The sequence below is a fragment of the Heteronotia binoei genome, chromosome 2, assembly GCF_032191835.1.
Source record: "Heteronotia binoei isolate CCM8104 ecotype False Entrance Well chromosome 2, APGP_CSIRO_Hbin_v1, whole genome shotgun sequence".
Taxonomy (NCBI): Eukaryota; Metazoa; Chordata; class Lepidosauria; order Squamata; family Gekkonidae; genus Heteronotia; species Heteronotia binoei.
This window is the reverse complement of record NC_083224.1, coordinates 92,153,123-92,214,070: the sequence shown is the minus strand read 5'-3', so window position 1 is coordinate 92,214,070 and position 60,948 is coordinate 92,153,123. Positions and strand designations below refer to the sequence as shown.

The window sequence follows — 60,948 nt, the reverse complement described above, 5'->3', positions numbered from 1 at the left end:
CTGGAGCTGTGTCACTATCCATTAATAACGTCATCAGGTTGGTCAACACATGACTGTGCTGTGTGCATAACAGTATTCCACCAGGTAAGTTGCTATCTGGAGGAAGTATTACATTTTCTTTCCATTTTGTGCAGAAAATGTGATATTTCAAAGTACTAGTGCTCACTTGAAAGACACTGTGCAGTCTGTGCATTAGTAATTTTTAATGTGCTTTTAATACCTCAAAACCTGATAATGTGAGAAGCCCCTAGCATGCCCTCTGTGGGTCTGTACAGAATAGCTACTACTCAAAGAATTTTCATTGAGAAAATATATACTGTCAAACCTGGGTCAGAACTATGCAGATGATGTCAGGAGTGACATCATAAATTCAAGAAAGTTGTCCTGACCTGGATAGGCTAGATCTTGGAAGCTAAGCAGGGTTGACTGTGGTTAGTACTTGGATGGGAGACTGTTCTTGAAATACGCAGTCAGGAGGACAGAGGAAGGCTTTCAACCACCTCTCTGAATATCCTCCAGGCCCCCAGTAGAAGTCAGTCACCAGAGGTCGATATGACTTCCAGGTGCTGATACACATTTTAAAAAAGGTAAAGGTAGTCCCCTGTGCAAGCACCAGTCGTTTCCGACTCTGGGGTGACATTGCTTTCCCAACGTTTTCACGGCAGACTTTTTATGGGGTGGTTTGCCATTGCCTTCCCCAGTCATCTACATTTCCCCCCCCCCCCCGAAAGCTGGGTACTCATTTCACCAACCTCGGAAGGATGGAAGGCTGAGTCAACCTGAGCTGGCTACCTGAAACCAGCCTCCACTGGGATCCAACTCAGGTCGTGAGCAGAGAGTTCAGACTGCAGTACTGCAGCTTTACCACTCTGTGCCATGGGGATCTTGCAGATACACATATACACACCTAAAATACACAAAAATACAAAAAAACCTCCACAAATCGTCTATAAAGTTACATCAATGCTAGAGTTTTGATTCTAGCCTACACACATGGCACATGTGCACATACAGAAGTTTGCACCACTACATGAACCAACTTTTGGTAGGGAAACACTGTGAGTAACATTAGTGATCCCTCCGATGCAAACTCCACTGAAACAAGATCCCCTCAGTGCTTACAGTTTTTGATCCAACAGAAGCAATGATGAGGCAGATATCACATGATGCCATTGCCAAACATTGTAATGTGTTGTTCACATAAAATATATCTTGGCCCAGACTTGTACAATGTATTCACCAAGGAACTGGATCATTATGAACACATAAAACCACTGGTGGGCTGGTAGACTCCATATCAAGAAATTAAGCTTTGTTGTGCTATGAACAGTGGTGTTAGGTAGTTCAATGTGCTGAGGCAATCTCTTCTCCCAGTGAGATGAAAGGAATGGGCAAGGAGAGGGCTCCAGGAAACCTGAACCCTTTCTTTTAGCTGTTGCCTGATTTTGTCTCCTTTGTCCATCTTCTGATTGCATGAGTGTTCTTGTGTTTTTCAGTACCAATTGGTTAAATTTTCCTTATGCTCATAAAATTTATTGCAATGTCTTATTATTTATTATTATTGGTAGTAATAATAGTAGTAATAGCAGCAGCAATAGTAATAGCAGTAATAGTATTTGCTGAGGAGGATGCCACAATTTTGGCTGGAGCTTGCCAGGGGAAGGCCTATTCCACTTTTGCACTCCGCTGTCATCATCTGGCCCTGACTCCTGTAAATTCTGGAAAGGTATCTAAAGCAATGATTCCTTCTCTAGAACCTCCTCTCCTTTGCCCAGGAAACAGAGCGGGATATTTGTTGACTATCACAGTTCAGATTCAGGGGTGGTAGCCATAAGGTAATCACTGCTATAGCGTCCATTGGCAACGGTGCTCATTTCCAGAGGGGATGTACTTCCTGGGCCCAAGTAGGAACGATGTGTAGGCATTGGAGAAGGAGTCTCACTGGGTACTTTGCTCAAGATGAAACGTGTCTCATCATTGTCATCTAAGTTGGAGATATCCTTCATCATACGCCCCTTCTTATATGTTACTGACAGAGCATTGGAGCCATCTGATACCAGATGGAATTGCCGTAGGATGAAGACAACAAGAAGAGGAAGGGTGGCCAGAATGACCAGTGAGATAAGGATGGCCATAGCCCATGGTGGATAATAGAGAAATTTCTCAGCAGCCTGGAAGAAAAATATAACCAGCATCTGTCAGTCTCACTGCAAATATAACTCTAGGGAATAAGGTTAATAATTATTCTGGCATCAAGGCAAGCAAATACTGGTTACTGCTCTCCATCTAGGGAAGGACCAGCATGCACTATACAGATAATTTTAATCAATTTAATCAATTACAAGAACTTTTGCCATTAAATTCTGTAATTTAATACATTAAGAGAAATCTCCTTCCTTTTTTTCTTTTGCACACTCATACTGAAACACCTAGCATAGTATTAATCTCTCAAGAATAATGTGATATGCTGGACATGGTGCTCTTGTAGGTGGTGGCTTTTAAGAATAAGGAGAAGGAGAGGAACAGGCAGCAGCAGCAATAACAGTTTCACAAGGATGTACAACTAGGACAATAATGTCCTGGAGAAAAAAAAATTACAGTGGATTCTTGTGCTAAGATTCCACACCCTCAATCACCAGATCTAATCCAGGACTCCTTCCTATTAAATCAAGAAAGCCTGGGTAACCAGCAGCTGCTTCAGAAAGATAGCATCTTGCTCTTATTTCCAGTTGAAGAGACAGAAATCCAAACAGTTTGCAGTAAGGATCTTACAATTTTATGGTACACTGGCATAGAACTCATGTTCAGTAAATATGTGGAATGGTCCAGATCACATGGGCTGGATGTAGATTTGTCATCACTTATTCATCAACTTACCTCTTCTCTGATCCAAGCACTATAACCTGGTGGATGAAGTCCTAACTGAATGATGCTGGCTGTCATTAAGCCAGCCATGCAAATAGGAGAGACATATTTCCATGTGTAGAAATAAAATCGGTAAGGCCGAAAACCCAGCATTTCTGTTAATTCTTGCATGAATCTATGAAGAAAAATGAAGCAAAAACAACTGATGAAGCACAAAAACCTGATTCCTTGCTCTTTTCTGAATGGCTTTTCTATCAAGAATTCTGGTAGAGCCAGCAGTCCAAAGAAATACCCAGAGGTTGAAAGCTTCAAAAGCAATAAAGGCCTTTACATACTTAGTGCTTGTAGAGGTAGTGTTACAAGGTGAAAGTTTAGGAACTGAGCCAGGCCATTAAGGAAACAAAGAGTATTGCTACCTAAACTCTCTTGAGTCACTTTGAAAAAAGTCTTACTTCTTGGTACCATAAATCCAAGCCACAGCAATGTTCTCCAGGATAACCACAACTGTGAGCGGCAATGTAGCAGAGTAATCATCAAACATCATGACAAAGTAGTTGCCAGAACGCTGCACAAAGATCAGCCCCACAAAGAAAGCAAAGATGCAGCAGCCAACTGCAAAGAACAGAAGATTACCATTAAAGCATGAGTGTGTAACATAGAGTTGGCTCTAATGACTCCCGTCTGCTAGGTGGAAAGCCTACTTCTATGATGTTTTATCTTAGCAGGAGGGAGACATTAGATTCAACCCATAGATTATATAATACAGAAGTAATGTATCAAAGAAGCCCGACATAATCCTCATATATATGAACTGGTTGTGATGACTGAGGATGGGAATCAGAGACACATTATAACAATTCTGACAAAATGGAACACTCTAAATAGATAGGTAAAAAAGACTTTAGGTCAGCAAGGCCCACATCAGTGATAAGCTCTGACTATCTTACATGGTCGCTGTCATGACTCCTCCTGGGCTGGACTCAAATGCGGAAACAGACTCAGCAGACAAGGAGCAGGGGGAACAAATGGCAATCCTGGGTAAAGATAATGGGGCTCAAAGGAAGCTAATCCCACCAGACCCCCTCCCCTCCAGAACCCATGGATTCCAAGGCCTCAGATCAAGCACCTTCTCCTGAAGGCTCTAGGTGATGCTGTCAATAAGAGGTGCTATTATCCTTGACCCCAAGATCTCATGGCTAGGAAGAAAGGACATGGCACACCTCCCTTGAGCACTCCTAAATGTTTGGCAAGGAAGAACTTGGGCAATATACAGACTGAAAGCTCAGGGCTCAATGCCAGGGTGGCATTACCTAGAAAAAAGGGATGCACAAAAAAAGAATTTTCTGATTCCATCTATTGCCCACACTTCTTATCTTGCAGTAAAATAAATAAAGTTGGCCCGTGACTATCTTAGCTACTGGTGCCAGCACCTCTTATTCAAAGCCAACCCCCCAAAAAACCCATCCTTTTTCTACATTGTCACTCAGATTGTGAAGCTAAGCTCTTTTAAAGACACACCAAATTTATCACTATCTGCACAAAACTAACTAGGACCCATGTTTCTTGGGTATATACCAAATTCAGCCTAGATCCCCTTATACATACAATCACTATAGATAGGTTTTGTGAATTGACTCTATATCCATCACTTCAAAAAATATAATATCTCTAACTGGCCCTCGTTATCACAATGACTGAGATTCCAAATGCGGACAGTACCAGAAAGAGATTCCTCATCCTTCCTTTGACATTTCTCCAGTGGATAGATAGACCAGGGAATAAATTCTTCCCTTGAATACCAAATCACTCTACTATTTCTTTTGACACTGCAACATATTTCAGCCCACCACTTTTTTGAATAATATGTTGATACAATGTGATACATCATATCAAAGCACCAAATCTTGCAAATGACGGGCAAGATCTCTGCTATGCACACAGCAGATCTGTCAATAGTTTTCCAACAGAAACTTACCTGTTAATGCTTCCTTGCGCACTTTGAAAGTGTCAATGATGGGTGTGGTGATGCCAGCCATTGTCCCAATCATGCTCCCCAAACCCAGATTTATCAGCATCAGGAAGAACATCACTGACCAGAAAGGAGAAGCTGGGAAGTGGGTCATTGCTTCAGTGAAAGCTATGAATGCAAGGCCAGTTCCCTGAACTGACTAAACACAGCCAAAACAAGATTGTCGTTACTCTTTGCAGAACAGACTATTATAGAAGCAGATGCACATGCATGTATTGACATACTTAATTTTCCATCTGTAAATGCATTGAACTGTCAGAGACAAAAAAATTACAGAAGTTTTAATGTTCTTACATGGATAAGTGTTGGGAAAATAAGTACATTGCATGTAAATCATCACATAGAATTACTGCAAAAGCGACTATCTTGAAACATGGACATACTCTGATAAACTGTGGTTAGGTACAGTTTTCTGGAGCAGGATCATATATAGACTGGAATATGCATTATGCCTCAGATGCAACACCATTAATAACTTTATACATCCTTGCACATTTGTCACTCTTTGTATTTTTCCACTCTTCACATATCCAGGTCCTTCAGTCATTATGGGAATCAAAGACACTATTTAATACATGTCACTACTAGCAGAAGTCTCTGCTCAGTGAGGTGACTCTGGAGGTTTTTTCCCTACTAACCTCAAAAACCCATGTCATATTTACCCATTATTGACCTTACTATTCAGAATGCTTGAAATGTGCTAGCAAGATAAATAGTCCAAAGTCAAAGACCACTCAAAAAGAGCTGATTAAGTGCCAGGCAGAAACATCTTCAATGATAAACTTCCAAGATATTACTGCAATCATGAAAAGATGCCTGAGTAACTACCGAAGTATACTGATGATGGTGCTACACTACAGCAGTAGAGTGATTTCATGGTACTCCCATAAGGTAAATAGGACCAGAAAGGCCTGTCCATCTGGTGCACCTAGGTGATCACCCAGGGTGTCATGTGGAGGGGTATAAAAAAACAGCCCTTTCACATCTGCCTGCCCACAGTATTGGGTATGCTGCATCAAGCCAGTGGGGGCTCTGGTTGTTCCCGCCCTCCCACTTCACTTCCCAATCTGCCCCTGTTGGAAGACATTGCAACTTGCCACACCACATTTGCAGTGAGGGCAATGTGAGTGGAGTCAGCTTGTCCATAGTGTGTGGAGAGAGGAGGGCAGTGGTAGCAGCTTCCCCACAGCTGGAGGGAGGGAAGGAGGAGAGCAGCAGCAGCTTCCCCATGATGCAAAGGTACAATTTCTTGCACATATCCCCAAAGACACAATGGCTTGGATCCACTGGAAATTTTCTGCATGCATCAGGGTTCTTATGCAAGCAGTAAAAACCTCATGCTAGCCAGTTGCAACAAGTTAAAAATGTATCCTGAACCATATCCCTGCTTGCACAAGATTTGGGGCAAGCAATTTTTGGGCACTATAAGATAGTGAGAAGGAGAGCACTAGGTACTCTACAAGATCTAGCACAGGTAGAATGGCACAAAGTCTGTTTATGTTCTCCCTTGTGCATCACTGGATCCAGGATAGCGTATAAATACATGATGTAAATCAGAAGACTTCTTAGGCTACATCAGCATCTCTGATTATTGCCACAGTGTTACAAGAAGTGAGAAAGGGGGCTTTTAAATTCATTTCAGAGGAAGACTATGATACAAAATACCATTCTACCTCCAAGGCACAAGACCACTGTGCAAACCTATCAAAGATTGAATCAAAAGTCCCCAACTGTGCTGTGGCTTCATATTGACTTTCCCTCAGGTCATTGCGATGTTATTTCACAATGGTACCCGTTGTGAAATAACTGGGAAAACAGCATCATCTGGGAGCACCCTAAGAGACAATTTTGGAAATGATCTTTGTACAAAAGTCATGGAAACAAAGAATTTCTAAGTCTGAACAAATGTATGAAACATGTTTTAGTTTGATGTTATCCTTTCAAATAATAATAATAGGAAATAGGAAACTTGCCCCCAGTTTGAGAGCCAGTTTGGTGTAGTGGTTAAGTCTGTGGACTCTTATCTGGGAGAACCGGGTTCGATTCCCCACTCCTCCACTTGCACCTGCTGGAATGGCCTTAGGTCAGCCATAGCTCTCGCAGGAGTTGTCCTTGAAAGGGCAGCTGCTGTGAGAGCCCTCTCAGCCCCACCCACCTCACAGGGTGTGTGTTGTGGGGGGAGAAGATATAAAAGATTGTGAGCCGCTCTTAGACTCTTCGGAGTGGAGAGCAGGATATAAATCCAATATCATCATCATCACCCCCTCACCCACAGTAAAATTTTGGGTATAGATTTTGGGTATATCTGAAACAGCCCACACTGTCATTCTAGAGGTGAATTTAAAAGTTTGCGGTATTTTAGGAGTTCAGTGAATTATCATTGCTCTCATTCTCAGGACCTAGGCATCAGTTTACACATTACAGTTGTTATATGGATGCTGTTTTAAATTGTGCATGCAGAAGGTATTGCTACCAAGTTAGCCACTTATGCACAGAAACCCAATCTGTAGATTGGATAGTTTTCATCACACACTATAAATACCAATAAAGGAAGTGATATGGTGACATCAAAGAATTCAGGTTTTCACGGCTGGTAACATCATTAGGGTTTGTAGAATCTTTCGGGTTCAAGTGCCGTGTTCTACTGGAGAAAGTTTTCCTTCCAGACGTTTCGTTCTCAGCTGCGGAGAACATCCTCAGTGGCCTTGCAGCCGGAGCAGGCACTCAGACCTTCTTGGCTGCTGTGCATTGAGTGGGGCCAGGGCTGCTGGAGAGCTGCTATTTCTAGGCTGGAGGGGGTGTGATGAAAGGGCAATTGTTTTGTGGATGTGCCCATTGTTTGGTGGGGCTTCCTGGAAGGGTAGTGATAAGGAAACTGGCTGTTGAATGTGACCATTGTTCTGTGTTAATTGCTGGGAAGGTTGGAAGGGGTTTCCTTATCTTCAAACCCCTTCCAACCTTCCCAGCAATTAACACAGAACAATGGTCACATTCAACAGCCAGTTTCCTTATCACTACCCTTCCAGGAAGCCCCACCAAACAATGGGCACATCCACAAAACAATTGCCCTTTCATCACACCCCCTCCAGCCTAGAAATAGCAGCTCTCCAGCAGCCCTGGCCCCACTCAATGCACAGCAGCCAAGAAGGTCTGAGCGCCTGCTCCGGCTGCAACGCCACTGAGGATGTTCTCCGCAGCTGAGAACGAAACGTCTGGAAGGAAAACTTTCTCCAGTAGAACACGGCACTTGAACCCGAAAGATTCTACAAACCCTAATGATATGGTGACAGTCCATGGCACACATGAAGAACTGCATATGTATGAATGGCTCACGTTACCAATAACAACAAAAAGGGAGAAAAATATTACAATATGATTCTGAAGATACCTTATTAAAATAACCAATGAACAAAACATGATAAAAACAGTGAAATTATATCAGAGAATTTTATATATATATATATATATATATATATATATATATATATATATTTTACAGACATGTTGACACAATATAACAAACTCCATGGTTGTTGATATTGCAACATCTTCCTGAGCAATGTTTATGTTTGTTTTGATGTCTTTATATGAAGTATAGCTCTGTTTTTAATTGCTTTAAGTTATTTTAAAATATGACTATTATGTATGTTTAAATTTGTTAGCTGCCTTGATGGTCCTTGTGAGGACAGAAAGGTGGGATATAAATTTTGTAAAAAAAATCTAATAAAGTTACATTAATAATGAAGAAGAGTACCACCCCCGCCCCCAGGAATTCTAAAGTAAACTGGTGAGCACTTGGGAGCAAATGCTTTGCTGTGAGAGATCAAGTGATTGCCAGTTCCAGGTCTGGACATTCTTGGAGATTTGGGGGTAGAGCCTGGGAAGGGAGGGATTTTGGATGGATCTCAGTGAGGTATAATGCCATAAAATTCACTCTCCAAAACATCCATTTTCTCCAGAGGACTTTATCTCCGTCACCTGAAGACCAGTTGTAATTCCAGAAGATCTCCAGGCTGCACCTGGAGGTTAGCAGCCCTACCACCTGGGTAGTGTTCTACCAGTTTTAGCTGGGCTACTTCAACAGCTGCTAAAATGGCTGGCGAAGGGCAGTGCCAAAGAGCACTGTCTGTATGGTGCATACTTGGTACCTCTGCAGTAGCACCATTCCATTGTGTTACTAAGGTCAGTAACTGGAGAAACAGAGTCTCTTGGTTACCATAACTTGTTCTCTTGAATGAGGAAGGCTTGTTTCCTGGCATCCTCACCCTTTTTGTCTATAGCAATCTGTCACTGTGCAGATTGTTCACTGTGGGAGGGAGTCCAATTTCTTGTTCTTCCCTTAAGGGACAGTCATGAATGCCCAGAACATTTGGGGTCACACAACTGAGCTTTAAATACTGATTTTATATCTTGTTATTGTCCAATTTGTGGTTACTGGATGACTGACATTTTAGGATAGTCTTTTTAGCAAACTGATACTTACTTCAATTTGGCATTTTTACAGTAATATTCTCTCCAAAACAAGCATGGAAATTCCCTGCTTGACTGCAGGTTGTCAAAAGGCACAGCTAAACAAATTCAGCATCAAATCTTTATTTAGCCCAGAAAAATTTACATCTTCAGGTAAATCTTACAGCCTCTCAAGTTTCTGTGAATGATGATGAAGAATCCAAGGGCAGTCAGAATAATCTAGGCAGTTTGCGCAATACACCACCAGAAATGTCTCTTCAGTGAACCCTTTGGTCCTTTCTCCTAGTTTTCAAGAAAAGAGTCCACTCAGGAAAGTAAATTCCAGTGAGGAAAAGACATAAGTTTCTTGTTCTATAGATTCCATTTTAGAAGAGACTTTGTTTTTGTTTTTTTGTTTTTTAACATTCTTTCCTGGTTGAGAGCACCTGCTTGGGAACATACATTATTGACTCCTGGAAATCATTATCTACTGGAATTTGATTCAGATTGCTGGGAATATGATTCAAAATTAATTTTAGGAGATTAAACATTACAGAATTTCTGTTTATATACCCTTACCCATAAATTTGGGGTAAAGAGATCCTTGAAAGGGCAGCTTCTGGGAGAGTTCTCTCAGCCCCACCCACCTTGTAGAGTTTCTGTTGTGGGGGAAGAAGATAAAGGCGATTGTGAGTCGCTCAGAGACTCTGGTTCAGAGAGAAGGGTGGGATATAAATCTATGGTCTTCTTCCTGGTGTGGATCTAATTTTTCTTCAGTTACATCTTCATCAATGTTCCTTCTAGCTGCAGAGTCTTGTGAGCAAAAATTCCACTTTGTGAGCTACTGGCATAAAAGTTGTAAACTACTGCATAAATTAGTGTACTCTGGGATCATCCTTCCTGAGCTAAGACAAAAATGTGTGAGCTGGAGGCTAAAAATCTGTGAACTAGTTCACGCTAACTTAGCTTAGAGGGAACACTGATCTTCATGTACTTTTTGTGCCATTCCTTATTTATGTGAATAATGTTGCAATATTTATATAATGCTGTTTTTTTGGATGCCCAGTGTATCAATTCTGCAAGAAATAATACTCTTAAATTGCTTGCTATTTGTTTTAGTAAGCTATTGTCAAGGTTTTGCCACCACATGGCAACCACTGAAGTATTGATATTTACTTAAGCAGCTTCCAGAAAAACTTTAACCTGACCTTCTCCCTGATCTGCTAGTTTTCTATATGCAAAGAAGAGTTTTTAAAACACTGCGGATCACTCTGTCTTGTGAACCTCCACCTTCAAATTGACATAAAGGTCTGAACTGAACTGACATGGTACATCTTCAGGATGACTGTACCATATGCTTTTTCTGAACACAGCGTTGGCTCCCAGGATTCAGTGAAGGTTGGATTAAGGCTGGATTAAGGTAGTTTTTTTGGGTCCTGACAAACTATGAAAAACAAGCCTGTACCTTGTTAAGCTCATCTTCCAGTAGGCAGGGATCCAGGCCCAGCTCCTGGAAGTGATCCTCCCTTACAGTCTTGATCACATGGTACATCTCAGTGTAGTCCTTGGCTGTGAGATGGGAGAAGTTCACATGGGGTGGGATAAGGTCGTGACTCAGGACTTTGTGGTTCAGATAACCCAGAATCTTCTCAGCATTCCTAAGGAGAAGAAGCTAAAAGTAAGTATACAGTCATTTCTTGGCCACTATTGTTCCCATGTTCTGGGCACAATGTGGAGGACATCTTCTACCCACAAAATAAAGAAGGTGAACATTCAGCACTTGATGTAGGAAGAGCTCCATAGCACCCTCTACAAATACAAACAGGGAAAGAGATATTTTCTCTGAACTATGGAACATTCTAGAGACCCATCAAGCAATCTGACCAGAAGCAAATGACAGCTTTAGGCAATTAAGACTCCAAACCATACTAAAACTTCAGCAGTTGTGCCTGGTGTTGTGGTTGAAAAAGTAAAAAGCCAAACTGGAAAAGATGTCATTGCTTTAGCTATATCCTTTTGAGAAGCCTCTTGGACTGGAATTGGTACTTACTCAATCACACATTTCTCATTCATGACGTTGGCTTTGAAGCCCAGCACAGCAAAGACAACCAGAGTGGCTAAGACTGAGGTGAAGAAGTTGATAAAGGAGACAAGGATTGCATCAAAGTGACAGTTATTGTTCTGTTTATTGTAACTGGAGAATGCAATAACTCCACCAAAGCCCAGTCCTAGGGCAAAGAAGACCTGTGTGGCTGCTTCTCGCCACACAAGGGGATCCAGCATCTTATCAAGCTGTAAGGAGACACAAGAAGGAGTCTAAGTCATCCATCATTCACCTTGGTATGCATCTGAGGTCCTACATATTACTTAGCAGCTAAGAACAGTACATACTTGCTTGTGCGTGCAGTTTATTTTTGCATGTGCTGAAGAGCGCACATACATTCTCCTCATGAATCACCAAGGACTCTATGGGTACAATCCAAAGGCTGTTAGGAATATTTAGGTCCCAATGAAATTAATGCAAATCAAATCCTAGCTCTTAATCACTCATTTCAATCCTATAGATTTTATTGAGCATGCCTAATTCTTGATTACATTCTAATTTATTCTTGCATAGCCAGGGCTGTGTACCTTTTGAATCTGGTAGCCTAAAAACACTCTTTAAAACATTTTTTAAAGAAAGCAGGGTTCTTGCCTCATCTGGGGGAGGGGGCTTGAAAACACTGTTCAACGGGAAGTTTAGAAAAATAAACTCACCAATTCAGATTTTCCCCTACCAATTAGAATTGGTTGTAGAAAATGCTGTCAAATCACAGCCAACTTTTGTTGAACCCTGTAGGGTTTTTAATGCAAGAGACAAACAGAGCTGGTTTGCCATTGCCTACCTCTGCATAGCAACCCAGGAGTTCCTTGGTGGTCTCGCATCCAAGTGCTAAGACCCTGCTTAGCTTCTGAGATCCAAAGATTAGGCTAACCTGAGTCATCAAGTTCAGGACACCAATCAGAATTAGGCCCCATTTATTACCAAGAAAACTTTAGGTGTTTAACCTACTGATTAAAGTCTTCAGCCTTGCAAAATACACTTCATGGAATATGTCAAACTTGATATTAGAAACCCTCTGACTGCCTTTTGGGAACTAACATATTAAGCTGGTCTAATTCTGACTGAGCAGCATACGAAGTATCATATCCCCCTTTCAATGTGAGAAATGCATCCAGTGACTTATCAAAGTGCATGCTGATCACATGTAGCATTGAACCTTTGGCCTGCTAGCATCCTGGCAAATTGGATGGAAATGCCATTTGTAAATGGTGATGTCACTCCAAGTATTTCTAATGACAGATGTGCAGTTGCAAAACAGCCTATTTACAATAAAAGCAAGTAGGATTATGGTTCATGCTTTAATACTTCTTATTCAGAATTAATCAGGATGAATGTCTTCCATCAGCTTCACAATATGAATAATCTACATCATTATTTGAAGAATTAATTAGCTAGCTAATTAATTGATTGATACATATTGCTGCTGTTCTGCTGCAATGGAAAAAGCAGGTCAATTTCAGCACTGCCATTTAAGGGGATATAATGCCTCTGATTATTATAGGTCCTGCATAAAACTTGATTATTTCCACTACAGAATGGTGAACTGCCACACATTTTATATTTTGAGAGGAGGCTAACAGATATCTTAAATAAACATATGTCAACGTGTTTGATCTACTGATATGCATGTGTATAAAGTCAGTTTTCTACTCATCTATTCATTCATGTGAATTGGGAGATCTTTTAGCTTATTTACAGGGAGAGAAAGAGACACAGTGAGAGCGAGACAGAGAGAGAGTGTTTACAATGTACTACAGTCAGGATATTTGGGATTGCGGTAAAAATCTGAGATCTGGCATTTGAATCATGCAAAACATGGACATTTTGCATGATTTAATTTACTTGCATGCTTTGGTTTACTGTCTTTTTAAATAACTGGGGTACAGCAAACAAACATCACCTGAGCACATTCGGAAAGGAAATAGCTGAAGATGGAAGGGACCAGCAAATTTACAGCAGCAGGAAAAAAATGTTTTCTATATTTATCAGACTGAAGTGGGCATGTGCACACACCTGTCAATTGTGTTTCTAAGGCTGTTAGCTCTATCCTGGAAAATAAAGGCCAGTTATTAGAGAAAGGAGAATTTGTATGAAATCTGTTCAGCAGAAAAACTCTGGCATGACTGACACCTCGAGCAGCCATGGAGGACAAGGAGCGAACAACACTGATCAAAATCCCAGCACTGAGCATGGATCACATGGAGAAGAGTCACTTGAGATAGCGACCCCTTAGTTTGTAATCTAAAGAAGGCCCCCTAGTCCTCTGCCCCACCCCAGATCCAGACCGCTGCCCCACCCATTCTACCCACAGTCTGTTGCCTGCTAATAGCTAGGATCTGCACCTTGGAAGGAGGCCAAATAACCAGCAAGAGCTCCTGGAACAATGTCAGAATGCTGGGCTGCAAGGCAGAACAGCAACGATTCTGCAAAATGCTTTGTGACTAACTGTAAATAGCTATCATTAATACAAAACAGACTCCTGAGCTGCTCGTCTTGGTTACATAACAATCTGCATGTATATGATACAGGTGCACGAGGGTTGTCAGATCCTACATGGACACCGACAGGATGGGGAAGGATTACCAGATCCATGTTGGGAAACTCCTGGAGATTTGGGAGTGGATTCTGGAGAGGATAGGAACCTCAGTGCGGTACACTGCCATAGATTCCATCCTCAAAAGCATCCATTTTCTCCAGGAGAAGTGATCTCTGTAGTCTGGAGATGGGCTGTAATTCCGCGGAATCCCCAAGTCCCACTTGGAGGCTGGCATCTCTGTGCATGAGTACTAAATACATGCATCTCATGTCATTGCAAAGAGTACACACACATTATTTCTATAAAATATATGGAGTGTGGCCCCAATCCTTTCCCATTTAATGCTTTCAAAGGGATACCTACAAATAATGTCAAGCAGTCTTCACAACTAATGTGGTGCTAATAATGAAATTTCTTCCCAGTTATCTATACCAAATACAGTGTTGAGAAAAAATCTGCTTTGATTGTTCTAAAGGCCTCAGACCATATGGCATGGTTGATGGGCTTACCTTCGGAGTGAACATGTGCAGGATTCCATCTACTGCACCCCTCAAGAGCAAACCCCGGACCAGGAAGCAAATGAGTACCACATAAGGAAAGAGGGAACTGAAATACATCACCTAAGAGGAAGAATATCCCACATGACATACATTAGCCGCAGCCTATACAAAATGATTGTCTTTTGAATAACACTATCCAGGGCACCACAAGCACCGACATCCCATGTTGCCTCACCAAGGGCCAAGACAGACTGCAGTGGAAGTCTATTTACATTATAAATATTTTTTCTATCATTTGCAATGTTGATTCTGTGAATTAGGCAGATCATAAGGAGGAGTTCAGGAAGAGGGTGTGTGGGGAAGGTATTTGTGAAGTTCCTGCATTGTGCAAGGGGTTGGACTAGATGACCCTGGGGATACCTTTCAACTATATGATTATATGTTTACTTTATCGGTCATGTCTTCCTGTTAAGAATTCTGGGAACTATTGTTTTGTGAGGTACTTTTTTTTTTTTACAGATCCATAGCTTCCTCTCTCACAAGCTGGTAAACCTAAGAGTTTGCCTGGGAAGATGGAGTAGACTGTTAAGTCAGTAGTATGAATTAATAATCTACCAAATAATCTACCAAGTCCCCCAAGAGGTGAAGCAATAGTGTATCGCCGCTAGAAGCCACACCTGCCCTGGCTTCCTTTCTTATAGGCTCTTACACAGATTTTTCATCCCTTCCACATGGCTACTGTGAGACACAAGGCTAGACTGTGTGTGTGTGTGTGTGAAGTACTGTCAGGTTGCTTCTGACTTATGGCACCCCTATGAATTAATGTTTTCCAAAATGCCCTGTCCTTAAGAGCCCTTCTCAGGTCTTGCAAAATGAAGGCCTACTAAATTCAGTGACTGTCAGGATCCATGCAGTGTCTCCTATCATGTTTTGCTCTGCTTTTTCCTGTCACTGTCATAGCATATACTGTTATAGGAATGGGTTTTGTTAGACTATTCTATCTCTCACAGAGAGAGCATTAGTGGCTGGGCTTCCCCTCCCTTATTCTGTACCATCCAGAGCCTGGGAATAAGATAAGGAAATAAGTTCCCAGTGAACAAGGAAGGCCTGGAAGGGGGGAAGAGCCCACAGTTTTGCGAATGCATTTAATGTTGTCTGTAAGTTCCAGTTTCACTTCTGGCAAAGTCCCTGTATGGAAAGGTTTGAACTAGTAGCATGTCAATAAAGCTTAATCTATGCTTTCATAAGTAGAATTCTATCTGAGTGTTACTTGGCAAAACCTCATGTTGTCTAGAAATATCCTCCCCCTTTCCCAGCTAGGCTTCCCAATCCCCAGGTCCCAGCGGGGATCCCCCATTTTTACAAGCTTCCCCCCTCCCCCAGCCAGCTGACCAGTGGGGAAGCCCTGCCCCCACAGTCATATAATTTTAGAGCTCCTGCAGATTTAGAAACCTGCAAACAGGTCCCTTTTTAAAATGTTTGCCTTTAAGGCTGAGCAGGAAACAGGAAGCGCTTTATGGCAAAGGGTCAGTAACAGTTTCATCGGAGAAGGGCCCCTCCCTTTGTTTTGCTTTCATTTTCAGTGGAAGCGAAGTTCTGCAGGAACAAGACCTAGTAAGTATTTGTGACTTCCGGGGTTGGAAAATGCCGAGCTGTACTGCTTCTCAGAAGGAGAGCAAGCTGGAACTTCTGTTCGGGGTAGTGGAAGGAAAATTAATGCCTACTGCCTACTTTTCTCAGTCAGAGATCAGTCCAAGATATGCACAGGAAACTTTGAGGAGATTTACCTTTGCTAAAAGGGAGTCCCGGGGGGGGGGCTCCTTTGAGGGGTCTCCGGAGACGAGTTGCATTTTCATCATCTGCAGAAGTTTCCAGAGTCATTTATTTGACATAAGCTCAACAAGATCCTAATCTTCTTTGATACTGCTAAACATCTAAAGCTACACAAGACCGGTGTTGATCTGGATAACTACAGAAAAGGTACAGATCACTATCTTTCATTCCGGGACTAATTAAAGTTAAACAAAATAAAATCAGAAGGTGGGAAATTGAAATCTAGAAAGCTTGGAAGAAGAAGGGGAGAAGGGGCGAAATTTGGACTTTGTAAATTTAAAGGACAGTGCTAAAAAGTGGAAAGGAATTTATTGTTTGGTCTACTTGTGGTTTTTTGAGAAAAAGCCCCATCGTCATAGAATTGCAGCTCCCACAGTCAACACAGGAAATACGTCAAGTATCGTGAGATCTCTCTACCAGCAAAAACGGGATTTGGTGGCAAGCAAAGCAGGAAGCATTGGATGGAAAAGGGAAATCATCGAAGCAGCCAGCCTACTCTAGGACTATAATATCATAGAAAAACATCAGCGGCCATTGCAAGGAGGCTAAAGTTTAAATAAAATTTTTAAAGTGTTTGGGACATTAAAAATTGGGGAGCCAACAGAGGTGACGTTTATAAGGTAAATGCTATTGGACATTACTGTTAATAACTATTTTAGAAGCCTCTAGAGAAAAAAGATTTTTTTTTTTTTAAAGTGAGGCAGAAAGTTGCGACTGCCATTTTGGAGAAAATAAAAACTTTAAAAATTAATATCTGAGCCCAGGAGGCTCTGAGGATGGCGAAATTAGGCTTATTGAAGAAAGCAAGCTTCATCTTTTAAACCTGATAGTTGAAATTTAATTTGGTGAGGTCAAAATTTTCGGTGTTTTTACATGTCAGACCACAAGCAAACCCAAGCAAGAACTGCTTCATCGGAGAAAATGCAGGACCAATTAGATGCAATGGAAGCCAGGATAATGAAAGGGATGAAGGAGATGATAACTGCTTCCAAAAAATAAATTAGAAAAGATATTGAAGATCTCACCAATGAGACTGTGGTAACATCAAAGAAAGTGCAAGAGGTGGAGGGGAGAGTGAAAGTAAATGATTCCACCTTGTGAAAAATACAAGAAAAAGTGGCAGTTCATGACTGCAAATTGATGGAGACCCAGATACGTCTGAGAGGAGTACCTGAGGACGAAGAAACTGATTTGAAAGAATATATAATAAAAATAATTGCAAAATTTTTGGAGGAAGATCCTGAAGGGACTAGAAATATGTATGACTATATATATAGAGTGAACTCACTTTATGCCAAAAAAAATAATCTACCAAAAGATGTGTTTATAAGATATATGACAAAAGAAATGGTGGGAAAGATCACGAATAAAAACTTTGAAAAGACATTGATAGTGAGAGGCAGCAGAGTAAGAATTTTGAAGGAGTTGCCAAGACAAGTGATAAATGACAGAAGAGCATACAAGAAATTTACAGAAAAATTACGGGACAATGAATTGAGGTATAGATGGATACTACCTGAAGGTTTGAACTTTGAACTTCAAGAAAAAAGGATTACAATTACAAACACACAGGAACTGTGTAGATTTTATGAAGAACACAAAGAATTTGCATCATGATGGATTACAAATTATTATCTTGGAATGTAAATGGACTAAATTCACCACAAAAAAGAAAAGCAACGTTTCATTAGATTAAAAAGCAAAATTGTAACATAATTTGTTTACAAGAAGTACATATCAAAGAAAAGGATTATAAATTTTTATGGAGTAAGCAATTGGGACTAGAATTTCATTCATTGGCTGAACAGAAGAAAAGGAGAGTGATTTTTTATATTAAACAAGAATTGGAGCTGAAATTAGAGTTTAAATATAAAAATGGAAGATTTGTAGCAGTAGAAATAATATTAAATGCAAAAAAACCCGTTGTTACTGGGACTGTATGCACCAAATGGAGCAAAGGATGCTTTTTTCAAAGACATTATACAACTATTTGATGAAGTGACATATGACCAAGTTTTTATAATGGGGGATTTTAATGAAGCAATCCAGAATACACTGGATAGGTCTGGGGGAAAAAAATAATAAGGTAGGAAAATTGCCAAAGTCTTTTTTTGAATTGGTCATACAAGAAAACCTGGAAGATATATGGAGAAAATTTAACCCTGAAGTACGGGACTATTCCTTTTTTTCAACAAAACATAAATTTTTTTCCAGAATTGACATGTTGTGGAGCACTAAGGATTTAGGCCTTATAACAAAGAAAATAGAGATTTTAACTAAAATAGCGGCTGATCATAACCCAATAATGTAGATTACAAAATTGTCTAAAAAGCTGAGAAGATGGAGATTAAATGAAGATTTACTACAGAATAAAGAAATAGTGACATCTCTAGAAAATGAAACTAAAGTTTTCTTCCAACCAAACGACAAAGAAGATATAGAATTTCAGACGGTGTGGGATGCTTATAAAGCAGTAATGAGAGGAACATTGATTACATTGAATAATAAAGACAAGAGGGCAAAAGAAAAACAGATGTTGGACATTCAAAATGGAATAAAGAAAAAAGAAGGGGAACTGAGAAAAAGACCAGGGAAAAAGAAAATTATGAGGGAGATTACAATATTACAAACACAAATGAGACATTTGTTAAATAAAGAACTGGAATGGTATCTGAAAAGATTACAGCAGAAATCTTTTGAGGGAGCAAATAAATCTGGAAAGTATTTGGCCTGGCAACTGAAAAAAAAGAGAGAAAGTAAAATTAATAAAATTGTGGTTGATGGAAGAGAGTTGGTAGATCAGGAAGGAATAAAAAGAGAATTCTTTAAGTACTATGCCAAATTATTTAAGGTTGTTAAAATAAAGAAAGAAAAAATGGAAACATATTTACAAAATATTAAAATAGCACCCTTAACAGAAAATGTGAAAAAAAGTTTTGAATGATCCAATTGAAAAAAATAGACATTGAAGCAGCGATTAATGCAATGAAAAATGGAAAGGCACCTGGGCCAGATGGATATACAGCTAAAATCTTCAATGAGGAATTAATATCAAAACTTCAGAAATTAATGAACATTATAAGTATAAAAGGGAAAAAACCAAATACGTGGAAGGAAGCTGTTATTTCGTTGATTCCAAAAGAAGATAGAGATGTCATGAATGTAAAACATTATAGACCAATTTCACTATTAAACAATGATTATAAAATATATACAAGAATATTGTCAGAACAGCTTAAACATCATTTGATTAATTTTATAAAGGAGGATCAAGCGGGGTTGTGATGGAATTAAAAGGGTTAATAGAAAAGCTAAGGACTCAGGGAGTCTGAATCATGTGATCTGAGGGTGGGGGCCAGAGTGCTCGGAACTCTCAGGATGAGTGAGTGACAGATAACAGCTGGAGAGTCAACGGTCAGCAACTGTCAGAGGGAGACAGTGGAAGTGGGCAGTAGATGGTCAGGAGAGCTGAAGAGAGAGCTGATACAGAGAGCTGTGAAGAGACTTCTGGTGAAGTGAAGTTCGCTATTAGCTCTGTGGAGACAGCCAGGTGGCTGAGAGTGACAATTGAGTGTCACAGTGAAAGACCTGAGTGGTCACAGAAATATTTACACTACTCTTAAGAATTAAAGAGTTTGCTGAGGGAGAGATGTGGGTCTGAGGGAGTCAGGAGGGCTGGGAGCAGACACACCAGTCAACTCAAGAGACCAGACACATAAAGCCCAAGAGGCCAACCTAATTAGAGTTTGGAGAGTGAAGAATATAAGAATTGTGGACCCTGAGGTACCTCAGTGAACCTCTGTATTGTAAAGCGTGAACTGTTTAGCAACTGTTATTCATCCAAGATACAAAATAGCCTATGTAAATACATCCTTTTCCCTCAGCTGAAGACTGTGTGTAAATAAAAATCTGTGGTTAACTGTTAAGTTCTCTGGTGCCTGAGTATTTGGAATCCAAAAGAACAGTGGCAGCACAATATATGAAATACAAAAATACAAAATATTGTGCACAAACAAACACTCTTAACTGGTGTATATAAAGTTCTATTATAATGAAATGAACAGCCCCCAACAGTGGGCATACATTCATACAGTATAAATAGAAAACAACAGTCTCAAAACAATACTCCAAGGAGGACCCCACACAGCCACAAAGTTTTCCAAAATGAGTGCAAAGACTCAAAAATAATAATGTTCCGCAGGAGTCCCTCCGTTGTTTGTTGACTTCTGAAGGACAAATTCTAACCTTCACGCAAACCCCGGATTTGATTGCGTTCCGCTGCTCCTGCAGCTTCCTTGTAAGTCAAACTGCAAACAACAAAAGTGACCGATAAAAACCACCCTAAACCAAAGAGATATTAACAAAAACATACAGATACAGTTGGTAAAACAACCTGAAAACTCCAGCCAAGTTCTTTCTCAAACGCCCATTTAGGTATCTTAATTTGCGGCTTGGGCTACCAGAGTCCACGGCTTTTTAAAAAAAGGACGGACACAGCTGTTGTTACTCAACCATTTAAAGGAGACCACACCACAATCTACCAACATACCCAAGAAACAAAATACATTATATATAACAAGAGAAATCATTGTGTTGATTAAGGCCAGAGGGTTCAATAGTGTTTAAACGATGTATCCACTGTGCCTCTTTTTGTAACATGGTCCTTTGTAAATCACCACCTCTACTTTCACCAATTTTCTGAATCACAAAGAATTTTAAGGCTTCTAAGTTATGATCAGTCTCAGTAAAATGTTGAAGGAGAGGAACACCAGGAACTTGATGGCGAACCCTTGAGATGTGTTCCAAAACACGTGTCTTAATCGCCCTACGGGAACATCCTATGTACATTTTAGAACAATCTCCACAGACCAGGGCATAAATGACCCCTTTAGAGTCACAATTAGTGAAACCTGTCAATTTAATGGTTGTTTGGGATCTAGGATCCACATACTCTTTTATTTGTAGAGAGTACTTGCACGCTTTGCAACCCTTGCAATGGAAATGACCAGGGGGCAATCGAGAAGACGTCTGTGCAGTATTCAAATCCGTATGCACCAAATAGTCCCTTAGATTCCTAGATCTACGGAAACCAATTATAGGTGGGGAGGCAAATCCTGCAATGCTGGAAACAATACCCCAATGGCGCAAAATGATATTTTTAATCGCTAATGCCTTTGGAGTATATTGTAATGAACAAAATAATCTTTGATTTTCCCTAGCCTCTCCATTCTGTTTGTTCGAACGCTGAAGCATAAAACTTAATGCTAGGGTGACAAGAGTCCATCCATTCAACTAAACTCTCCAATCTTTCTGCATGTTTCATAACCAAAAAGATGTCGTCCACAAACCTAACAAAAAACAATATATCTTCAAAGAAAGGATTTATGTTACTGTTACAATAAAAATCATTTTCCAGCACAGCCATAAACAAACAGGCAATAGATGGCGCCAGAGCGCTGCCCATCGCAACCCCTTTACGTTGCAGAAAAAATTCTTGGTCAAAACGAAAATAGTTGTTTTCAATAATCAGGTCCACTAGCTCCAACAAAAAAGGTGTTGGTGGATCCAAGTCCTCTCTCTGATCCAAATAACACTGAGCTGTACTTCTCAAATCCTCAAAGGGAATATTAGTGTATAATGATTGAACGTCCAATGTTACTAATGAGGCATCTGCAGGGATATAAAAATCCTCAATCTTAGAGACAAAATCTGTCGTGTCTCTAATAAAACTGGGAATCTTACAAACAAAAGGCTTCAAAAAGTGATCCACAAATTTAGATAGGGGTTCTAATAACGAACCCTTTCCTGACACAATTGGACGACCAGGAGGGGGTTTGATTTCTTTATGTACCTTAGGGAGGGCATAAAAAATAGGTACTTTAGGGTGGGGGTTATCCAAAAACATCTTTTTGGTTATGAAACATGCAGAAAGATTGGAGAGTTTAGTTGAATGGATGGACTCTTGTCACCCTAGCATTAAGTTTTCGTTTAATAGAGATCCTGACACCATTGTGTTTTTGGACACGGTGGTGTATCGCACTGCTAATAATACTCTAGCTATTAAGAACCATAGAAAGGCGGTGGCTAAGAATGGGTATTTACATTATGACTCTTTCCATCCTCCCGTTTTGCGCAATAATATACCCTATGGGCAATTCTTACGCATGAAACAAAACAGTACCTCAGTCACTGAGTATAAAAAATCATGTAACCAACTGACAGTGCAGTTTAAGGAACGGGGTTATCCAGTAACAGTCATCAAAGGGGCGGAGACGAGGGCTGCCAAACAAGAACGTTCCCTTATGCTTCAGCGTTCGAACAAGCAGAATGGAGAGGCTAGGGAAAATCAAAGATTATTTTGTTCATTACAATATACTCCGAAGGCATTAGCGATTAAAAATATCATTTTGCGCCATTGGGGTATTGTTTCCAGCATTGCAGGATGTGCCTCCCCACCTATAATTGGTTTCCGTAGATCTAGGAATCTAAGGGACTATTTGGTGCATACGGATTTGAATACTGCACAGACGTCTTCTCGATTGCCCCCATGTCATTTCCGTTGCAAGGGTTGCAAAGCGTACAAGTACTCTCTACAAATAAAAGAGTATGTGGATCCTAGATCCCAAACAACCATTAAATTGACAGGTTTCACTAATTGTGACTCTAAAGGGGTCATTTATGCCCTGGTCTGTGGAGATTGTTCTAAAATGTACATAGGATGTTCCCGTAGGGCGATTAAGACACGTGTTTTGGAACACATCTCAAGGGTTCGCCATCACGTTCCTGGTGTTCCTCTCCTTCAACATTTTACTGAGACTGATCATAACTTAGAAGCCTTAAAATTCTTTGTGATTCAGAAAATTGGTGAAAGTAGAGGTGGTGATTTACAAAGGACCATGTTACAAAAAGAGGCACGGTGGATACATCGTTTAAACACTATTGAACCCTCTGGCCTTAATCAACACAATGATTTCTCTTGTTATATATAATGTATTTTGTTTCTTGGGTATGTTGGTAGATTGTGGTGTGGTCTCCTTTAAATGGTTGAGTAACAACAGCTGTGTCCGTCCTTTTTAAAAAAAGCCGTGGGCTCTGGTAGCCCAAGCCGCAAATTAAGATACCTAAATGGGCGTTTGAGAAAGAACTTGGCTGGAGTTTTCAGGTTGTTTTACCAACTGTATCTGTATGTTTTTGTTAATATCTCTTTGGTTTAGGGTGGTTTTTATCGGTCACTTTTGTTGTTTGCAGTTTGACTTACGAGGAAGCTGCAGGAGCAGCGGAACGCAATCAAATCCGGGGTTTGCGTGAAGGTTAGAATTTGTCCTTCAGAAGTCAACAAACAACGGAGGGACTCCTGCGGAACATTATTATTTTTGAGTCTTTGCACTCATTTTGGAAAACTCTGTGACTGTGTGGGGTCCTCCTTGGAGTATTGTTTTGAGACTGTTGTTTTCTATTTATACTGTATGAATGTATGCCCACTGTTGGGGGCTGTTCATTTCATTATAATAGAACTTTATATACACCAGTTAAGAGTGTTTGTTTGTGCACAATATTTTGTATTTTTGTATTTTTGAGTATTTGGAATCAGCAGCAAATCAGCAGTGGTCCCCTACATACATAGTTATCCGTCTATCTGAAAATAAACAAGAAACCCGAAGAGACTAGAAATCCTTTTAATACCCACTCCCTTTACTCATTAGTCGTGAAACCAGAAGGAAGAAATATAGTCGGCAGGAGGGGCTGGGGTCACCATAAGTCACCTTAAGTGGTGCAGGGCAGTCATAGGGGTTTCTTCCCAAAAGGCAAATAAGAGACAATATTAGAACTGTTGTAAATATCGTGGAATATTATGAAAAATATCCAGAAAAGGAAGTTGCATTATTCTTTGCGGATGCAGAGAAAGCATTTGATAATTTAAACTGGAACTTTATGTTTGCAGTAATAGAGAAAATGGAGTTGGTGGAAACTATATAAGGATGATAAAAGCAATATACACTGAACAACGTGCAAGGCTATGTATAGATGCAGATCTTACAGAAGATATAACTATTAGCAAAGGTACAAGACAAGGCTGTCCACTTTCCTCACTGATGTTTATAATGACTCTTGAAATCCTACTGATGCAAATCCAAGAAGACAAAGAAATAGAAGGATTAAAAGTAAAAGGATTTACTTACAAATATAGGGCATTTGCAGATGATATAATGTTTATAAATGAAAATCCCATACAAGTAACACTTTGTTGTTAGTTAAAATACAAGAATAAAGAGAACTGGCGGGACTTTATATTAATAAAGAAAAATCAAAACTTCTATGTAAAAATATGCAAATAAGCAAACAAAAGGAATTGTAGAAGATAACGGGATGTGAAGTTACCTCTAAGATAAAATATTTGGGTGTGGAGATAACAATGAAGAATATTAATTTGTTTAAAAAATAATTATGAGAAGCTATGGTGTAAAATGGATGAAGATATAATAAAATGGAATAAACTTAATTTGTCATTGCTTGGCAGAACAGCTACAATTAAGATGAATATTTTGCCAAGAATAATGTATTTGTTTCAAACTATTCCGATTGTGAAAGACAGTAAACAATTTAATAAATGGCAAAGGAAAATTTCAGAGTTTGTGTGGGCTGGGAGGAAACCAAGGATCAAAATGAAAATTTTAACAGATGCAAAAGAGAGAGGAGGATTCCAATTATCAGAATTAAAACTATATCATGAAGCAGTTTGTTTAGTGTGGATAAAAGAATGGGTGACGCTGTTAAACAAAAAACTTTTAGTGTTGGAAGGTCATGGAAATAAATTTGGCTGGCACACTTATATGTACTATGGGGAATAAAAGATGGATGGTTTTTTTTCTCACCATTATATAAGAAATAATTTGCTAAATACTTGGATGAAATATAAGTAGTATGGGGATGAGAGAAAACCATTATGGATAGTGCCAGCAGAAGTAATAAAAATAACAGCTAAGACGGGTGAAGAAAAGTGGTTGTCATACAATCAACTATTAAAAATACAAAGTAGCAAAATAGAATTGAAAACTGCTGAAGAGTTGAATAATAAATATAATTGGTTCCAAATGCAACAAATAAAGAGCTTGGTGGAAAATGATATTAAAACTGAAGGAATTAGAGGACAGCAAACAGAAATGGAAAAAGTTCTGCTTGGAGACAATGAAAAATTAATTTCAAAATTATATAAATTACTTTTAAAATGGTCTACGAAAGATGAATAGTGAAATCTCAAATGATTAAGTGGGCAGTTAATGTAAATAAAGAAACTTGGGAATATTTGTGGAAGAATTCTATAAAGCTTTCGACGTGTCATAGTATTAAAGAGAACTGTTTTAAAATGATGTACAGATGGTATATGACTCCTAAAAAGTTGGCAAAGATGAACAATAAGATGCCAGATAAATGTTGGAAATGTAAAAAAAATGAAGGTTCTTTCTACCATATGTGGTGGACTTGTGAAAGAGCAAAAAAGTATTGGCAGATGATTCAACAAGAAATTTCTAGGATCTTGGGATACGAATTTAAGAAAATTGCAGAGACTTTTCTGTTGAGATTACAAATGAAAAAATTTCCAAAAGAAGATAGAACTATCATCTGGTACTTGCTTTCAGCTGCTAGGACATTGTATGCGCAGTTGTGGAAGCAAGAAAAAATACCAGAAAAATGGGATTGGATTGTAAAAGTTATGACATGGAGTGAAATGGACAAATTAACAAGAATTTTAAGAGACTATGACTTAGACGTTTTTTAAGATGGAGTGGGAAAAGTTTAAAAGATATGTAGAAAAAGAGTGGAAAATAAAAGGACATTGGACAATTTTTGATAATGATTAAGTCTTAGAAGGAAGAAGAATATTAATCTTTGTTTTTATTAGTTACGGGTACCTTTAAATGTTAGTATTTTAAGTAAATAACACTGGCAGGGGTCAAGTAACGGGGGGAGGGATGGTTAGAAAGTAATATATGGGATAGATAAAAAAGAAGTTATTAACAATGCAAGAAATAGATATTGTTACCAAATGTTACTAAATAAAATTGTTTTAAACAAAGACCCAGTAAGTATTTGTGTGAGAGAGAGGGGGGGCAGGGGATTCCCTGGTTTGGAGGCCCTCCCCCTGCTTTAGAAAGTGTGGTGGGGGGAGGGAAATGTCTACTGGGCACTCTATTATTCCCTATGGAGAAGGAATCCCATAGGGAATAATGGGGAATTGATCCGTGGGTATTGGGGGCTCTGGGGGGCTATTTTTTGAGGTAGAGGCACCAAATTTTTAGTATAGCATCTAGTGTCTCTCCCCAAAATACCCCCCAAGTTTCAAAATGATTGGACCAGGGGGTCCAATTCTATGAGCCCCAAAAGATAGTGCCCCTATCCTTCATTATTTCTTATGGAAGAAAGGCATTTAAAAAGGTGTGCTGTCCCTTTAAATGTGATGGCCAGAACTCCCTTGGAGTTCAATTATGCTTGTCATACCCTTGTTCCTGGCTCCACCCCTAATGTCTCCTGGCTCCACCCCCAAAGTCCCCAGATATTTCTTGAATTGGACTTGGCAACCCTATTCGCTGTGCTATGGTTACTGGCCACTAACAGTTTATCAGGTTATATTAAGGTGCAGCCATAGTTAACAGCAGTTATTGACTGCTGCCCAAGATTACCAGTTAGGAGTTACATGAGGATTGCACCAGTTGTGAACTGTTATGGGGTGTGTGCAGTTTTATTCTGCTTCTGGCTGCTACCTACCTTCCCAGAGGACTGGATGCCTTTGATCATAGCCAAGCCCACAATGCTCCAAGCTACCAGTAGACATATGGTCATTCTCCAGTTCAGGCCACCACTCTCTGAAATGGTGTTGGAAATATCCAGGGTTTCACGGTACCAGAAATAAGTAGTGGCAGAACTTTTTTCACATTCTGGTTCCACAACTGAAAATGGCAAGAGGTTACATGAATTACAGTCTCTTGCTTTGGCATCTCAAAAGACATGACTTAAAATGGCAGCAAAGGCTGTCTGAGGGAGAAAGACATGACTGGGCACTTCTGAAAAGATGCCTATATGCATTTAGGAGAAAAAATACGATCTTGCCAACTGAAATTAAAAGTTAAATACATTGAGTAATTTACATCTGCTATAAAAGATTCATTAGAGAGAGAGACAGGCAGAGATATGATTTATTAATGTCATAAATGCCTCTGTTGCATTTTCAGGAAAGCAACAATGTGAATTCCATATTCTACCAGTGGAAACAATCATGAACATGCCTTTTTTTGAGGTGCTGGTCCATACCAGTACTTCTAATGAAATGATTTGCGACACTGTACAGGGCATGGGCTCTTTGTTCACCTTCTGTCTTTCTGTCTGTATCATTATCCATCAACAATCAGATTGATTCAGGTGAATTACAAAAATAACACAACAAACAGATAAATATGGAGAAAAAATAAATGAGGAAAAAGCTATCACTGGACTATGCAAAACTGGGACATAATTTGAGGGAGCGGCTGCAGCTCAATCGTAGAGCATCTGCTTGGCATACAGAAGGTCCCAGATTCAATCCCCAGCATCTCCAGTTTAAAGATCTGGCGGTAGGTGATGTGAGAGACCTCAGCCTGGAGAACCACTGCCAATCTGAGTAGACAATACTATTTTTGTGGATCGGTCTGATGCAGTAAAAGGCAGTTTCATGTGTTCAATTTATTAACAAACCTAACAGATTAATATTGCCTTTCTGATGAAATATTCATGTTTGCTATTTTACTTATTTCTGTTGAGATTTTTCTCACAAAGATTTTGCCCATGGGCATGTCCACTACATAGGTTTTAAACTGGCATTCTCAGATCCACATTTCTACAGTATGCATGTTGTACTCCTTGTTATTTCGCTTAATTTGTCTGGTGTCAGATACCAGAGGTACATAACTTTATTTCTACAATTCCTTCATGTTTATGGAGATAGTTGTGGTTGGACTCTTTACAAAAATAGTTCTCACTCCTTCTCAGTTGGTATATTAAACATTTTTCCCCATTACTGATTATATTCACAGGGCCTGTAAAGCAGAGATGTTCCGCCAGACTTCTGCCTGAAGACAGCAACAGTTGCTGAGTTGGCATCCCTCCCCTCTGCCTTTTGAAGAAGGCCCCCCCATGCAGCATCCAGAAAGCAGGAATAGTATCACTTTAATATGACACCATCGAGATTTGCAATGTGTTTTTAAATTAACTGGTTTTATTGATTGATTGATGTATTTTAATTATTGTTGTACATTACCTAAGCCTGGCTTTGGCCAGGAAGGGGCAATTCATCAAACCAAATAACACCAAATTTTGGAATACGCCCAGCCAACAGTTTCACTCAATCTCACCTAATTCTCAGGCTTGCCATGGCTCTCTTCCCACATGTACAGCAGATCCCATGATCCCCACAATAGCTTATATACAGATCACTTCCTCCCTTCCTCCCTTATATATAGACCACTTCCTCCCTTCCAGCGGCATCTGGACCGAGGCGGTTCAGCGATACTGATGTTGCTGGACCTGTCGGCTGTGTTCGACATGGTCAGCCATCAGTTGCTGATTCACTGCCTTGCCGATGAAGGGATTCAGGGGTTGGCCTTACAATGGCTCTCGTCTTTCCTCCATGGTCGGGGACAAAGGGTGGCGATTGGGGGACAGTTATCCCAGTGACACCCACTTAATTGTGGTGTGCCACAGGGGGCAGTGCTCTCCCTGATGCTGTTTAACATCTATATGCACCCCCTTGCTCAGATTGCCAGGAGGTATGGGTTGGGTTGCCATCAGTACGCTGATGACACCCAGCTCTATCTACTGTTGGATGGCTGGTCTGCCTGTATCACAGAAAATTTGGATCTGGTGCTGAAGGCCGAGGCAGGGTGGCTTAAGCTGAGTTGACTGAAGCTGAATCCGACAAAGACAGAGGTCCTTTGCCTGAGCCTAGGAAGGGGAATCCCCCTACCAGCTTTTGATGGTGCGCCTCTTGCAATGGCGCCCAAGGTCAGAAGCTTGGTGGTGCTACTGGAACCTTCATTGACAGTGGAGGCCCAGATAGCAGCCACTTTTTAAATCCGCCTTTTTTATCTTAGGAGGACAAGGCAATTGGTCCCTTTCCTCGACTGCAGTGACCTGGCAACTGTGATCCACGCTACGGTCACCTCGATATAGAATTACTGTAACACCCTCTACATGGGGCTGCCCTTGTCTCAAATCTGGAGACTGCAGCTGGTGCAGAATACAGTGGCTTGGTTGTTATTGGGGCTCCCCATGCGGGAGCACATACAGCCTGGCTTGTGGGAACTGCACTGGCTGCCGATAATGTACCGGATTCGCTACAAGGTGCTGGTTATTACCTTTAAAGCCCTATATGGCCAAGGACCTGTCTACCTTAAGGACCGTCTCTTCCCACATGTTCCCCAGAGGGTACTCAGATCAGGGACACAGAACCCGTTATCGATCCCTGGGCCTAGGGAGGCAAAATTGAAGATCACTCGAGAGAGAGAGCGTTCTCTAAAGCAGCCCCCTATTGGTGGAACCAACTTCCAGAAGAAGCAAGAGCCTTGTGGGACCTTGTCTAGTTCTGCAAGGCTTGCAAGACAGCTTTATTTCAACTTGCTTTTAATCGATAGCCACATATGAGGATACTCAAGAAGACTGAAACTGAAACGACTGGAATGTATTATTAGCACCAAATTGTTTTTAATTGTTATACTGTTTAAGGTTTTAATTAATGTTTAAAATTTGTACATGTTTTTACTGTTGTGAGCCACCCTGAGCCTGCTTCGGTGGGGAGGGCAGGATATAAATCCAATAAAATAAATAAATAAATAAATTTTCACCACTGGAAAAACTGGTTGGAACTAGTCCTTTGAGTTCTAAATTACTGGAATGACAACAACCCCAACGCTGACCTCTGTGCATTGCCCACAGAATATTTCCATAAATATACTGTTGAAGAGTCTTGGTACTCACCAGCCACTGTGCCATTTTTTATGATGGGGCAGTCATTCCATGGCAGAGGATACTGGAAGGATTTAAAAAAGTAAAAGATGCTCCACCCTATGATCACATTGTAGTAGAGCCCAACAAACAAGCAAACCTGGCAAAAAAAGAATGTAACCGTGCTGAATTCTGTTTGGCAGTAGGTCCTTTAGACAAACATTGTGCTGATTCAGCATGGATAGCTTAGTATGCAAGTTGCCTGTATTCACAAGACTTGGAAGGCTGAATGCATTTTTAATATAACAGGACAGTTTCTGAATGGCACTTTCATTGCGGACAATATTGAATCTCTGTTGTGCATCTGCTTCTAACAATCTTTGAGAAGTCCAGAGCTTTGCTTTTTATATCACAAAGCTTGGAGCTCACACAAAGAAACCCACACTCTTGAAGGATAACAATTTAGAAATTACATACATACCCTAGCGTTCTATAAGTCCTCAGAGGCTTACAAAGGCCTATTTCCCTGCTATTACCTGATTTTTCCCCTCTTTAATTGATTCTGAACTGTTCTCTGCATTCTATGCCTCCTGGAACATGTTCAGTCTTTAGGACTGCCAAGCCTCCGGGCCGGGTGGGGATTCTCCTGCTCTGAAGGTTCCCAACCAGCTGGCTCACATTGGGCCAGTGGGAGGAACCTCCCCCGACATCAGCAGTGCAATGACTAGAGCTGCCAACCCCCCGGTCCGGGCAGGGAATCTCCCACCCGGGAGGTTCTCAACTCGCCGGCCCACATTGGGCCTGCAAGGAGAACCTTCCCCTGTGTCGCTGCCATGAAGACGTCACCCGGAAGTGACATCATCAAAATGGTGGTGCCCCTGCAGGGCCACTCTAGACATTTCTGGGAAAGCTCTATGGTTTTTTCAGACGCTCTAGCTATTTGGGAGGTAAAACTCTATGGTACAATAGGTACCATAGAGTTTTAACCTCCCAAATGGCTAGAGTTCACTTCTGCGTTATGTCATTTTGTTGCACAGCGTGTGGTGTGTGCACAACTGTCCCCTGCTAAGGGATGAAGAGGACTTGGCAACCCTAGCAATGATGGCACTCGGAAGTGACATCATTATGCCAATGATGCTGCATGCCAGCCACTCTAGGCATTTCCGGGGAAACTCTATGTCTTCCCGGATGCTCTAGCAATTTGGGAGGGAAAACTCTATGGTACAATAGAGGAGGCCACAAAGGCTGCCAGAGACTTGGCAACCCTATCAGTCCCCATCAGGCTGTTTTGTTTCTTTTAGTTTATTTGTAGCATTCTGCATACCTATGAGAGTCCCCTGAATATTTAGAAACCTCACCTTGCCTGTGGGTGGCCTGGTATTGCTGCTTTCATGATACAAGCTGTCCACTTCAGTATTAAAACAGAACGAGCAGGGAACTGACAAGGACTGGTGGAAGCGGAAGGAATCTCATTTTCCCCTCCTGCACTATTTCCTCTTTCTCTTCCCTGAAAGTCTTCCCATAGCTTCTCCCCTTTTCCTGCTTCCTTCCTTTCTTCCTACCCACCAGCCAACCTACCTTTATCTTCAGTATGCCCTCCTTCTCTCTTGCTGGTAGCCTCTGTCTCTGGAAAAAATCTCTGCATCTGTGGCTTCCAGGCTGGGTCAGCCCTAGCTGTGAGATAGGGGACCCTCAAGGACGTGTATGGGTTTTGCTGCTTTTTGCAATTTATTGATGCATCAAAAACACTTCGATATTTTTTCTGAGCTTTTGCCTTTAATTGAGATATGTGGTTGGAGCACCCTATGCTAGAAGAGGATTTGAGCAAACCAAAAGAGGAAGCCATGCAAATGACAAATTGAAAACAGCACAGAGCTCATGGCAAAACAATATACTGGGGCTTTTCTCAGGTTTGTAGAAAAATCTGTCTTATCTGTTCACTCTTCTGTTTTAAATAGCCACAGATCTAGCCACATTGAGAATGATACAAACAACAAGGGGGGAACCCACAAGGACATGTGTGAGGCATATCACTTCCTCTCTTCCACTGTTCCCTCTTTTTCTTTCCTGAAAGCCCCCATGGCCTCTCTTTTCTTACATCCTTCTCTTTTTAGGGTTGCCAACCTCTGGGTAGGGGCTGTAGATCTACTGGAATCACAACAGATCTCCCAACTACAGAGATCAGATCCCCTTACAGTTACCAGATTCAAGTAGGATCTGGAGATTTGGGGTAGAGCCTGGGGAGGGTGAAGTTTGGGAAGGGAAGCAATTTTAGCAGAGCATAATGCCATAAAGTCTACCCTCCAAAGCAGCCATTTTTCTCCAAGGGAACTGATCTTCGTCATCTGGAAAGCAGTTGTAATTCTAGGTGATCTCCATTCCCCACCTGGAGGTGGACAACCCTAATTCCCATGGAGGAAATGGTTACTTTGGAAAGTGGAGTCTATGACATTGTACCTGTCTGAGGTCTCACCACTCCTCAAACCTCACCTTCCTCAGGCTCATCTCTCCAATTTTCTGGGAATTTACTAACCTGAGGTTGGTAACTTCCCACTCAACAGCCAACCTTTATCTGCCCCGTCTTCTTCAGCTTTCCCTCTCTATCACCAGCAGCCTCTGCCCCAGTTATGTGGTGCCAGCCACTGGGCAAGGCCTGCTTGCATGGTAGGGAACCATCAAAAGTTGTGGGGTCACACTTCACTTTCCTCCTCCCCACACTATTTTCTCTTTCCCTACTCTTGGCAATTCCCATATCCTCTCCCTCCTTCATTCTCTCCTCAGCCATTCTCCAACCTACCTTTTATCTGCCTCCCATCTTCAGCAATATATGTTCTTTATTTACTGCAATTGTAATCTACTTTCTTTGCAGTGGAGACCAAAGCAGTTTACATTATTTGCTTCTCCTCCTTTTTATCTACACAACAACCCTGTGAGATAGGTTAGCCTGGAAGTTCATGAGTGGCCCAAAATCACCCAAGTGAGCTTCGACAGTAAAATGGGTATTCAAACCTGGGTCTATCAGACCCTGTCCTGAAGTTCTAACTGCTACACCACACTGGGACAGATTCCCCACTAGGCTTGCTTTGTTGCCGGACCCCTTCCGCCCCCCCGCACATTTCCATCTGATTTTGCACAAGCTGTCATAAGGCTGCAACTTGCCTCAGCTCTTTCCCACAGCAAGCAGAAACCAGTTTTCAGAGGATCAAGCCACAATGAAAGGGAAGCATACCTTCCTTTTCAGGGCCATTTTTTTCTCCCCTCAGCAATATGCACATAACTGCATAAATGTCTCTTTGATTTAAATGTATGCCTGTGTGCTCCTGCACCATTTGTGTTTTTTTTTGGGGGGGGGGGGAGACTGGGAGCCCCCATGGGGATTTGAGAGGTAAACTCCAAGAAAACTACCCATGCTCTCATTTATGTTGGTAGGACAGCTTTGAAAATAATCCCTAGTCAGACTTCCCTATCAGGGCTGTGTTCCTCATCCAGAACTAGTGTCACATGATAGTCTTCCTGTAGTGGAAAAATCTTAAAATGGCAGCTGCTTGTGAAGTATCTTGACATAGGGATGAAGCCCTGGAATCGTTAGTGGTATGGGATGAGAAGAAGGTCCAGGGGTCCCTCAGGCAGAGCCCAGTGATTCACATACTCATTTTTACACATACGCAAGGAACAGGGCATTAAAAAAAATTCATCTACAGCACATTCTGTGGATGACACACAGCAAGAGTTTGGACAGTCCACAATGGGGTAAGGAAGGTTATGGGGGGGATGTCTGAATGTTCTTCTATGGGACACTACAAGAATGGATCAAATTAGAGGTGCAGTCAGAGCACAGTGAGCATAGCATCTGACTGCAACCCTAGAGGTTCAAATAGTTACAGTAAGAGTGAAATCTAAGGAGGTCAGACTTCATGGCTTGCACTTATGCAGATTTTGATATGAATCTTAGGTTAATCCACCAGGTATGTTCTGTTTTTATTTAGTAATCCCTAACCACTCTTAATTAAATAGTAAATGGGCATACCATACAATTTTTTTGCTAGAGAACACATGTAAAACCAACTGTGCCCACAACCATTCTCAGCAGTCTCATGTTTCGTCCAAGCACTCACCAGGCAACTGGCAATCCCAATGCCTCCCAACCGAGGGCAGACATAATTCCACACTCCTATACTGCCCCTGCGGATCCTCTGCCCCACAGCCACTTCCAGGAAAAAGAGAGGGAGTCCAATGATGATAAGCAGTACCAAATATGGAACAAGGTAGGCACCTGGCAGGAAAGAGAAGGACTATTAGAGATGTTTACATTACATTATACAAAGTAAAGAACAGTGAATGTGGCAGTGGGCCAGGTGGCAGTGAGAAGATTGTATGTATTCATATCCACTAAGCCATATCTGCCTCACGTCACTTCTCTGACCCATTAGCCCTGTAGCACAGGATCTTCTAGCATGCTTGTGTTTTATATATCAGTTGATTCTCACATGATCCATAAAGTGAAAAGGAAACTCCCTACATATATATCTAGGCACGCATCCCAAAGCATACATCAAATGTACCACACTAAATATGGGTAGAAATAGTCACACTAATTTAAAAAAAATCACAGTACACTGTACATGTCTGAGATCTGTCATATTTGACACGTTGTACCAAAAATGAGTATGTAGCCTAGATCTGAAGAAATCTGAATGTTTGCAAAAACAAGGGTTCCTTTTAATTGGCATTCATTACTGGGTTCTTTCTGAAATTCAATAAGGAATAGTGACTGGGGGCGGGGGGAACATAAGAGAAGCCATGTTGGATCAGGCCAATGGCCTATCCAGGCCAATACTCTGTGTCACACAGTGGCCAAAAAACCCAAGTGCCATCAAGAGGTCCACCAGAGGGGCTAGAAGCCCTTCCACTGTGCCCCCCCCCCCCAAGCACAAGAATACAGAGCATCACTTCCCCAAATGATGAAGAAACAAACAAAAAGAGCAACAATGAAATGCTGAATATTTCAGTGGCAAATGTTGCTTGGGGATTTAATGATCCTTATTTTCATAGGCTCGTACCATCCCCAATTCTTTCATCCAGATTCCCTGTTGTCTTCTATGGTTTGCATAACATTATGTATGTGTGTGCAGCAAAGCACTCCTGATTTTTTTCAAAGTGTTAATGTAAATACTAATGAGCATCTTCCTTCTAGCAGGTGTTAGCAATTGGGCCTTTCTGTCAACATAGCCCTTATCATCTTCAAGGCCAGAGTTAGGAATGCAATAACTGGCTCTTCTTGAGAACCTGTGGCCCACCACAGGGGGGAAATCAGCTGTGATGATGTAGTCTTCTAGAGGGTTCTAGAGAAAATGTGTCCTGATTGGATTGTTACCATCTCCTGACACCAGTTGGCTGAAGAGTATAATTGGTCTAAAAGTCTGAATGATGAGTTTTCTAGGCTATGTCGCCTTGATCTCAGTCGGGTCCGCAAGCTCTCCTGCTTGCGGCCCTCCTGAATCAGGCAGGGGGAGGGATGTCATGGATGTGACACCCCCAAAGAGGCCCTGGATGGGTCTCTTTTTGGCATGGGGCTTTTACAGCAAGACAGGGGCGCAACGGCAGTTGCTTCTGTTCTTTCTGTATGCCCTGAAGCTCTCTCTATCATGACCGCCATTACAGCAGCAAGAAGTGAACGCCCAATCGCTTGCTTCTCTTCTCTTTAATAAGCTTTTGATCTTTCACCTCTCTACCTCAAGCATGACAATTCTACATTGCAAGTAAGTCAGCTTTCAATTGCCAATGACTAATGGGTTGTTTTTACATTTCAATAAACTGGCAGTTCAAAAGAAGGGAAAGAGGTCAATACCTCTAATTTCCCTGTGAATGAGGCCATGAAAACCTAAAGAATATCTCTAAGTACTGGAAACAATTTGAATTAATCTGAATATGGATACTTAAATCGACCCAGATCATAACTTGATATTTGTTAAAGAGACTATTATTTGGCTGCAATACGGTCTGAACAAAATGAGATACTTGTTAGAGGGATTTCTTCTTTTCTAATTTGAAATTCATACGCTAACATTTAAAACTCCAGTTGAAGGAGAATGGGAAGGACAGACTATCTGGGACTCTGAGTTACTTTTCAACCTGGATTAATGGACTGAGTTTGCTGACAGAGAAAAATGGCTTTGCTAAGTGAAATTTTTCACAAAAAAAGATATTTTAAGCAGTTTGAAGTCTCTGAGGCAAGATCTTGGTTTATTGACAGAGTTGGTCAAGAAGCAAATGGGAGCTTTTGTGCTGAAAGCTAGTGAAATCTCAAATCTACATGAGCAGAGTGCTAAAGAGAACCTGATGACGTCTGTGGAGTTGAAATGGGAGAGTGACTTGTTGGGAAACGAACAAAAGAAAATCAAAATGGAACCCTATGGCATAATTAAAAAAGAAAACCAGAAATGGAGACTGATTCAAGTTATGTCGAGAGGAACAAAGGCTGTGGAATTTTTCCCACTTTCTTTGAGAAGGATGACTGCATTAAGAAGTAAGGAGATGCATTTTAACCAGAAAATCATGATGTGGAAATCTTTCAGAAAGAAGTGCCTCCTGAACTAGATTTTTCTCTGTGGATAGTTGGATATGGACTTTGTAAGAAAATCTGATATGTGATATTAGAAGGCTAAGTGAGATTTTTTTCCTTTTTTTCTTTTTTTGGGGGGGCTACAATAACTTGTCTTGTCTAAAATAATATGGATATAAAAACTAAAGGACTAAAAAGTCTCTGAAAAGAATTTTATGTAAAAACAGTTAATCTAGATTAATTTTTAAGAAGGCAGATAGCGTAATTATTTGATAAATTGGTGAACTTATCTTTAACAAATAATGATATTAGCTTTTTATGTTTGTTATTGTTATGGGTAATCCTACAAGTTAATCTATAATTGTTAAGAAGGTAGACATCGTAATTATTTTGTAAATTAGTAGATCTCCTGCTAATATGTTTGTTTGAAGAAATTGTCTATAATAAAATAGATAAATTATTGTGCTCCATTTCTGATCTGTCAAGGATAAAGATATTGGTCACAGACTGTATTAAGAAGGTGCATATTAGTTAAAAATCAGGAGATAGATTTTTTTTTTAGTAAGAAGAATTTCTTGAAATGTCCTTATCTTGGTGGGTAGTTGGGTATGGAACTCTCAATAAGAACAGGCATGTGATTTTTATTTTTGGGTTTTAATAAGTTGTTTTCTCTAGCCCAATAAGGATATAAGAGTTGGATTAATTGTTAAAAAGGCAGATAGCACAGTTATTATGTAAACTGGCAGATTTGTCTTTAGTATGTCTCCCAGGAGAAACTATATTGAGATAGACAAATACTATGTTGTATTTTTCTTTTAGCTTCTTAAGGATAAAGATATGATTTTTTTGTGTCTATGTTAATGAGGATAGTGTTAAACTAACAAATTAGTCTGTGTTTTCAACATGGTTAAGCCAAAGCAGCTAGTTCCGTGTTGAGATTGCTCTGACTTGTTTATACTTATATGTGTTGAAGAATTGTTTAGACTTGCATTGCTAGTAATAGTTTAGTAAAAATGTTTTATAATGAAAGATAAAGATGGTAAAATATATGGAGAACTCTATACTTGCAGGTAGAATGAATTGAATATTTTATTTGGAGGTAGAATTAAAACTGATATATTTGTATTTTTCTTTTTTTCTGCTTTTCCCATTCTGTATACGCCCCCCCTTCTTTTGTATCTATGCTTACGCTTCTTTCTTTTGTAGTTAAAACCAATAAAAATGATAAAAACCCTAAAAGTCTGAATGAAGGAGACTAATTTTGGGGATTTTTAGTGAGTTGAGGCCTGGACTATGATATGCTTGTATTGCAATATATGATATGTAAAGTACACTTAAGCCATTGCCTCAATCTTTTGGAACTTTCAGATTGTGCCATCTAATGCAAAGTGTGTGTTAGATAGTTCAAGTTAGTTTTTCTTGTTAACATAAGAACATAAGAGAAGCCATGTTGGATCAGGCCAATGGCCCATCCAGTCCAACACTCTGTGTCACACAGTTTCCAATATATGTGTGTGTGTGTATACACACACACACACATATATATATACACACACATATATATACATACACACACACACACACACACACACACACACACACACACACACACATATATATATATATATATATATATATATATATATATATATATATATATATATATATATATATATATATATATATATATATATATATATATATATATACTGCAGCTAATAGCCACTGATGGACCTCTGCTCCATATTTTTATCCAATCAGTCAGTCGACCAGTCAGTGCTCAACCACCTTCCTGTCTGTATCCCATCCCAACAGTGACAGGTAGTGGGACCAGTTTGGATGACCTGCCTCCGTCATTGGTGTTATGCAATGCCAGGTCCATTAACAACAAGACCTCTGTCCTCCGAGAGTTTTTACTCGAGCAGGACGTGGACCTGGCTTGCGTGACTGAGACCTGGGTTGGAGAGGGAGATACGGTGGCCCTCTCACAAACAGCTCCCCCGGGTTACTCAGTCTTGCACCAATCACGGACAAGCGGGCGGGGGGGAGGAGTGGCATTGTTCATACGAGAGGCTTACTCCTTTAGGGCACTCCCGGCCCCAAAGATCGAAGGTATTGAATGTGCCGGTCTGGCGTGGGAAGCTGGAGGGGGGTTGGCGATCTGGCTGGTGTACCGTTCGCCTAGCGCACCAGCCGGCGCCTTACCGTCCCTGCTCGAGGCTGTGGCAGGTTGGGCGTTGGAGCACCCAAGGCTGCTGATCCTGGGTGACTTCAACGTCCATGCGGATGACCCGGCCTCTAGTTCGGCGACGGACCTAGTGTCTTCCATGGCGACGCTAGGGCTCTCTCAATTTGTTACATCTCCCACGCATCAGGCCGGGCACATGTTAGATCTGATCTTTGCGGCCGGGGTTATGGTGGACGATATAATCACAAAAGCGGTGCCATGGTCGGACCACCTCGCCCTTAGGGCTCGTGTGGACGCTCCACGCCAAACCCGTCTAGGCGACGAGCGCATTATGGCTCGCCCGCGAAGCCAGATGGACCCGGAACGGTTCCAAATGGCTCTGCGGGATCCCTGGCCCTCTGGCAATTCCCTCAATGACCTGGTCGAGACCTGGCATAGCCGGCTTTCCACAGCCATTGACGAGATCGCACCTTGGCGCCCTCTGCGACCCCGGACTAGGCTGGCGCCGTGGTATACCCCGGAACTACGCCAGCTGAAACAAGGCCTCAGACGGCTAGAGAGGCAATGGCGGCGTACTCATGACGAAGTGGCTAGAGCATCTTATAGAGAGTTTATGAGGTCCTATGAGATGGCAGTCAAAGCCACAAAGAAAACATACTTTGCGGCTAAGATTGCGTCTGCAAATTCGCGCCCGGCACAATTATTTAAGATAATTCGGAACCTTACTACATTGCCACAAGGCAAACCAAATGTTAAGGAATTAGAGATAGGCTGTGAGGCATTCACGAAATTTTTTGCAGACAAAGTCCAGTCGCTCCGCCGTGACTGCCCCGCCATATTAGATACAGTATGTGAACTTGAGGCTCCGTGCCTGTCTTCTGGTTTGATCCTGGACCGTTTTGACCCGCTCGACCTAGAGGAGGTTGACAGGATCCTCTCTACTGCACGCCCAACAACTTGTGATCTGGACCCGTGCCCCTCCTGGCTAATTAAAGCTTGCCAGGAGGAGCTGAGATGTCCTATATGGGACATCATAAATAGATCTCTTTCAGGGGTTCTTTTCCAACCCCTCTGAAAGAGGCAGTGGTCCGCCCCCTCTTGAAAAAAGCTACATAAGACCCGGCCGAATTGGCTCATTACCGGCCAGTCTCAAACTTGCCCTTTTTGGGCAAGGTTATAGAGAGGGCTGTGGCGTTGCAGTTACAGAGCTTCCTGGATGACGCTTCCACTTTGGATCCATTCCAGTCCGGCTTCCGTCCGGGCCATGGGACAGAGACGGTTCTGGTCGCCCTCATGGATGATCTCCGGCGACACCTGGACCGAGGCGGTATGGCAGTATTGCTGTTGTTAGACCTTTCGGCCGCGTTTGATATGGTCGACCACCGGCTGCTGGCCCGCTGCCTCGCCGATGCAGGGATTCAGGGGCTAGTCTTGCAATGGCTTTCCTCTTTCCTGGAGGGTTGGGGACAAAGGGTGGCAATTGGGGGGGAGCTGTCCCAGAGACACTCACTCAACTGTGGGGTGCCTCAGGGAGCAGTTCTCTCCCCGATGTTATTTAACATCTACATGCGCCCCCTTGCCCAGATTGCCCGGAGATATGGGCTGGGTTGTCACCAGTACGCGGATGACACCCAGCTCTATCTATTGATGGACGGCCGGGCTGCCGATGTTCCTTTAAACCTGGACCGGGCGCTGCAGGCCGTGGCAGACTGGATCAGGTCGAGTGGGCTGAAACTGAATCCAGCGAAGACAGAGGTCCTTTGTCTAGAGCGTGGTGGTCCGGAGGGAGGGATCTCCCTTCCAGCTTTTGACGGTGCGTCACTGATACCAGTGCGCAGGGTCAGGAGCTTGGGAGTGCTACTGGAGTCTTCCTTGACAATGGAGGCCCAGATAGCAGCCACTGCCAAATCCGCCTTTTTCCATCTTAGGTGGGCGAGGCAGTTGGCTCCCTTCCTGGAGTGCAATGACCTGGCAACAGTGATCCATGCAACGGTCACCTCGAGGCTAGACTACTGTAATGCCCTCTACAAGGGGCTGCCCCTGTGCCGAACCCGGAAGGTGCAGCTAGTGCAGAATGCAGCAGCCAGACTGCTATTGGGCCTACCTCGGTGGGAACATGTGCGGGCTGGGCTGCGGGAGCTGCATTGGCTGCCTGTTATTTACCGAGTTCGTTACAAGGTGCTGGTTATTACCTTTAAAGCCCTATATGGCCGAGGACCTGTTTACCTTAGGGACCGCCTCTCTCCATACGTTCCCCAGAGAGCACTGCGATCCAGCTCACAAAATTCTTCTGGAAGTACCTGGGCCAAAGGAGGCCAAACTAAAAATAACCAGAGAACAGGCCTTCTCTGTAAAAGCACCCCAGTGGTGGAACCAGCTGCCGGAAGAGGTGCGGGCCCTACGGGACATTAGCCAATTCCGTGGGGCGTGCAAAACCGCCCTCTTCCGGCTAGCCTTCCAAGATGAAACCTGAAATGAACATCATGCCATCAATAACATCAACAACCGAGTTAGCAATAAGATAAGATTATTTTAGATTGATTTTAGATTTTTATTATGTAAATTTAATGGTAAATTTTAAATGGTACAGAAATGTACAATTGTTTTATTGTTTAATATGGCTTTTGCCACACTCTGTAAGCCACCCTGAGCCTGCCTCGGTGGGGAGGGCGGGGTATAAATAAAATTTTATTATTATTATTATTATTAATCCCCTCATAAAGCTGGTTATGCTTGTAGCCGCTACCACCTCCTGTGGCAGTGAATTCCACATGTTAATCACGCTTTGGGTGAAGAAGTACTTCCTTTTGTCCGTTTTAACCTGACTGCTCAGCAATTAATTTCAAAAGTATACAAATTACTTTTACAATGGTCTACAGAAGATGAAGTAGTGAAATCTCAAATGATAAAATGGGCAATTAATGTAAACAAAGAAATAAAGATGGAATCTTGGGAATATTTGTGGAAACTTGCAACATGTCATAGTATTAAAGAAAACTGTTTTAAGATGATGTATAGATGGTATATGACTCCAAAAAAATTAGCAAAGATGAACAACAAGATGCCAGATAGGTGTTGGAAATGTAAAAAGCACGAAGGCTCTTTCTACCATATGTGGTGGACTTGTGAAAGGGTTAAAATGTTTTGGCAGATGATTCAGCAAGAGATTTCTAAGATTTTGGGATATGAATTCAACAAAGTGGCAGAGATTTTTCTGCTGGGATTACAAATGGAAAAATTTCCAAAAGAAGATAGAACTTTAATATGGTACTTGCTCTCAGCTGCTAGGACATTGTATGCGCAGCTGTGGAAGCAAGAAAAAATACCAGAGAAATGTGATTGGATTACAAAAGTTATGTCATGGAGTGAAATGGACAAATTAACAAGAAAACTAAGAGACTATGATTTGGAACTTTTTAAGTTGGAGTGGAAGAAATTCAGAAGATACGTAGAAAAAGAGTGGAAAATAAAAGGGCATTGGACAATCTTTGATGATTAAGATTTTTAAAATAAGAATATAACTTTTGGGTTTTTTTGTTTTTTCTTAATAGTTAAGGGTACCTTTAATACTTGGGGTTTTTTTAAGAAACACTGGTGGGGGTCAAGTAACGGAGGGAGGGGTGGGGGGAAAGTAAGATATGGGGTAGAAAGATTTTTCTTTTACTTTAAGCTTTTATAAGTTGTAGATATAGTTCTGCTACCATATGTTACTAATAAAATTGTCTATATGAACCTGACTGCTCAGCAATTTCATTGAATGCCCACGAGTTCTTGTATTGTGAGAAAGGGAGAAAAGGACTTCTTTCTCTGCTTTCTCCATCCCATGCATAATCTTGTAAACCTCTATTATGTCACCCCAGAGTCGATGTTTCTCCAAGCTAAACAGCCCCAAGCGTTTTAATCTTTCTTCATAGGAAAAGTGTTCCAAACTTTTAATCATTCTAGTTGCCGTTTTCTGGACTTTTTCCAATGCTATAATATCCTTTTTGAGGTGCGGTGACCAGAATTGTACACAGTATTCCAAATGAGACCGCACCATCAATTTATACAGGGGCATTATGATACTGGCTGATTTGTTTTCAATTCCCTTCTTAATAATTCCCAGCATGGCGTTGGCCTTTTTTATTGCAACCGCACACTGTCATGACATTTTCAGTGAGTTATCTACCACGACCCCAAGATCTCTCTCTTGGTCAGTCTCTGCCAGTTCTCAACCCATCAACTTGTATTTGTAGCTGGGATTCTTGGCCCCAATGTGCACTACTTTGCACTTGGCCACACTGAACCTCATCTGCCATGATGACACCCACTCACCCAACCTCAACAGATCCCTTTGGAGTGCCTCACAATCCTCTCTGGTTCTCATCACCCTGAACAATTTAGTGTCATCTGCAAACTTGGCCACTTCACTGCTTACTCCCAACTCCAGATCATTAATGAACAAGTTAAAGAGCATGGGACCCAGTACCGAGCCCTGCGGCACCCCACTGCTTACCGTCCTGCACTGTGAAGACTGCTCATTTATACTCACTCTCTGCTTCCTATTAATTAGCCAGTTTTTGATCCACAAGAGGACCTGTCCTTTTACTCCATGACTCTCGACCTTACTAAGGAGCCTTTGATGAGGAACTTTATCAAAAGCTTTCTGGAAGTAAAAGTAAACAACATTTATTGTGTCCCCTTTGTCCACATGTTTGTTCACCCCCTCAAGGAACTGTAACAGGTTTTTTGCTGCTGCAAGATTTTAGAATGTTGTGTTGCCTAGAAACAAAAACTGCTTTTGAAAGTATTTAATAAATTTCATATATAATTTTATAAAGGATTGGTTTCTTGTATACACTGCCCTGGAAACCTACAGGGTTCAGGCTTGGACTCCTTGACACTGTGTCACTGCAAACTATAGCAGTGTAGTTAAATTATGATGTTTTAATTGGATTATAGTTTTAAATGTTTTACTGCTGTCTTCATTGTGAGCTCCCCTGTGCCTGCTTGCAGGGAAGGGTGAGGTATACATGCAATTAAATGAATGAATGTAAAAAATAAAACAAGCCATTTTTTAAAAAAGAAGCCAAACACACACACAACTCCCCCACCTCATGAAAGTTGCTATGTATAGTCTAAGGAGACTGGTTGCCCCCCCCTCCAAAAAAAAGATTGTAAATGGAACATTTTTATTCCCCTCATGGCCTGAATCAAATGGGACATGGAAATCTGCTTCATAATAGCAGTCCAGCCAAAGCACAGAGAAGACAGACTGGTGGCAGCCACTCTGCAACTGGGTGTGGCCTAGGATTGCCAGGTCTGTGTTGGAAAATATCTGGAGACTTTGGGTACGAATCTGGGAGAGGGCGGGGTTTGGGGAGACGAGGGGCCTCAGCATGGTAAAATGTCATAGAGTCCACCCTTCAAAGTAGCCATTTTTTCCAGGAGAGCTGATCTCTGCCAACTCAAGATCAGTTGTAAAAGCAGGAGATCTCCAGGCTTCACCTGGAGGATGGCAACCCTAATGGCCCAGCACTATCAGCAGCCACTGGAGCACTAGCAGCCATCTCACAACTGGCCCTGTGCTAGTACTGGAGGAAACTATGCAGCTAGGCACAGTCCTGTGCTGCCAGCCACTGTATAATCAGGCAAGACTTTGCCCTAAGAGAGACTCGGAGGAAAGAAGGAAAGAAACCTGAAGATGGTGCTGGGGGCAGATTAAGGTAGGGTTGCCAATCCCCAGGTGGGACAGGCAATAGAAGTTAAACAACTACTGTGATGATAAACAATGATTTATATAAAAAAAGCATTTAAAAACCTGTTTGAAACCATACAATTAAGTGTTTTGAGCTAAAATAGCTGCAAAAAAGGGGCCTGCTCAACATTAAAATTAAAATTTATTATTAAGAAAACAAGAGTAAATGGCCATCTAAAGAACAGCTTGCTGAATATATTTATAGAAGGCTGCAGGCCAGCAAACTCCAGAAGGCTTGAGCATCTGCTTAAATGCATCAGTTTGAACTGGCTCTAGCTCATATATGAAAAATGTACACACTTAAGTGTCTTGGAGTGATTGAAAGAAAAGATGTGATAAGAAGAATCATGAACATTGGTTAGTACTAGTGGCTGTTACACCTGGAAAAACATAGAAAGGCATTACTCCCGAGGAAGTCTACTGATGAAATAGGCCTATATCCGGGTGCTCATAGACTTTTTTTGCAATATCGAAATGTTAATATTGGACCTCTATTACAACATGAATTATGCAAAATTTACAATATGAAATATATGAATGGATATTCAAATTTGGATTTTTATTATAATATGAAGTTTGTAAGATTTAAAATGTTGAGCATAAAATAAGAAGGGTTTTCAATGATTAAAAAAAATAAATCTTTATAAATCCTTGTTTATCATCACAGTAGTTGTTTAACTTCTATTACCTGTCCCTTTTACTGTGATCTCCTTTTTTTTGTTATAAATCCCCAGGTGGGGGCAGGGGATCCCCCCGTTTGGAGACCCTCCCCCCCACTTCAGAGCCATTAGAAAGCAGCAGGGGAACGAAATGTCTGCTGGGTATTCCATGATTCCCTATGGAGACTGATTCCTATAGGGTATAATGGAGAATTGATCTGTGGGTTTCTGGGGTTTTGGGAGGGCTGTCTTTTAAGGTAAAGGCACCAACTTTTCAGCATAGCATCCACTGCCTCTCCCCAAAATACCGTCCATGTTTCAAAAAGATTGGACCAAGGGGTCCAATTCTATGAGCCCTAAATGAAGGTGCCCCTATCCTACATTATTTCCATTGGAGCGAAGGCATTTAAAAGGTGTGCGGTCTCTTTCAATGTGATAGCCAGAACTCCCTTTGGAGTTCAATTATGCTTGTCACAGCTGGCTCCACCCCCGATGTCTCCTGGCTGCACTTCCAATGTCTCCTGGCTCCACCCCCAAAGTTCCCAGATATTTCTTGAATAAAACTCGGCAACCCTAGATTAAGGTGGTTTGTCAAATGAGTGAGAAGAAAGCAGAAAAAGGGGAGATGCTATGGGGGCCGCCAGGAAAAGAAAAAGGAAATAGTGGGGAAGGGAATAAAGAGGACAATGAGAAGCCCTACTACAAGTCCTTGAGGGGCCTTTGTTTACATCTATATATATACACAAACACACACTTTAAATATCTTATATATGTGTGCACATATAGTGCAATTATATGCTGCCTTCACAATTGTTATTCTGGTGCTATTTCAGTAATTCAAGAGCACAACTCCTTGAAGGGCTAGATGAAAGTTCACCATAAAGGACTTTCTTTAAATAGCAACAACATTAATCTTTGACTAATTGGAGAGAAATTAGCAGTCTGAGTAGCATAAATCTCCAACCAAAGCAGCCCAATGCCTAATGCTGGAGATCCTGGAACCAATGTTTCAAAGCAAAGAATCAATATTCCAGGTATGGTCACAATTCTAATGGATAAGAAAGTGAAGATGCAGAAATTTTGATCTTGTTTCACATCTAGGGATGTCAGACAAGCAGACTCAAAATAATTAGACACATCCCACTTAATTTTTGACACAATTCACAAAACTTCAGCAAGTTACTAAGAATGAAAACAATACATCTTGCTCAGATGTATCAGTCCAAACACTCTAAAGCTAAGAAAAATACACTGAAAAACATCTGATCAAAGCAAATAACAATGCAATTTGTCAGGGTTACAGAAAGCTACCTAGGACACATGTAGTCCTTCCCTAGTCTCCCTCCCAGTTAGACCCAACCCTAAAATCATGTGAAAAAAACCATTAGCCAATTATTACTGTTTTTTGACTCATACTTTCCCCAATTCCATTTTTCACATTTGTATATTACCCTTCCTTCAACGAACTCAAGCCAGTGTTCATGGTTTCCCAATTTTATCCTCTCAATTACTTTATGGGGTATATTTACCTTCACAGTGGCACAGAGTGGTAAGCTTCAATATTGCAGTCCAAGCTCTGCTCACGACCTGACTTCAATCTCAGTGGAAGCTGGGTTCAGGTAGCTGGCTCAAGGTTGACTCAGCCTTCCATCCTTCTGAGGTCAGTAAAATGAGTACCCAGCTTACTGGGGGATAAAGTGTAGATGACTGGGGAAGGCAATGGCAAACCACCCCATTAAAAAGTCTGCCGTGAAAATGTCGTGATGCGACATCACCCCAGAGTTGGAAACGACTGGTGCTTGCACAGGGAATTACCGTTACCTTTTTACCATAAGGTTTCAGACAGAAAGACAAGCCCAATAGGTCCAGGTTTTCAATTACTATATAATCTATATAGGTCAAGATGGTCACAACACCCAAAGATTCAATCTATTCCCTCTCCCCAATATTTCAGCAGCATGTTCTTTTAAAAAACCTTTCAGTTAATAGTACTCACAGTAAATAATATCTTGAGCATTAGGGGTGTTTTGTGGGACATTTCTCAGTCAGCATAAAACCATAAAAAGAGTCCTGCTAGATCAGACCAATCCAGCATCCTGTTTCTCATACGAGAGACCCTGATGCTCCCAGAAAACTTACAAGCAGGACACAGAGGCCTTCTCCTTCTGGCTGCCCACCAGCAAGGGGGTATATTGCCTCTGAATGTGGAGACTTCATTTTGCCATCATGGTTAAAGCTATTGAAAGACTCATCCGCCATCATTTATCCTTTGAAGCTGTCTAAGAACATAAGAGAAGCCATGTTGGATCAGCCAGTGGCCCATCCAATCCAACACTCTGTGTCACACAGTGTCCAATATATGTATGTGTGTATATATACACACACAGAGAGAGACATATATACATATACACACACATATATATATACTGTGGCTAATAGCCACTGATGGACCTCTGCTCCGTATTTTTATCCAATCCCCTCTTAAAGCTGGCTATGCTTGTAGCCGCTACCATCTCCTGTGGCGGTGAATTCCACATGTTAATAACCCTTTGGGTGAAGAAGTACTTCCTTTTATCCGTTTTAACCTGACTGCTCAGCAATTTCATTGAATGTGAGAAAGGGAGAAAAGTACTTCTTTCTCTACTTTCTCCATCCCAGGAATAATCTTGTAAACCTCTATTATGTCACCCCGCAGTCGACATTTCTCCAAGCTAAAGAGCCCCAAGCGTTTTAACCTTTCTTCATAGGGAAAGTGTTCCAAACCTTTAATCATTCTATTTGCCGTTTTCTGGACTTTTTCCAATGCTATAATATCCTTTTTGAGGTGCGGTGACCAGAATTGTACACAGTATTCCAAATGAGACCGCACCATCGATTTATGCAGGGGCATTATGATACTGGCTGATTTGTTTTCAATTCCCTTCCTAATAATTCCCAGCATGGTGTTGGCCTTTTTTATTGCAACCGCACACTGTCATGACATTTTCAGTGAGTTATCTACCACGACCCCAAGATCTCTCTCTTGGTCAGTCTCTGCCAGTTCTCAACCCATCAACTTGTATTTGTAGCTGGGATTCTTGGCCCCAATGTTTACTACTTTGCACTTGGCCACATTGAACCTCATCTGCTATGATGACGCCCACTCACCCAGCCTCAACAGATCCCTTTGGAGTGCCTCACAGTCCTCTGGTTCTAACCACCCTGAGCAATTTAGTGTCATCTGCAAACCTGGCTACTTCACTGCTTACTCCCAACTCCAAATCATTAATGAACAAGTTGAAGAGTATGGGACCCAGTACTGAGCCCTGTGGCACCCCACTGCTTACCGTCCTCCACTGCGAAGACTGCCCATTTATACTCACTCTCTGCTTCCTATTAATTAGCCAGTTTTTGATCCACAAGAGGACCCGTCCTTTTACTCCATGACTCTCGACCTTACTAAAGAGTCTTTGATGAGGAACTTTATCAAAAGCTTTCTGGAAGTTAAGGTAAACAACATCTATTGTGTCCCCTTTGTCCACATGTTTGTTCACCCCCTCAAAGAACTGTAACAGGTTAGTGAGGCAAGTTCTTCCCTTACAGAACTCATGCTGAGTATTCCTCAATAAATTGTGTTCATCAATGTGCCTACTCATTCTGTCCTTGATAATGCTCTTTCCTGGTATTGAAAGACTGACTGCCCTGTAATTTCCTGGATCTCCTCTGGAACCCTTTTTAAAGATGGGGGTGACATTTGCTGAATTCATTTTTTGCCTCAGTCTTCACTGAGGAATGGAGGCAGATTTCAATGAAAGATTACATATTTTTGTCAGGAGATTCACAAGTTCAATTTTGAGTTCTTTCAGAACTCTTGGATGTATGCCATCCGGACCTGGTGACTTATTAGTTTTTAATTTGTCAATCAGTTGTATTTATTTATTTATTTATTTATTTAGTGGACTTATATCCCGCCCTTCTCACCGAAGTGTCTCAGGGCGGCTCACAGCATAGTCAGGGCGGCTCACAGCATAGGACCTCCTCTCTTGTCACCTCAATCTGACTCAGGTCTTTCAACACCCCTTCCAAAATTAGTGGTTCCGGAGTGGGCAAACACTTCTCATCTTCCACAGTGAAGACTGAGGCAAAAAATGCATTCAGCTTCTCAGCCATTTTCCTATCCTCCTCTTCAGTAATCCTTTTACCCCTTGGTCATCCAAGGGCCCCACTGCCACCCTGGCTAGTTTCCTGCTTCTAATATATTTGAAGAAATTTTTATTGTTGGTCTTTATGTTTTTTGCAATATGCTCCTCATAGTCCCTTTTTGCCTGCCTGATTATAGTCTTGCATTTGATTTGTCACAGCCTGTGTTCCCTTTTATTAATCTCACTTGGACTAGCTTTCCACCACTTAAAAAAGTCCTTATCTTTTACAGCTTCCATCACTTTGTTTGTTAACCATGCAGGCCTTCTCTTAAACCTGTTTGTGCCTTTCCTAACTTGTGGTATATATTTTATCTGAGCTTCTAGGATTGTAGTTTTAAATAGCCTCCAAGCTTTCCCAAGGGTTTTGTCTGCATTTACCTTTCCTTTCAGTTTCCTCTTCACATGCCTCCTCAGCTCAGAGAATTTACCCCTTTTAAACTTAAACGTGGTTATGCTGGTCTTTTGGGGCAACTCCCTATTTATACAAATGGTGAAATCAATAACGTTATGGTCACTGCTCCCAAGCGGTGTGATCACTTTTACATCTCTCACCAAGTCTTGGACATTACTTAGGGCCAAATCCAGGATCGCCCCACCCGTGGTAGGTTCTATGACCATCTGCTCCACAGTACAGTCATTGAAAGCATCTAGAAACTCAATCTCTTTCTCTTGACCTGAACACATATTGACCCAATCAATCTGCGGGTAGACATCCAAACCCCTTGAATGTATAAATAAGACATCCAAACCCCTTGAATGTATAAATTTCAAGACAGTGATGCTTCAAGCCAATATTACTAAGAATTGCAACATAATGCAAGTCTATGGCTAATGAGACTGATGTTAAAAGCTGTCTATGCATGTGCACAACAGTTAATATCTGTCTGAGAGAAACAGACATTCTTGCTTAAAGCTAAGTGATAGAAGGTTTCATTGAGCGAGCAAATTCTATAAGGTAAACTGGCATCCTTTGCCAAAGAATTGTATGTGTTCTGCTATCAAGAACTTAATATCAACCATGTGTGTCTTTATAGGCAGATAACATCTTACTGTATGAATGCTAGCATCTTCAGAATTAAAATATCTAGCACCTACTAGCAAAGTTTTGAGATCTAGTCCCCAGGACAGATAGTTAACACTCAAATACATGCCGTAAGCAGATAAACTCTTGCACTACATACACATTCAGTGCACACTAGCAATCGGAACAAGTAGATATCTAGTGTTTTCTGTGGGGCCAATTACAAAGCAATCTTAAACAGAATTATACCACTAAGCCCAGTTACTTCAATGATTTAGAAGGGTGTAACTCTGTTTAGGATTGCACTGTTAGGGACTATTGATGTGCACCTCCAATCTGGGTGTACAGCTGAATCACAGTTATACTGACTCTCAATAACACTCCTATCCAATGCTGCATCATTGTGTGGCCTCTTGAGCACAAAGTGTTCTGCAGAATTGCCCTCACTTCTGTCACTTTTTCCCCATTGGAAAGCTGTTCTCTCCATAAGACTTGGATACACATCCTTAATGAAGGGAAACACAGTTTTCTGTCTCACATATAACATTGTTTTTTGTACAAAACAATTATTGTATCAAATGGCAGCACACCTGTCACAAATCAAGTAATTGCACTCATAACAAAATAATCAATCTGTCAATAAGCCATTCCAGGCATTTAATAACATGCATCTGATACAAGGTCTTTAGCATTTTCTTTGTAACCTAGGAAGTTATTTGAGCATAAGAAAAGCCCTGTTCATAGACATACTTTCCATTAATTTGTCTAATCCCACTTTAATGCTATAGTGGCTATCACCTAGGGTTGCAAACACTAGGTTGGGAAGTTCATGAAGATTTGGGGGTGAAACCTAGGGAAGCAAGGAACCTCACTCAGTAGGCTACAGTATCACAGAGTCCACCTTCTAGAGCTGCCATTTTCTCCAGAGAAACTGATCTCTGTAGTCTGGAGATTAGTTGCAATTCAAGCCCCAGCTGGGAGTTGACAGCCCCACTTCCTGAGGGGATGACTCTCACCAGTAATTTAGGCACTGTGTGAAGAAGCACTTTCCTTTGTTTGTTCTAAATATTCCCTGTCATCCTCACTGAGAGAGGGAGAAACACCATCATATTTCTGTTTACAGAGCCAGCCATTGGACAATGTGCCTCATATCCTTGTCCTCCATGAAAGTCCCCCCCTCTCCCCCTAAGCCATGTCTTTTGATTAGTATCAATTACATATTTATTTACTTCACTTATACCCAGTCTTTCTCCCCCAAAGAGAACCAAAACAGGTTACATCTTCCTCCTCTATTCCATTTTATCCTCACATACCTTTCACTTTATCCTCCTGTGAGGTAGGTTAGGTTGAAAACTTGTGACTTGCCTAAGGTCATGAAGAGCGACCCCTGAATAATTAATGAATACCGCTATAATAAATGAAAATATGTCTTTGCCTTCAAAAGCAAAAGAGAATGTCTGATGCAACATTTAGAGTGATAGTTGGAGGCCACACAGCCCAAAATGGGTGTAAATTCAAATGTTGTAAAAGTAGATAAAAGAGGCCCCTCAGAGGAGTGGAAGATTACTGGAAGGAAAGCGAGGGGGTGGGGGAATGTTGAGTAGATAAGCCTGGGGGGCTTGGCTGCTTGTTTTGGGGTTGAATAAAAACAGCTTGTATGAGGAAAACTTTAACTTAGTCATTTTGGGGCTTATGCCGACTAAGTTCTGCTTTGATGTCAGAGTAAAATCGTTTCATACCAAGCAATGTGTGGGGCTCTATTATTTACCTGCTACAGTCACCCAACAAACTTCCAAGGCAGGGCAGGGATTTGAACCTGGATATCCCAGATCCTAGAATCTGACATTCTACCCACTACACCACACTGGTTCCAGCAACAAATTTATAACAGTGCACAAAAGAAAAAGAAACCAGGTAAAGGAGATCTTAATTAAATGATTTGATAAATTCTATATATTTTGTGCTGACAAAAAGCCTCCCTCTATCCTGGATTTGAAATTATTAAAATATTAACTTCTTGCACATCTTTCAGTGAACCACAACATTACCACATTTTTAAAAAAAGTCATAATGATGAGGGCAGATTACTGCATGACATCTGCCTCACAAAAGCTGGAATAAGTATTGTTATTTTTGAAGAGCTACTGGACTCCTGCTCTGTTCATTTTTGTTTTTTTAACAACTTAATATTGTTTGCAATTATATTGCAATACTTTAGACATGATGGTGTGAAAGAACTTGAGCTTTGCCAGTGGCCTGTGATCCTCATTTTTCCTGCAGTTAATGACCTGCAAGTTGCAACACATTCTTCAAAAATACTATGAGAAACCTAAGAAACTGGGCAGAAGATTTTTTAGACAGCCAATGATTCATAATATTTGCCTAGTTATTCAAATTATTTCCCTTCATCCCCCCCCCAAATTATGCTACTTCACTTAATAGGAAAATCACCCTTGATATTCCCCACAGACTCATTAATATTTTGAACTTAATCTATAATTTAGTTTGGCAATTTTTGGTGGGATTAATTCACCTAGGAGAAAATCAGTAGCTCTTTAACCGAAGTTATTGCCATATTTCACTTTCAATAATTATTCCAGTGCCTTCTCCAGTGGTATCAAACATGCAGCCCGAGGCCAGATCAGGCCCCCAGAGGGCTCTTATAAGGCCTGCAAGAAACTCACTGTCATCTGCTACCTTCTCTCTCTCTTACTTCCTTTTGCATCACAGCTTGCTCAATCACACAGGAGCTACAGAGCAAAGCCTCTATTTGCTCCATTGGCTGACCAGAACATGAAGCAACTTATGTACAAAAGCTCACAATGCCCAGCCATTTCATGTTTTCCCCTGGGTTTTAGGCTCAAAATATTGACCATGAGATTTCTGTAATAAATGTCAATAAATCAAAAGTAGATTTGCAATTTATACACACCTGAACAGCACCTGAACACCATACTCAAGACTGCTACAACACAGACATTGTCACCAGATTTTGAAGCAATAATTCAGAGCAAGAGGTGTCAATTATCAGTTACTGTTAAATAAGCAAAACATTGCAAGAGTGCTAATCTTTTAAGCATATTTTTAAGTTTTAAGAAAATCTTTAATTGTGTTTGTCTGTGTCCTTTATAAAGTTTATATTCCTGCTACCTGGCATTACATTTTATGACACACATGGCCCAGCCCCAAAAGGTCTCATTATGTCAGATCCAGCCCTCATAACAAATTAGTTTAAAACCCCTGACCTACTCCATGTTCTGATATGACATTTTTAACCACCATGATTAGGGAATGGCACCTTTGGAAACCCATGGCCATACTGTTCTGTTTTGGCAACACCTTCTGTGTTTGGAATCTGATGTAAACAATTCACAGACATGTTCTGAGATTCTGAAACCAATATAACTTTCATACTGAAGACGACATGAACTAGCAACAGCTGTCCATCTGTACGTTCTTGTGAAACACATTAATGAGCTTAAAAAATGAGAGCAAAGGTGAATGTGCACTCATTAAAGATGCTGAATTTTTCTCTTGCACTGTATTTGACAGCTAAGAATGTACTGAATTATGTACTGGGACACAAGTGTTAGCAGTCAAACCCCTCCTCTCACTGAGGAGCAGTTTATAGACAGAAAACCCATAAACACCCTTAGCTATGGTCTGTCAAAGAATTCCAATGCAATAGAAAAACTCTGGCATCTTTCACATCAATGGATGGATGGACAGCCGTTGCTAGTTCATGACATTATATGCAACTGACCTCTCAGTAGAAATAATGAATACACCAGTCTTCTTCAGGATGCAGTGGTGGGAATCCAATCATAGTTTCAGAATCCCAGAACATGTCTGTGTATTATTTACATCAGATTCCAAACACAGAAGGTCCTGCCAAAACAGAACAGTAGCATGGCCTCTGGTTTTCAATGGTCATTCCCTAGAGCACAATCATGTTCAAGCTGCAATGCACTGCCTGGCCTAAAAGGTTGCAAAATGGATGCCAGCCAGGACAAGTCTGGACACATAGTTTAGAAGAGTGTGGGAAAGAGCAGCTGACTGGCTGATGACCTCCTCCTTCCCACCCTAAAAAGATGCATAGTTCAGGACAATGGGTGACCCAAAGATAGATCTCCTCACCTGGAATTAACCACATATACACCCAGCCTCCCTTTCCCACACCCATTTACCCTGATTATACAACACTTAACACTATTCCCCTATAATTGTAGCTCTCTGCTCCATAGCAGTGTATTTATGTTCTGAGACCCGTACATACACCTCCAGTGGCATGTGAGCCTTCTGTTCTTTGCTCCATAAAATGCTGATCATTATACTGCTGCCTCCATGGACCTCAACCTTCAAGACTGGTAATTATTGTGCTCCCTGAAATCACTTTTCCCCACTTCCTCCCTGGCTTGTGTGTTTGTATGCATGTGTTTTGCCCTTTTCTTTTTATTTCAATAAAACCCATTCCAGTTGAACATTTGACTGGTTTATTTTAAGACTTCTTTAAGGGAAAGATTCCCATATACATACCTGGAGAATCACAGCTACCCCCTCTCACTTTGTCTCTTTAAAGCTAATTCCCCCAACTAATTAGGAGACTACCTAGTTGAGTAACACAAGGAGGAAAAGGAACAGTCAGGATGAAATCCCCCCTTCAGTGCAGTATTTGTGAATGGAAGACAGAATCAAGTTCTTCCATCAGAATGACTCAGCTCTACACTAGTGATGCTAGTTCTTGCTACAAAGTCTGAATGTGGAAAAGTTCAAAAGTCCTTCTGCTTTCAGTCCCCCTAGAACTGCTAACTTCAGAATTATCAGAATGTGGGGGGAGGCACCAGATTTGCAGTATAGCATCTAGTGCCTCTCCTCAAAAATCCCACCAACTTTCAAAAAAATTGGACCAGAGGGTCCAGTTCTATGACCCCCTCAAAAGAAGGTGCCCCATCTTCCATTATTTCCAATAAAGGAAAAGGATTTAAAAGGAGCACAGTCCCTTTAAATGTGATGGCCAGAACTCCCTTAGGTGTTCAGTTGTGCTTGTCACAACCTTGCTTCTGCCCCCCTCCCAAAGCTTCCTGTCTCCACCTCCAAAGTTCCCAGATATTTCCTGAGTCAGACTGAGCAACTCTACTGGAGTTTTTTTTTGGGGGGGGAAGGAAGTGAAACCTGGAGATAGTGGAGTCTGAGGAGGAGAGAGACCACGGTGGGATATAATGCTATAGAGTCCACCCACAGAAGATATCATCTGGAGACTAGCTGCAATTCCAGGGGCCCACCAGGCCCCACCTACCTGGGTTTGGGGAGAAGAGTCCCTGATATTCAGCCATTAAAAGCACAGGAGTCCTTGCTACAAAATAGGCCTAATTCTGCCTACAATAATTAGAGAGAAACGAAGACAAAGAGGTCACCTGAAAATAGCTGTTTGAAATGGTGCAGAACCAGTCTGATACTTGTCCTACTAATGGACTGGGGGGGGGGGGCTTGATGACATTCATTTAGCAAGATTAATTTGAGATCTCAAATCCAGGGGTTCAGCCACAAGATCTGTTCACTACAAGAAGCAAGTGTATAGTGCCACGGTGCCACACTTAGCCTAATGGCATTATCTGTATTATAAAACATGATAATGAAAAGGTAAAACAACATTTTCGTTTTCAGGAGAGCAATGTTCATCTGTGTATCTTTAACAGTCAATATGAAAATGTCAACACTCCCTTGCTGCTACTCCTGTTCTTCTGTCTAGCATACCTTATTCGCACCTCATCTTTTTCTTTCCTGGAAATTTAAAAGTAATGATCATCCTATATTAGAGACAGAGTGAATGAGAAAGAAACTATCAAGTCATTTCAAAGCAAACAGCTAATAGCTGATGTCTCATAAACTGCATATCTGACTTGAAATTTAGCAGGGTATCAGGTAGGATCTGGGAGACCCAGAATGGAATCTCCACTCTGCCAAGGAAACCTGCTGGTCTGGATGACCATGGGCCAGACCAACACACTCAGTTTAACCTACCTCACAGGGTCATCGTAGGGGAGGGGGGAAATGTTTTAAATCACTTCTTTTTGACTCCTCAAGAGAGAGAAAAGCGGGGTATAAATATAAAAATAAATAAAATCAATTAATAGAAGCCAATGGTATTGCATCATGCAATTAATCTGAACTATTTTAAACCACCAAAAGACTTGACCAAGTTAATGAAATGACTGATTAGGAATTAATGGTAAAAGTTTGTCTACACACAGTCACATAATCTGAGAGATTAACTAAAATTTGCTTCAACTAAGGATAAACAGGAGGTCTCGTGTCCTCAACTGTGATCCCCAGCAACAAGTAGGAAAGGGGGTACACTAACTGTGTATGACAGTCCCAGAGTAATCTCTGCCACAAGTTGGGTGTAGTGGTTAAGTGTGTGGACTCTTATCTGGGGGAACTGGGTTTGATTCCCCACTCCTCCACTTGCAGCTGCTGGAATGGCCTTGGGTCAGCTATAGTTCTCATAGGAGTTGTCCTAAAAGAGCACCTTCTGTGAGAGCTCTCTCAGCCCCACCCACCCCACAGGGTGTCTGTTGTGGGGAGGAAGGTAAAGGAAATTGTGAACCACTCTGAGATTCGGAGTGGAGGGCGGGATATAAATCCATCCAGTATCATCATCTTCTTGATGACCCTGATTGGGCAGAAAGGTGGCATATGAATCTTATAATCAAAAATAAATAAACTGAAGAAATAACCTTTGTTGGTATAGTTAAACACAGAGTTTGAGTCCAAATAATAACCCCAAATCCTTGGAACCACAGACCATTCAAACTAGTCTAAAGCAACATTCATTGGAACAAACACTCTGAGATCTGACCAAGTTTATGCTCCCTTTCTACAGATGGCAGGAGCAAAGCAGATGGAATGTCTTTTGTGTTGTGCATTTTACCTTCTGCCTTAATTAATATCTTACCTCCACCATTCTTTTGGCACAAATATGGAAAACGCCAGACGTTCCCAAGCCCCACAGAGTAGCCAACCTGAGCCAGAATGTACTGCAGTTTGCTATTCCACGCTGGCCTGTCCTCGCCATCTCCCTCTCCATCTTCCTGTTTGTTCCAGTTCTCTGCAGCCACATTTAAGACACTGTGTCTGTAGTCCACCGGATCCTCATGGGCCAGTAAATCAGCCACTGATTCTGTGACAGGTTCATTACTATGTTCCCGCTGTGTCACTTTGCTGTTCTTAGGCATTGAGATTATCTGGCTCACCCACTCCTGCTCTAGGAGAGGATTTCCGTGTTGTCTGAATAATCTTTGGAGACTAATTCTCAGATCCTGGTCATCTGTGGGACCTGCAAAACAAAGCAAAAATGAAATTAAACCTTAAAACATTTTTGTCTGCTGTTAACCAGGGATATGATATTTATGATTCTACAGTTACATTATGGAAGTATAAGAAACTGCTACTGTGTGCAGAAGTTAATCCTGATAAACCCAGTTTTCATTATTTTAAAGCAGAGCAAAGCAAATTTCTAGTTCTGAAGACATGAAAACATGTGGACAGTGCCTTAAAAATACTGGAATCTGGGAGCGGAAGGGAATCCAGTCAGGAAGTTTGCAGTTTTTGCAGTGAGTTATGTTAAGGCTGAGTGGGAATGACTGTCTCAATGCCACCCAGTGAGCATGGCCAAGTGCGATCTAGAACCTGGACATCAGTCTGGCACCCTAACCTTTACCCCATGCTGTATCTCAATTTGGATCACCATTAGTGGAATTTAAAAAAAAGATATTGTCTGTGCATAGCTTAGTGTATATCCAGTAAAAACAATGCTCTTCGCAATAAGTCAATTCACCATCTAACGGCTATTCCTTCTCCTCATTGTCTTGAATCTATGGATTGGCACAGACCTGTTCTAAGGCTTCCACTCCATCTGTTTTCAGTGCCAACTATATGTAAGGTACTATTTAGCTTAAAATATTGCAGCACTAAAAAACGAGGCAGGCTTCAGTAGTTCTTATATGACAGCAGCAGACACCAAGGTTATCTGTTAGCTGCCAACATTATCACAGCAACTGGAATGGCTAGGAAGCCTCCAGTTAAATTGCCTGTGACGATTTTACAACAGATCGTATCTGCAAAAATGTTTTGGCACTACATGTAAAGCCATTGGTTTTTCTTGCCTCTCCATTTATAGGGCTGCCTATCATTCAGCAGAAATTCCAGCCAATACAAACCACAGTAGCCTTACTGAGTTCACTAAATCTCTGCCAGTAACATTCTGGACAGATTGGACTCTGAATGGTTTCATTGTTTGCAGTATATAGCTTCCTTGAAAGTGTGTCCAAATGAGACAGTGAGAAGTAAGGCTTTTTAAAAGCATTGTTACTTTCCTGTTAAAGTACATTCAAGAGCTTGGATGTGACACTCTGTGGGGCACATGGATCAGGACTTAGATAAGGACTTGTGCAAGCTCTTAACAATTGCTAAATATCTAATGTCTGCTTACAGAAGATCACTTAATAGACTTTCAGTTGCCCTATTTATGCATACAATATGATGGCTAAAGTGTAAATTTCCCAAATCCCATTTCTCCCATTGATTGTTTAGACATTACACTAGGATTGTTGTCTTGCTTTCATGGGTGCAAGTACAGAATGATGGCTAGCATTCACTCTGGGCTAATTAGCACTGAGTACATTGTGCTCTATTTACAGTTTAAGCTGATTTCAGACATAAGGGGTGACCTAGGAACCTTCACTTCATCTGCCACAAAAATAATAAGAATTGCAAAGCAATAAGATAAAGATATACAGCAAAAGCTACAGTGAAAAACATTTAAACTTGCATATCTCACACAGAGTGAATTATCAGTTCTAGATAAAATGCATTATATTTGTACCCTATAAACTTTGCCTTCTGTACCAGGCAAAAAGTACACAGTCACAGTGTCCAGACAATATTTTGAACTGGATTTCTTCCCAAGTTCCTACCACTCAGAATACAGTGCTTACTCTTCATTGCAGGGATAGATGGAGACACAGACAAAAAGACAGATATCATGCCAATGGGAAGAAAGCTCTTGGAATCCTTGTAAGGTCTGCACAAGGACAAACATTCTTTAACTGTAAACTTCACAAGGTAATAGAACTATTTATGTCTTCTACAGAAATTCCTAAATGTCTAGTCTAAGATATCAGATGAAAGGGTGACAAGAGAGACAATTTAAGAAAATTAAGGCCAAATTAAAATTAAGGACAATTTAAAAAAAATAAGGCCTTCTCGATTGCAGCCCCCTACTGGTGGAATCAGAGGAAGTGAGGGCCTTGTGGGACCTTGCCCAGTTTCGCAAGGCCTGTAATACCACTCTCCTCCGGTTAGTTTTCAACTGACGCTGAGCCTTGTATCATAGGGAAATTGCAGAAATACTGTCGCCATTGAAATTATATAACATCAAAGAGACAAGCACCAAATTATTATGACTGTTTTAATTATTGAATATGTAATTTTATAATATGTATGGATTTTAATTGTTTATTGTGGTTTTGTACTGTGAGCCGCCCTGAGCCTGCTTCGGCGGGGAGGGCGGGATATAAATCAAATAAATAAATAAATAAAATTACATTCTTGATCACTGTGCAATAGAATTTTATTAAAAATGGAAATATTTAAATATCAAAGATGAATCTTTCCCATTCTGCATTCAGTGAGGCTACAATAACCATTATTCCTAAACCTAAGAAAGACACATCTAAAGTTAAAATTTATTTCTTAGCTTCCCTGACAGGTACAAACTCTTAACAAATCAATTATATGCTATTTTGTGCAAATCAATACACCACAATCAATCTGGCTTTCTGAGAGAACAGGATCTTAAAAACATTTGAAGAATTATCAGTCATGAATGTGAAAGACCACCAGTTATTATTACTGATTTCTGTTCTGGCAAAGAAGACTCTCTCACACACTCTCTCTCTCTCCCTCTCCCCACCCCCCTCTGGAGTCCTGACTCATCAGTGCTCAGTCCAAACCCCTGGACCTAGAAATTCAGGAAGTGTATTCCTTCCATGATATCAGCATTCACTAAGAAGTGATTTTTAGAAATGCGACCTCTGAGGGGGTAAAAAATGTGTTTTCCCAAAGGGATAAAGCTATTCTGCATGTCTAGCAGTATTTTGCCTTCTTGCACACACCTCCGTCTGATTAGTCAGCTGTGGAGCTGTGTGTTCTGAGGTTAAAAACCTGTTAAAGGAGACTACAGGCAGTTGAAGAAAATTGGGGAATTCTCTGAACTCATACTAAAAGTAGGGGATGAAGAGTATCCCTGGTCC

At 41.1% G+C, this 60,948-nt stretch overlaps 1 protein-coding gene across 1 annotated transcript; it reads right to left on the bottom strand.

The window, feature by feature from the left end:
• Positions 1-1,531: 1,531 nt before the first annotated feature.
• On the bottom strand, positions 1,532-57,968 carry SLC6A17 (solute carrier family 6 member 17). Its single transcript, XM_060231617.1, has 11 exons — positions 57,591-57,968; positions 34,403-34,560; positions 30,321-30,447; positions 27,081-27,262; positions 14,493-14,603; positions 11,394-11,635; positions 10,809-11,001; positions 4,841-5,033; positions 3,318-3,477; positions 2,878-3,040; positions 1,532-2,171 (listed from the first exon to the last, which is right to left on the bottom strand). The coding sequence occupies exons 1-11, from the start codon at positions 57,868-57,870 to the stop codon at positions 1,803-1,805; spliced, it is 2,178 nt and encodes a 725-aa protein (XP_060087600.1). The 5' UTR covers positions 57,871-57,968; the 3' UTR covers positions 1,532-1,802.
• Between the last annotated feature and the right edge of the window lie 2,980 nt (positions 57,969-60,948).

What these genes read in the sequence shown, in the direction of transcription:
- SLC6A17 (XM_060231617.1), bottom strand. Translation starts at nt 57,870, where the DNA reads ATGCCTAAGAACAGCAAAGTGACACAGCGGGAACATAGTAATGAACCT. An exon ending in AAAAAATGGCACAGTGGCTG is followed by an intron (nt 27,263 to 30,320) that starts GTGAGTACCAAG and finishes TGCCATTTTCAG; the next exon opens with TTGTGGAACCAGAATGTGAA. An exon ending in TGGATTTATGGTACCAAGAA is followed by an intron (nt 3,041 to 3,317) that starts GTAAGACTTTTT and finishes TTTTCTTCATAG; the next exon opens with ATTCATGCAAGAATTAACAG.